Source organism: Neltuma alba, unplaced genomic scaffold (genome assembly GCF_004799145.2).
Source record: "Neltuma alba isolate B1F8T4 unplaced genomic scaffold, ASM479914v2 tig00010894_pilon, whole genome shotgun sequence".
Lineage (NCBI taxonomy): Eukaryota > Viridiplantae > Streptophyta > Magnoliopsida > Fabales > Fabaceae > Neltuma > Neltuma alba.
Genome location: NW_021635679.1, coordinates 11,594 through 83,682, shown reverse-complemented (window position 1 = coordinate 83,682; position 72,089 = coordinate 11,594). Strand labels below are relative to the sequence as shown.

The following is a 72,089-nucleotide window of genomic DNA, read 5'->3' as shown; positions in this document are numbered from 1 at the left end:
CTACACAATTTTTCCTAAAAAATCCAAATATGAGCTTAGATTAATGAAAAGAAAACTCCTTCCCCAAGAAAGAGTGTTGGCCGAATAGGGGGCTTTGAAATCTAAAAATCCCAACATTAATTCCAATGCTTCGAATACTTGTTCTTTAGCTTTACCCTACACCATTTTTCATTTTAAACCCACTGGAAGCCTTAGAATCATCAAAATCATATTCTAGGGTACATAACTAGGTTTGGCTGAACACTATACTCAACAACCATATCATACAATTCTTCTAATTTCAACATAGATCCACTTGAAAAAACCTCTAATCAATGTGTTCTAACTAAGTTTAACATCAAAATCATCTCCCTGAACTCTTATTAATTTTGGCCAGCATCTCTTTTAGGGGATTCCATATTTTTCAACCATTAAACTCAAGAATACAAAGAAAGAAACAACATAGAACAACCTACTACCTTAGATCTAAGCTTGGTTGATCAAAGGTAGGTGTCCTCCTCTTGATTATGCTTCAAGAAATAAAATTGCATGAGTTTCCCCTAGTATTCTCATGTTGGCCAAAAATATGAAGGGGAAGAAGCTCTATTTGTAGCCAAAACTTTGGCTTGAATAGACTAAAATGCCCTTGGTGGCTAATAGAAGAAATAAGGGCAATCTTGGAACTTCAAGTGCACTTTTGCATCATCATTAAATCATCTTCTTGCATCATCCTTACATCATTCTTCTAGAAGGTGCCAAGTCTCACAAATTTGGTGGAGGAAAAGGGAGATTAAGTCCTAACTATTGGATCAAAACTTAATCCTTAAGTTTCCTCCTAATTTACTCGGCCCATATTTCTCCAGCTTTCTTGACGGCTTTCCAAAGCTCAAAAAAATTTTCTATCTACTCCATAAATTTCCTTTTATTCTAGAGAATATCTATAAATTTTCTCGAGCCATAACACTTCCTTTAAGCCTTGCATAAAAGTCATTTACTAAAATGCCCTTTTAACAGCATAACTGGCTTTATATTTTATTAAAGCCATTTCACTGACCTTTTGGTTACGGGACTAATTTTATAAATTACTAAAACCTTTCAATCATTTAATCTCATTTTTGTATACATTTTTTAGAACTCTTACTATTTTAAATAATTACCTCAAATGGTATACTTTTTCCCAGCCATAACCTCATAAATTCCGTTTAAGTTGCCTCAGGGGTATTTTTGTCATTTCTCTTCATAAAAGAGTCTTAGAATATTATTTCCCATTTTCTGGAATTTTCTTAGAATTTTTTGTATTCTTTTCATTTTTACTCTTGTTGGGCGTAACTTTATGAATTTACAGTTTAGTCCTTGCTTAGACTTTACTACATACAACCATCTCTTTGAGATTTCTAACTTAACCCTTGGCCTATTTCTACTCTCTTTTCTCTTCTGGGCCCTTAAGATTTTACTGGAGCCTCTAACCTTGATTATACTTGAGCTCCTGAAATCTTTCACTTTGCAGTTTAGTCCCTGAAACTACTTTGACTTCCTTTCTCATCTCTGGGACTTCTGCTCAAAAGGAGCTTAGTAGCCTACCTTCTTTAAGCTATTTCTAAGCCTTCTAAGCCTAAAAATTGAGATGTGACACACTGTCATAGCATCATTATGAGCGAATGGGCCTAAAATACAAGAAGAATGCGAGCAGTGATGATAAAATACACAGAAGTAAAAGCTATGCTCATACAAATAGCAGAAAAATAAGAAAGAGGAAGTTATGTGAGTGTGAACGCCATGATTGAAACCTATCAACGAGGTATAATGAAAAGTTAAAGAGGCCAAATAGAGTATAAGCAAGGATATTCTTCCTAATTAACCTCTCATCAAAGATAAGAATAGAGGTTTGACCCAGAAATCTTGAGGAGGAAATTTATTTAAGGGGAGAGGAAATGTCACATCCCGTTGAATTTAGCATTGACAGGAGGGATGAAAATTTGGTTGAGGGCTAGTGGAGAAACTAGACAGGGAGATGAAACAACTTTTGATGTAAAACCCAGATAAGGTTTGGACTGGTATTTTCGTAATTATCGGTCTAAGAAGGGCAAAACGGAAAATTTTGAGAAAATTCTAGAGAATTCCCAAAAAATGAGAAAAATGTAAATAAGAGCTTTTGGAACCTTGAAGGAGGCCCTAAAGGTGAAAATTATGGGAAAAGGAATTTTTCTGCAATTTCCCGAATATAGAGGTTTTTTAGCAAAACAATGGAAAATTGAGAGAAAATAATTATTTTAAATTGTTAGAGGCCTCAATAATTCTGAAAAAATTATGAAAAAATCATATAAATATTTTTTGAATTCATAAAATTGGTTTTAAGTCTTGCAAGCCCCAGAATTAATTTTAGAAAATTTATTTTCTCGTAATTCCACCGATGGAGGCCTAATTAGGAAAAATTTAAAATAAATACCTAAAGGTGGAAAATAATTCTAAAAAATTTCAGATCATGTTCTTATATTAAAATGTGAATTATCATTAAGACAAAAGAATTTTTGGAGCTCTAGAAAAATTGTGGAATGATACTTGTGAATAGTAACCGATAAAGTTTCGAAATGGTTTGGGATTTTGATTGACTTTGTGGGACATCTTTTTGAGCCATCCTAAACCATGTGCGGGACCCACGTTGGGCCTGGAATGAAGCCTAATTTCATGTTAATTCTGGACACTTCAAATTAATTAAAATAAAATCCAATTTTCAGGGATAAATGTTGGAGAACTCTAGGAAAAGGACACTTGTTCAAATTTGAACCCTTTTTGCATTGGATGGCTACCAAATAACCCTCCCTAGGTGGCCTTTGGACATGCAAATGGGGGAATAAGGGTCAGATTTGTTTTGCCTATGAATAACCCCTCAAAATCCCAACAATAGGTAGAAAATTGTTAAAATAAGGGGAGGTGCTGGCATTTCATTTTTGGAACTAGAGACTGAGTTTGACAAGTGCTTTTGGACAAGAAATTATCAATCTCTAATCAAGGATTCACCAAGGTATGTTTGAGCTTTGGTTTGGTTAAGATTAAAGTTTGTTTTGGCTAGGAAATTGAATTATGTTGGCGGTGTTTTGCTACCATAATTTCGGTTAACATGCTTATACTTTAGGGAAGGATAGAAACCTTAAATATAATGTGGAATAAGCATGTTTAAGTGGTGTATAGATTGATTTTTGGAAGAAAATCAACATAGGCTTTAGGGCACATCAATTCGGCTACTATGCTCTCTTGGGTTAGGAGTTTGTTTTGATATGTTTTGATGATTCTAATGAGTTTAAAATGTGTTTTTGTGTAGGAATATACTAAAGGGAAGTGTTTGAAATCATTGGAATCAAAAATAAAATTTTTAGAAAATATGGAGCCCTATTCAACCAAGCTTAAATGAAAGGAAAGGAGTGTGATTTTTATAAATCTGATTAGATATTTGGATTCTACATGAAAAATTGTGTAGGAGTAGGCCAAGAGATTGATGGAAACAAAAAGGGAATAATTATGTCAAAAATCAATGAAAAAGGGGTTTAGTTAAGTTTAATGTCAGGTATTGGTATTTATGCTTGAATTATCGATGAATTGGAATGTGTTTACACTTGAATTGATAGGTTTTGTGGGAAAAATTCAAGGAGAGCATAATTCCCTTAAGGAGGCCGAATTGCATCAAGGATTAAAAGGTAGTAGTAAATTATAATTTGATTGTTTATCTTGCTTGTTTAATATGATTATGTTGATTGCTTGGATTGAAGAATTTATGTGGTGATAATGGTTGACTTTATGACATTTGTTTGTACTTTGGCCAAACGCATAGAAATATGTCAATGTGAAATTATTGATGTTTCTCTTTTGGTATGATGCAAAATATGATTTTATGTGACTTGAGAATGTTTGAAGTTTTATAATATGTTACATTATACTTGCTTGATTTACATGATGATTGTAATTTATGGCCACTAAGATTTTAATAAAATCTCACTCCCCTCAATGTATAAACAGTAATAGTAATCCCAGGTGGTTTCTGTCACATCCAGTAATATGATAATTAGGAATAAGGATATTCCTAAACATGTAAGGGCCAAAAAAGATAAGGAGAACTAGAAGAATTTTGGTGAAAAATAATTATTATGATTTTCTAAGTCAATTATGAAAGTTTGATTAATTAAGAAAAAATTGGTCAAAAATAATTATGAAAAAAATATTTTCAAGCCATAAAAAATTAAGAAAAAATAAGGATAATATTCCTTAAAAATTATATGAGGTTATATAATTGGTTTTATGACCAAATTGTCCTTGAAAAAATTACAAAGGAATTTAAGGAAGATTTAGGTTAATTTAAGACCTTTTATTTGAAAAATTCCAAATAAATATTTGGAAGGAGAATAAAATCCCAAGAAAATTCCTATGATATCCCAATGAATTATAAGAGATTATGGGATTAAAAGGAAACCCCTCAAATACCCAAGATTTTTCCTAATTCTTTTGACAGGTGGAAAAATCAATAAAGAAGAGGAAAATAGTTTTCCTTTTTATTTAAATAATGGGAAATTGAGATTGAGTTAAAGAGGGTATTTTAGGAAGATAAAAATAAGGAGAATAAATTATGGATCTGACAGAAAATAATTACAAAGGCCAAAGTGTTGTAATTGTAGAAAAGAAATTAAATCCGGAGTAAAAGTGTACTGATAAAGTTAAGATTAGAGTCTTGCACTTTACTTGGACCACAATTTGCCACTTGTCAAGTCATCAATGGAGAGTGATTAAAGTTGCCAAATGTCAAGCCTTAAGTGAAGAGGGTTTTGACTTTTGGTGATTAATTACAATTGGATTTAAGTAATTAAGAGAGAGGTTTCAAGGAGGCTTAGGTAATTGACACTTGGACTTTCATTAAATATGGTAGATAACATATTTTGGGCATTGAAGAAAGCTTATCCTCCCCTAATTTCAGATGTTCATTTCGGCCAAGGAGAGCAAGGGAGAGAAAGAGTGATTTTTGAAGAAGAACAAAGAGGAAAGCAAGCCACTTTGGTCTACCAATCAAGATTCAAGGTTAGTAAGTTGTTTTAAAATGCTTCTTGTCTTGTTTTTTTGAGTTGTGTGGTTGGAAAAATCTATTATTGTCCCTCTATGGTGCTGGCTGAAATGAATATAGAGAAGGGAGGGAAGTTTTGGTTGCCAAACATGGTTAGAACACCTTGTTTCATGATGGTTTCAAGTGGTTATATGTTACTTTTGAAAAGATTTCTTAGTTGATCCACTAGAGGTTCAGTTCGGCTAAGTCAAGAACCCTAACCTAGGATGAGATTTTCAAAGTTTTGATGCTTTCATTATGTTCAAAATGGAAAATAGTGTAGGATAAACTTAAAAAACAAGTATTGGATGCATTAAAATCAAAGTTGTGATTTTTGGAAAATAAGCCCTATGTTTCGGCCAACTTGGTTCTTCAGGAAAGAGTGATAAGTCCCATTATTTGTATACATCTCTAGTCCTAAACCTATGCTTTTATAGTTCATAATTGCATATTTTGGGTATAATTGGTCTTCATTATGCATAGGAGTTGATGATTGGAATTATGAGGTTTTATACATGTTTTTGTTTGTTTTGTGTGATTTTGTATGTGTGTGCTTTTGATCCCTTGGTTAACATGCATTGCAGGTAGCTTTATCTGTAACATCCAGACTTTTGGGCCTAGAAGCATCAAAAGTAGCTTGAATTGGATAGGCTACTAGACCCTTTTTAAGCAGAAGTCCCAAAGATGAGAAAGGAAGTCAAAGCAGTTTCACTGTTTCAGGGACTAAACTGTAAAGTAAAAGTTTTTCAGGGACTTCAGTATAATCAAGGTCAAAGACTCCAGTAAAGTCTCGAAGGCCTAGAGAGAGAAAAGAGACTAGATATAGGCCAAAGGTTAAGTTAGAAGCCTCAAAGAGAGGATTATATGAAGTTAAGTCCAAGCAGGGACTAAAATGTAAATTCAAAAAGTTATGACCAGCAAGGGCAAAAATGAAAGAGTGTGCAGAAAATTCCAAGAAAATCCCAGAAAATGGGAAATAATATTCTAAGACTCTTCTATGAAGAGAAAAGACGAAAATACCCCTGAGATAGCTTAAATGGAATTTATGAGGTTATGGCTAGTAAAAAGTACACTGTTTGAGGCAATTATTTAAAATAGCAAGAGACCTCAAAAATATACATAAAAATGAGGATTAATTGGTTGAAAGGTTATACTAATTTATAAAATTAGTTCCATAACCAAAAGGCCAGTGGAATGGCTTTAATAAATTAAAGAGCAGATTATACCGATAAAAGGGTATTTTAGTAAATGATTTTTATACAAGGCTTAGAGGAAGTGTTATGGCCTGAGAAAATTCATAGATACTCTCTAGAATGAAGGGGAATTTATGAAGTAGACAGAAGAATTTTCTGAACTAAAGAAAGTCGGAGAAATGTGGGCCAAGTAAAATATGAGGAAACTTAAGGGCTAAGTTTAGATCCGACGGTTATGATCTAATCTTCCTTCTCCTTCACCATTTTTGCAACACGTGGCCTCTTCTAGAAGCATGATGCAAGGATGATGTAATAAGGTGATGCAATAATGATGCAAAAGTCCACTTGAACTTCCAAAATTGTCTTTACTCCTTCTTCTAGCTACCAAGGGCATTTTGGTCCATTCAAGCCAACTTTTTGGCTATAAATAGGCACTCTTCTTCCCCCCAATTCAGCCAAGCTGATGAACACTAGGGGAAACTCTGCTGCCCTTGGATTTAGAGAGAGAAAGTCCACCTAAGTTCAAGTTTCAAGATCAAGGTATGTGGTGGCTGTAACATCTGATTTGATACCTATTTCAAATTATTTACTGTTTGTATCTGATTTTGAAATTTTGCATGCTTAAAGTAAACTCTGTAAGCTTTATATCCATTGGTAGAACACTTCATTTGGATATGTGTATGATTTATGGTGATTTTTCAAAGTTAGGGTTTGAAATCTGGAAACAGTGTTGAACTTTTAGAAGAGTTTCGAGTTTCGTACAATTCTGATCTTTCAGTGAGACTTGGAAGCACTCAATTTGGATTTTTCTAGATTTAATTATGAATTTTCAAAGTTGAGTAAAAATTCTGGAGTTTTTGCGTGAACAGTACCCGCGAACCAAAATTTCCAGATTTGGTATTCTTCAATCTAAGGCCATCTAAAGTGGTCCTAATTGACAAGAAATGGATCTTAAGGATGAGAAATGATAAGATTTATATTAGAAAAGTTAGAAAGAAAACCCTAAGACTAAGAGAAAGGGTTGAGTTCAAGAAAGCTAGTCTTGAACTTTATATAATCTAATGGTCCTAATGGACTGTGTGATCATTATGGTTATGTTTAGGACCTTTGGAACATCCAAGAGGATGTTTGGTGATGTTGACCGAATGCCCACATGGTTGGAAAGTCAAGGGAGTCAAAGGAAAAGTAAGAGGAAAGCTTGAGGTGCAAGGTAGTGAACTTACCCTTTATGTGCTTGACATGGTATGCTCATGTGTTGGTTTGTATTTGCTGTTTGAATGATGTTGTGACATGATGATTGTTGCTGGAAATGCTGTTTTTAATATGTGTCCCATGGCCATGTATTTTTATACCAAGCATAAAGCATGATGGCATGTCACTAGTTAACTTAAGTTTATGAAAAACTACATACCATACACTATCATCCATCTTGTGCATGTATGTGGTAATGTTTGCTACTGAGATTCCCCCGAATCTCAACCCTTCATAACCAACCATTTAGGTCAATCAATGATGGGCACTAATGGCATGAGAAGCAAGGAGAAGAAGTGGAGAATTATTGATGCTAATGATTGATACTAATATTCAATGTATAATTCTCCTATGTTATAATTATGTTGTGAATGCCATGTATTTAATTATAAAGCTTATGACATGTATAGGAATGTATGAGCATGAATGGGAAAAAGTAAGCCCATGTTAGGTATGCCAAAGAAATAAAAAGAATTAAAGTAAAGAGATGTTAAGGGATAAAACGTAGGTCATGGAGCAGTGAGTTTTGAGCTTCATTTTGACCTATCATATGAATGAGTTAAGCTACGAAATTTGGTATCCATATAGTACACATCCCAAGCTTTAAAATGAGTGGTGAATCACCTCATTTGGATGTGTATACAAAGAGATATGAATTTTCAAAGTTAAGATGGAGAATCTGGAAAGTCCAGATTTTACCAAACGAATAGTAATCTTAATCCAATAAACTATAGGATTTCAGTGAGGGTGAGTTCAGTTGAATATTTTTATCTTAAAGAGCATTGAAAGAGCTTTCAGTAGAATTTTGGAACACCTCCATATGATTTTTTTAGAATTAGTTATGATTTTTCAAAGTTGGACCTGTAATCTGAAAACTGGACAGTGAACAGTAATTTTCCGAAAATTAACGTCCAAATTGAAAATTTTAAGTGTAAGACCATCCAACATGGTCTGGAATGGTTCTAAATGAATGCTAAGGTACTATATAAGTAAGGTGTGACATTATCAACATCCAAGGATCATTCTGCCTCATTTAGTCGCGCCTAAATATGGAATTCGCCACGACAAACTATCGTTATGAAGGAAATAGAGTCACTTATTCATACGGTGTCGTTGATGTTGGAAATTGTGCCCTAGGGGCCAATCATTGTGTTATGAACATTGTTGATTTATGAATTTATTAATTATGTTATCATATTATTTGCATGTTTACTGTGATGACTATCCTTGGATACCTCATGGTTTATCCTAAATGTCCTTGGTCGGTCATCTATGTGAGAGCAGAGATGAAATAAGACTAGTATGACTTTGAAGATATATAGAGATATAAATCAAAATCATAGGCACACGTAAGAGTACAAGGTGTTGGACCAACCCGCCATGAGAGAGCTGCATGGGTTAAGTCATAAGCTTCTCTCATATACAAACCATGTCACTATGCCCTTTGACCTGAGATCATCATGGATTCCTACATGAGAAACGCTCAGCTTTGACCTAGTCAAAAGTCACTTTTGACTGAGTAATCATAAAGACTATGTTCAAGCTTAGTGGTTTTTCATGCGGAGGAATGTGAATGGTCAAGAAGAAATTTGTCCCTCACATTCGTAGAGAGATATTACTAGGCCCCTCGATGAGTGAGTCTGAGAAATGTATGGCCATACTATAATAAAAAGGTAGTTCCGTTTCTATACTCAGACTACTCAGGGATCGAGAAAGTAACGGTCATGAATAGGAGGATGACGTTCTCCATGCCTCATCCATGACCAAAATGTCGTGTGACAAAAGGGAGGTGATATGGCTGTATAAAAGGTTACATCGTTCAACGATCCTCATATGATTTGGGTAGTCATGATGTCTTGCTAGAGACCCCTTACGACTTGTGAGTCATTATAGTTAATGGCCCACTGCCAACTTCATATAGGCCTACAGGGTCGCACACAAAATAGGCCAACACGAGTTATGATGTCCAGATTCAATGAATAATATAGGGTAGACGTGTATATATATATAAATTCGTATATATATACATATTATATAAATATAAGAGATATTAATTGTTAGATTTAATTTATAAGGATAAATTAGATCTATGTAAATTAATTCCGTCATATCTTTATTTTGAATTAAATAAATACGTGAATTAAATCTGTGAGACGGATTTAATATAAATCGTATTTATTTAATTGTTCTCTTATCTGATTAGGCAATATTTGATATTGCATTAATTTCAAAATTAATTTAGGATTAATTTTGAAATTAAATATCATTCATAATACCTATAGCATCCTATATATTTGATATTAGGAGCTAGGGTTTTGTGTGTGAGAGGGCAAAATCTTGCAGATAAGAGACGGCCAAAAATAGAGAGAGGAGGATTCTTTAAAAAACCCTAGACGGACAAAGAGGTACTAGCATGTCGTTCATGACTAGAGAGCTGTTCGTGTGGATACCGGTAGAGGAAGCCGACCGAAGTTGTCGACTTCGAGCGACAAAGGAGGCGAGCAGAGGCATCTTGAACGGCGGAATCACCGAGCCACCAAGAAATCGAACATCGAAGGTAATGCTTCTTACTACTTGACTTAAACATGATCGGTAGATCCGGGCAAGGTATTGAAATTTTTAAATTTATTTTTCGTTGCGCGTTTTTCAATTCCCTTCAATTTATCCTTCATCGTGACTAACAAATTCATTCGTCACGATGTAAACACGAAATTTCCAGATTTAAACTGCATCGTGCGTATTTAGCAAAGGGGGTCTTTTAGATCCAGATTTTCATATTTCTCTTGCCCAGATCCCGCTCTCTCCGTCTTCTCCACCTCCATTCCATCTCATCCACTATTCCACACCATTCCTAACCCCATTCTATCCATTTCCACCGATTAATCTTTCTCTTTTCCATCAACCGATCCATTTCTGTCTCTCTTTCTGCAATCAATGGCCATTGGAGGACCAGGAGCTCGGTGTAGCTGCTCTCCAGTCATAAGAAGCTGAATTCGTTCACTCCTTGATGATTGATGAAGTTATTTTGAGTTTCTAGAGCCTAAGGGAAGCTTAATTGTGTTTAATTTCAGTTTCTACTCTATATGTATGTTAATTGTGGTTCAATTCATGTATATATTGAGAATTGGTGCTGTTATGCCTGATTTGGATTCTGATTACTTGTGTTGGATTTACCTTTAATGAATATTCAATTGCCTTATAGTCCTTCTATCTATTATGATTGATTATTTATGTTTTTAAAGCTTCCAATTGAATACGCTAGGTGTCTAGGTTTGGTTGAGTGTTTAAGAGCCACTGTGAATCCAATATAAGGTAAGTCCTAAAGCACTTTATCTAATTAACCAGTTAGGTTTAACAACATTAATTAGGTACTAAGAGTGTCGGCTTAGTGAGATCCAATTAAACTTAATGCAAGTTGAACAAGGAAGTATAGCTAAGTAAATTATCAAGAAGATTCACTCCATCCATCATCCATTCCACAATAAAACCAGAAATCATAAATAATAGTTATCTTTCTTTAGTTTAGAATGGTTAGTTCAATTCTTTCATTCTCCTTGGTTAAGTTGTAAATTAACACCTAGTTAGTTAGTAGTTGGCAATTGGCTCCTCAAAAAGATCGACATCTAGGTTAGTTGCCCTATAATGCAGTTAGCTTAGTTATTGTTTTGAGAGCCTAACGACAAGGTTGCATCAAAAATGGGGTCGTTGCCGAGGAGCCAAGCCAAAAGCTCTAAGGTAATTAGGTGTTCATTGTATCTTGACTAGGGTTGCTTTGTTTTTGTTTCTTTTTATCAAAATTTTTAGAAAAACCAAACAAAAATTTTGTTGTTTCATTATATTACTGTTATTCATAGTGCATTTTGGCATTGAAGTGTTAGAAGTGAAGTTTGGTCAGCTATGAACTTCACTTGCCAATTCTGAACCTGATCTTGAACTTCAAAATTGTTTTAGAAGATCTTGAGAGTTTTGAACCATCATTCATTGCATGTATTGAGATTTTGAATTGGTTTCCCATCTACATAAGTCATTTTTAGTGTAAAAAGAGTGTTGCATGGTGTTTTGAAAGTTCAAACATCCATTTGTGCATTTTGGCATCTCAACTCCTTGGAATTGCATTGTCCTATGTTTTGTTGTCATCAAATCTGTCAAACTTCGTTACAGCAAAGTACTCTATTCGCTGTGGCGAATCTGTTTCTAGTAACAAAAAGTGCGATTTGCTTATAGTTTGCCGCGATGAACATCATTCTGGTACGAAAATTTTGATTCTGTGAAGTTTTTCGCTGCGGCGACCTATGATTTTCTCCACAACGTAATCACATTTCTGGTGAAATTTTTTTTCTTTCCACTTAACTTTATTTGATTCTGTTATGAATTCTTTGTTTGCACATCTTTATTGAGATATATCCATTCCTTATCTTATCATGGATTGTGAAGATCATTCTTGTGATTTGGATTATATCTCACCTTTTTTAATTTCCAAGGATGAACAAATTCAAATGCTAAGAGAGGCTATTAAAAGATTGAAGCCACATTACCTAAAACTTCTTGAAGAAATTAAAGTATGTGAACATTCAAAGGAATTAGAAGAGGAGTTAGAAGGTTACAAAGAGGCTATAGGTAGACTTGTACATGACATAACAAGACTTTAAGCTCAAAGATCTAATGCTTTGCATAACACACATGATCACAAGGTAACTTCATCTTTATTTTCTTCTCTCCCTCCTACATGTGAAAGTGATGTGTTGCACTCTAATTTTAGATTGGATTCCGTATCTTCCACTTCATACAAGAGTAAAGATGAAGATAGTGCTTTGGAACTGGTCACTAGTCTTGAGATTAATTCATGCTTTCCTGAGTTTGATGTACCTCTTATTGATGATCCCATGAACATGCCTTCTATTGACAATGTATTTCATATTGCTAGCCATATACACTTGGATTCTTTTGAATTGCTTGAACATGATTTTGTATCTTTTGATGAACATGTGCATTTGGTAAGTGATATCAAGGATATTCATGATTCTCACTCTCAACTCCTATCATGTGACCTACTTTAGATATAGTTAGACCTAATATAGATGGTGATTATGTCGATTTAGTTGATGTTTTGAATGATAAAGTAATATTTGATCTTGAAGACATCATTGATAATAACCAAGTCCATTATGATATACTTATTATTGCATGTTATGAGCCTCTAAATGATTTAATTGATTTTATTAGTTGTGAGAAGCACTTGTTATCGAAAGCGCCCGACTCTAGTCTTCTCACATTGCATACTTTATTTGGTCACTGCACTTGTACTAATTCTTTCCATGGATTTGAATACTTTGATTCATGTGGCATACTCAGAGTAGGTACTGCTGTTGGTTTGGTTAACTTTTTGTAGGACAACTATTTGAGTCCTTATGTTTAGCACGTTTCATACTTATTGGATTCTCTTCCAATTGAGCCTGAACCACCGCCATGGAGGAAAAAGCTAGATTTTCTCGTAATTTTCATCTCTAGCTATAAACCACCATGATAGTAAGGTTGTCTATTTCCTTACCTTGTTCTTGTCCTTATTTGATTAGATGTTGTAGAACAAGTGTGGGGGAGGGGCATAACCAGTAGTAAAAGGTAGTTTGTGTGTTTTAATTTCTTATTTTGTATGTTGTACCAGTTTTGTCCATCCTTTCCTTTCCCTTTTTCCTTGCTTATCTTTTGTTTGGATTTGCATTGAAGACAATGCAAGGATTAAGTGTGGGGGGTGAATGTTGTGTTTTGTTTGTTTTGTGTGTTTTCTGTGTCTTTTGCAAACACCTCAATTTTCAAAAACTTTATGAAGGTTTAAAGTGTGTTTCAAGAGTTTAATGTTGCATTTGTGATTAATTTTGATTAGGAAATTGATATCATGGAGTGAAATGTTTTAGTGCATTAAGATTAAGCATGGTGTGCTTTTTAGCCTAAGTGAGTGAATATGGAAGACAAAGCCTAGTTGGAAGGATTCTTTGAGCCTTTATTTTCATTTCTTGTGTGTATTCACTTATCTCTTTTGCTCTTTAGAACTCGTCTTAGTTCTTAATCAAAATTACATGTAACATTTGCATCTCTTGGACATGATTGAGGCATTCATTCAAATTAGCTACTCAGACCAAATGGCCAACCCTTACATGATTTACCCTTTGCTACCCATTTGAGTTTTTTTTAGTTAATCTTCTATTCATTTCATTTCCATTTATATAACCTCTTTCCTATAAGAATGCATATATCATTTCATTCATTCCTTTAAAATTCACTAGCATTATGATGGATTCAATTGATGGATTGGTATGAGAAAGTACATACTTAAGCATGGGTGCAAAGAGAAAAGATAAAGAAAAAAAATAAGAAAAGAAAAAGGAAATATGAAAAGAAAGAAAGAGAATATATATATATATATATATATAGAAAAAGAGAAAAGAAATGAAGAAAGCAAGTAAAGAAAAGAAAGAAAGAATAAAAGTGCTCTTGCAACTTTAAAGTTCAAGATCAATAAATTAAACCCTTAATTGAGCATTGTTAATGCTTTTAAATTCTATCCATTGATCTATACTTTATCCTCCACTCCATATGCATTCTCGTGCATTACCTTCCTCCCTTTACATTACAAGCCACAAAAGTCCTCTTGATTCTTGAGTGCTTATGTATTTGAGTGGTCGAGAGGTAGAACTTTTACAAGCATATGGTAGGGCATTTGAACAAGTGAATTGAGTGAAAGAACCCTAAACACTTGTGAGTTAAGTGATACACTAACCCCCTTGTATGGTCTTCTATATCTATTCACTTGGATTAAATTGGATATCAGTGATTGATTTCTTTATATTAGAATGTTCCATGGACTGGTTCTAATTGAAGAGTCACTATCAATTGCAATACTACTTGAATTCTTGAGCTTGCTTATTCCTTCTCTTTCATCTTTCTCTTTTGCAATATGTTTAGATTCGATTTTGCCCGAGAGTGCAAAAGCTAAGTGTGGGGGAGTTGATAAGTCCCATTACTTGCATACATCTCTAGTCCTAAACATATGCTTTTGTAGTTCATAATTGCATATTTTGGGTATAATTGGTCTTCATTATGCATAGGAGTTGATGATTGGAATTATGAGGTTTTATACATGTTTTTGTATGTTTTGTATGATTTTGTATGCGTGTGCTTTTGATCCCTTGGTTAACATGTATTGCAGGTAGCTCTATCAACATCTAAGGACCATTCTGCCTTATTTAGTCGTGCATAAATATGGAATTCGCCGCAACGAACTATCATTATGAAGGAAATAGAGTCACTTATTCATAGGTTTTGTTTTATCATTCGTCGCAACTAACAAAGTCATTCATCACAAAGCAAACACGAAATTTTCAGATTTAAACCAGATTGTGCACATTCAGCAAAGAGGGGTTTTTCAACTCCAGATTTTCAGATTCTCTTGCCCAGATCTCTCTCTCTCTGTCTTCTCCACCTCCATTGCATCTCATCCACCATTTCACACCATTCCTAACCTCATTCTATCCATTTTCACCCATTAATCTTTCTCTTTTCCATCAACCAATCCATTTCTATCTCTGTTTCTGGAATCAATGGCCATTGGAAAACAAGGAGCTCGATGTAGCTGTTCTCCAGTCATGAAAAGCTGAATTTGTTCACTCCTTGATGATTGATAAAGTTATTCTAAGTTCTTAGAGCCTAGGAGAAGCTTAATTGTGTTTAATTTCAGTTTTTACTCTATATGTATGTTAATTGTGGTTCAATTGATGTATATATTGAGATTTGGTGCTGGTATGCCTGATTTGGATTCTGATTACTTGTGTTGGATTTACCTTCAATGAATATTCAATTTCCTTATAGTCCTTCTGTCTATTATGATTGATTGTTTATGTTCTTAAAGCTTCCAATTGAATACGCTAGGTGTCTAGGTTTGGTTGAGAGTTTAAGAGCCACTGTGAATCCAATATAAGCGAAGTCCTAAAGCACTTTATCTAATTAACCAATTAGGTTTAACAATGTTAATTAGGTACTAAGAGTGTTGGCTTAGTGAGATCCAATTAAACTTAATGCAAGTTGAACAAGGAAGTATAACTAAGTCAATTATCAAGGAGATTCACTGCATCCATCATCCATTCCACAATAAAACCAGAAATCATAAATAATAGTTATCTTTCTTTAGTTAGAATGGTTAATTCAATTTTGTCATTCTCCTTGGTTAAGTTGTAATTAACAGCTAGTTAGCAGTTGGCAATTGGCTCCTCAAAGAGATCGATATCTAGGTTAGTTGCCATATATTATAGTTAACTTAGTTATTGTTTTGAGACCCTAACGACAGGGTTGCATCAAGGAGATTTTTTTTAAAAATCCAAGTCCATATTTGTATTTTACATGAAAAATCATGTATGGTTGAACCAAGAAAAAATTTTTAGGATTTAAGGAAACAAAGCTCAAGAGTTAAAGAGCAAAGATTAAAGCTTTAAAGGCTAAAGGGTTACTTGAGTTTTGTTATTGATTTTTATATGGTTTGGTTGGTAATCTTGCTACCCCTTCTATGGATTGTCATGTTAGGGTTTGATATTTGTGGAGAGGAGGAAGAAGATCAAAGAAGCAAAGAGCTTTTGGATCAAGGTAGTGGGATTTAATTAGCCACTAATGTTAACTTTGCATTGTTTATTATAGCAAGATTGCTTGCTATCATGTAGTTGAACTATGATGATCGTGATGTATTATAGCAAGATTGCTTGCTATCATGTAGTTGAACTATGATGATCGTGATGTGGTTGCTCCTTGCATTTATTACCATGGTATTACCTGTTGAGGTTGCCTATTTATAAGAGAATTAGTTCTCCTATGGTAGCTAAGGTTTGTAATGCTTTAATGATGATGCGTGTTGATATTGTGGTAGATTATTCTTGCTACTAAGATTTTATTGAAATCTCACCCTCCCAAACTAATCTAACATTTTAGGGCCTGGATCATCCAAAGGGAAGCTGCAAATTCAAGGATAAATGTGGTGGTGAATCATGGAAACAATTATATTTTGGTTATGTATAAGTATGATTGTTATGATACTGTAACCCTAAGGAGGCTGTCGAGTTGGAGCAGTATTTTGATTAAACTCCTGAAGGAATTTAACTATAAAATTTGGCATGCTTAAAGACTACGTCTTGAGCTTCAATTTGATAGGTAGCATGTTAAAAATGGACAATTGTATGATTTTTGGTGAATTTTCAAAATTAAGATTCAAAATTTGAAAAAGGCATTTTTACCAAAATGATAGTAGTGACTTTCACAAAAACCTGATATTTTCTCAAATGGAATTGGTCACAAGATTATTTTTTCTTGAAAAAGCATTCAAAGAGCTTTCCATAAAATTTTAAACCACTCTATTTTGGTTTTTCTAGATTAAGTTATGATTTTTGAAGTTGGTACAAAAAACTGAATTTTATCATATGAACAGTAAAAATCCGAAAATCAGTGTTTTTATAGAATTTTTGAGTCCAAGACCATCCAATATGGTCTAAAATAGTTCTAATTGAACTCTAAGTTGATCCAATAGTAAGGTGTAATATTTTGGGTATCAGAACAGAGGTTTTGACACAGGATAGAATGATTTGCTTAGTCAAACCTATAGGTAATATATCTGTTGAAGGAAAAACATTATTGTTCATTCATTCGATAGTTTGGTCATTATGATGTAGGAAAGAAGTAGAATGGCTTGTTGTGGCTATAATAGTGACTTAAAGGGTTCAGTTAACTAGAGGAGACCGGGAGAACCTTTCCCTCAATGGTTCGATGAGGATGAGCACTGCAGCCTTGTAACGGACTTCTACTATGATACCTTATGGGAGAGTAACCCTTCGCCTGACATACCTACAGTTGCTTCTAATGACCCTCAGAGGATGGAGGTCAATAAAATATCTGATGATGATGAAGCTGGACCCAGTAAGGTCAAACTACTTCCAATCATGAAAGAATTCCACACCATAGAGGACTTAGCCAAGGACTTTAGGGAGAGAGGCTAGTATATTAAGCTCAACAAGAACCAGTATGCCCACGTGTACCTGAGATGTCTAGAGAATATCCAAAAGCTCTACTATTATGTGACTCGAGAAGATGACCCTAGAGGTTACGGACTAGGCATCAACATTGCTTAAAGTAATCCCTAAGACTCAGCTTTGGAAAAATAGTGTGAGAGATATTTGTAGTCACATAGATAGTGCTAGCTTCAATGATCTCATAGATGCCCTCGAGATCTTTGTGAGGAATACATTTCCTTAAGTTAGATGTAGAGGACTGGATCCTAATGATGATGGACAAGCTCCTGTTCACATCCTTATGGCAAAATGAGTTTTATTGCCTGGATTAGTTGTTGGGATCCAATATTGAGGAGGGGATCTAGAGCCTTGAGGGCTTCACTATTTCCCACTTCATGTAGTTAGTTTGAACTTTCATAGCACTAACGTAAAATTTGTTTTGTTACAACTAACCATAGTAGGTTAGTCTAGTGTGCTTTGTCATACCTCACTTTTATACACTTTAGCACATTATACAGAAGCATTCAGAACCACATTCGTTGGCCTTAAGGTTAGAAAATCAAGTTTTAAAGTTTGACTTGTACGGTCACAGTTCACTGCACATTCCAGAATTTAGGGGCTAACTTTGAAAAAATCATAAATAATTCTAGAAAAATTGAAACGGAGTGATTCTAATTTTCACATAAAGCTCTTTCAATTCTCTACAAGGAAAAAATAACAATCTGGACTTAAACCTTGCCAATTCGTATAGTTTATTCATCAAAGATTACTGTTCATTTGGTTAAAACAGTGTTTTCCAGAAGTCCTGCCTCAACTTTGAAGAGCCATAACTCTTAGCATACACCTCCATTTCATGTGACCTACTACTTGGTTTAAACCTCATCATAGGCTCTAAATACTCACCAAATTTTATGACAAAATTTGTTCATTTGCTCTTTCTCATCATTGGCACCATTTCATAGCTCACCTAGGGACATTCTATCCCCCTAACTCAATTCAACATTTTCCAATAAATTCTTTCCTCATGATTTGCCATGCCATTTTTGCACATAACATCATCATTCATCTTCTCACTTCATATTACATGCCATAAGCATTTATAAACATCATACAAGGTACATAGCATAATGGAACATCAATTAACATAATGGATTACATAATATAACATGTTATGATCACATAATGATTCTTGATTCTTTCTATCAATCTTCCACCTCTACTTCTTGAATTCTTCTCCATGCTTATTGCACCTAATAGGGGTTGTTAAAGGAGGGTGAGATTCGAGAGAATCTCAGTAACAAACACTACCTATAAGCATGTAAGACATAATGCAAATGCATGCCATGTTATCATAACATTAACATATGGATGCCATAGAAAGTAAGCCAAACATCACATGCTTTCATAACATATTACCCAGGCATAACATAACATAACTTTTCACTTAACTTTGTAAACATTTCATTACGGCTTAGTCACATTATGGCATCACAAGCATACCATGCAAGCATACATATCAAGCACGCAATATAGGTAAGTTCACTACCTTGTAACATAGATTTCCTCTTGCTTTTCCTTTGATTCCCTTGTCTTTCCAACCCTATGGATTTTTCATCAACACTATTAAACATTAACTTGGATGTTCCAAGGTCCTAATCACATCAATACACAATGCCAAACATTCATTAGAACCAAGACACCAATCTATTTCTTACTTAGTTCTTTCTTGAACATAATTGAATTCTAACTTTTGAGTTTTAATTCCAATCATACTAAAATTATTTTCATATACTATTCTACCATTTTTTCATGTAGAATCCATTTCCAAGCTCAAAACAATCAAAATCCAACTCCTTCCCCCATATTCTGGTTTGGCCGAAATATAGGTGCTTTATGTCCAAATTTTCCATTTTCAATTCTAATACTTCCAAACATGTTTTCTACATATATCCTTACACAAAATTATCATTTAAACTTATTGAAAGTATCAAAATCATCAAATTGTAAACCCATCATAAATTTCTAGTCATGGCAGAAACATACATAAATGAAAGGGGAGGTTAGATTTCTCCAAGAATCAATATCAAACCACTTGATTCTTGTTGTTTTCAAGCTTTTAAACATGTTTCTAACATCAATTTCATCTTTTTCATATTCTTTCAGTTTTGTGCAGCACCTCCCTCATAGGGTTTCAACCATGAAAATCTAACTAAATCACTTACCAAGCTCACAAATAGCAAGGGGGATGAAAACTACATTCAAATCCATAAACATACCTTGAATTAGAGCTTGGATTTCCTTGGGACCTGTTGTTCTTCATCTTCTTCTTCTTCCTAATTGCTATTTGGTCTCCTCTCCCCTTTCTCTCCCTTGGCCAAAAATGTTGCAAGTGTAAGGGGAAGAGATATTTATTAAAAACTTGAATGAATCTTGGCCCTTGATTTCTTTTCTTTCTTGCCAAGAAATTTGCCACATGTGCTGCCCTTCCTCTCTCCTCTTAGTCAGAATTTTTCTGCCCAAAATATCTTCATAATTTCAGACCAAGTGGAAGGAAAACAATTAGCCACATATGCAAGCTTATTTCACAAGCTTACTTGAGATATTTTGCAAAGTCATGATTAAACCTTATCCAACCAACTTGACCATGTGCATGGGTTTAGGGAGCACAAAATTCTTTGATTCTTTGGTCTAACTAAGTGCCCCAAATCTGGTTAGGAAGCAATGGGATTAATCTAGTTCAATCCCAACCACAATCCTTTACCTGATTTTCTCCTTTTAGGCCTTTATTAGAGAAAATAGCTCGAGGCCTCCAAAAATTTGTTTCTTTCCATGAAAAATCCAAATTTAATATAAAATTATGATCTGAAAAGTTTGGGGATTTTTCATAACCTCTAACTATTTATTTCACATTTTCTCCGAAATCGGGCTTTACCGACAGGATTTCAGAAGTAAATTCCCCATAAATTATTTCCTTCACTTCCAGTGCTTGAGAACAATTTTATAAATTCACATACATTCCCAAAGAACTTAACCATATTTTTTCTTGAATTATTGAGGCCCTTATATAATTAAAATAATTATATTTCCTCAATTTTTATTGTTTTCTTCAAAAATCACTATTTTTGGGAAATGTTGCAATGATTTATTTTGGGCTATTTTCACTCCCAAAACATCATATATGACTCAAAAACCCCTAATTTACCCTTTTTCTATTTTTAGAGAATTTTTGAGAATTGTTTTATAAATTTCCCATTTTGACCCTTTAGGCACCCAACATTGTCAGTCCGGCTCTCTTTTGGGTTTCTGAGCATTATCAATGTACCTTGCATTGAATCTTAACTTAATATTCTCATGATATACTTATAGAGAAAGGAATATCTCATCCCTCTCTCCCCAGTGACGTAATTAATTAAATAATATTTAATCAGAGTCGATTTTGTCGAATTCTTTTCTACTGGCTCATAACTCCGTCGATTTGTCTCTGGGTTTCATTCTTTCCCTTTCATCACAGGAAATTTCTCTCATTTTTCTTAAGTCAAAATTCAAAGCTTAGACTTCTGTTTTGACTTTCCCTGTATAGGGTATAAATAAACTTTAAATTTAATTAAAGCTAACCTTGTCAGTTTCTGGGGATGGAATTAATTTTACAATCTGTGTAAATTCCTCAAAAACTATTTCCTAGTTTTTCTTGATTATTTGAGGCCATCTCAAATTTAAATAATTCAATTTAAGTTATTATCTCAAATTGTTCAAAACCCTGGAATGACTTCAGGCCATTTTCGTCATTTCTAGCCTTATATCGGCTCCGGGATCCTGTTCCCATTTTTCTGGAATTTTTCTGAAACATTTGGGCCATTTTTGAACACTTTGAATATTGGTCGACCAGAACTTTTATTATTTACAATTAGGTCCCTACTTGGCCTAGGAATCTTTTCTTTGCAATTTAGTCCCTGGGTATCCCTCTGTCCCTCCAGGGAATCTCTGGGACCTCTGCTAAAATAGAGTTTGGTAGGCTGCCCATTTCAGGCGAATTTCGGTACTTCTAGCCCCAAAATTCCAGATGTGACATGCTTGGTTGTTATGTATATTTCTAAAACGACATCTATGTTTTAAAATTGTTGTTAGTTGATAAGTAAAGGATGTCTGATGTATGCATATCTTTAAGTGAAATCCAAGTATGTTGTTTATTTCTTATTCCTTTATCATGCTATCCATTTAGTTAGCATGATGGTTAGAACCCGACAAAACCCTTCACCAGAGAGACCCTCAGGACAAGACGTAAGGGTCCCTCCTGATCTGTGATAGTTAATTTTGGATCACTTAGAACATTAGCAGAAGACCATCGAGGAATTGAGTTCGACACAAGCTCGCTAGGAACAAGAAAGAGACACTGCAATAGCTACAGCGGCAGCAGCGGCAGTGGCTAACCTCAATAAGAAGTTATTTCAGTAGCTCAAGCATCAGGACAGCTACCTAGACCGACAATGCTAGCAGTAGACCCTGACAGCATCTAGCAGTGGATGACTCGCTTTTGCAAGCACAATCCACATCCTTCGATGGAATGTTTGACATCCAAGTGGCAGAGGACTGGATTAACTGCTTGGAAAACATTTTTAAAGTTGTAGACTGTCTGACTGAGTGAAAAGCCCAAATGGCGATCTATAAGCTAGAGAAGGATGCTGACCGTTAGTGGAAGAACACCAAACTCATTCTCGGTGCTCAGAACACGAGAGTGACAAGGGAAGTGCTCCTAGAATACTTTTATGAGAAGTGCTTCTCGAGGTTAGTCAAGGATGAAAGGGAGGTGGAATTCTTTACCCTGAAGCAGAAGGATAACGAGCCCTTCAATGAGTACCTAGCTAAGCTTATCCATCTCTCTCACTACTTCAACTATCTTCGTTACCAAGACGATGAGAGGTGGATGATGAAAAAGATGGTTCGGTGATCGAACCCATTTCTTCTATGTTAATTCATAACATTTTAAGGGTTTTCATTATAGATTTTAGCTCTTTTTTATGATAATTGTGTTTAATTGTGATTAAGAGTCCTTGCTTTGAGTTATGTCTTTTTTAGCATAAATTGTCATAATTAGTTATTAATTGTATTCAATTGATTTCTAGAACAATTATTGCTCCCAATTATTACTCCTCATTACAGGACAATCAAGAATCAGAGCTAACATCGAGGACCAAAGGATTAGACAACACAAGATCAAGAGTAGCACAACTTTCTACTTCATCATGACAAAGAGAATGATTCACCGCGATGCAATATGAAAGTTTCACTAGTGACATCTCAGGCAAAGTTCGCCGCTAATCATAAGATCCAACCCATTCCACCACTTTACCTAGAGGAAAACCCTATTTTCAACGAGACACTCCATCATACAACATCCATTGAAATGCCCTACCTTTAACTCCTCAGAGTACGCATTCGTAAGTGTTATGGTTCAAGCAGATCATGACACAAGCCCGTGGATTTAAAATTTCAACATTATTACTCGGGTTACTATTTATTGTGTAAGTTCCAGATTACAGGCCCAATTTCAAAAATTCATAACTAATTCCATAAAAATCATATTGAGGTTTTCTAAAATTCTACGTAAAGCTATTTTGATGCTCTTTAAGGGAAAAATATCCAAATAGACTTATCTTTACCCAATTCGTACAGTTTAATCAATAAATATTACTATTCATTTGGTAAAATCTGAAACTTCAAGATTCTGTGCCTCAACTTTGAAAATTCGTATCTCCTTATGTACACATCTAATTGAGGTGATCCACCTTTAATTTTAAAGCTTGGGATGTGTACTATGAGTCTGCCAAATCTCGTGACTTAACTCATTCGTTTGGTAGGTCAAACTGGGAGCTACAAACTCACTGCTCCAAGACCTACGTTTTATCCCTTTCTCTTTACTTTAATTATTTTTATTTCTTTGGCATACATAACATGCCCATTCATGCTCATACACTTTCATTCATGCCATAAATATTATAATTAATTACATGGCATCATAGGCATCCATAACATAAATTACATAATAGGAGGATTACACATTGAATAATAATATCATTTATTAACATGAACGATTCTCCGCTTTCTTCTCCTTGCTTCTCATGCCATTATTGCCCATTGATGATTGACCGAAATGGTTGGTTAGGGAGAGGGTGAGATTTGGGAGAATCTCAGTGGCAAACAATACCATATTAATCATGCTAGATGGATGCTAATGCACTACATGTAACTTGTTTATTCTCTTGTTAATTAGTGACATATTAGCATGCTCAAAGCTAACCTCTTGATGCATAGCCATGGAAACATAATCTACTCATTGTGAATAGAAATTATAGCAACTAAAACATGTCACATTAACATTCAAATAACATGTACATAGCAACACACAAGCATACAACATCAAGCAGTGACAATAGGTAAGTTCACTACCTTGCACCTCAAGCTTTCCTCTTACTTTCCTTTGACTCCCTTGACTTTCCAACCATATGGGCATTCGGTTAACATCATCAAATGTCCTCTTGGATGTTCCAAGATCCTAAACATAGTCATAATTACATAATGTTCAAAACTAGCTCTCTTGAACCTCAACCCTTTCTCTTGGTTTTTGGGTTTTCTTTCTAGCTTTCCTAACATAAATCTCATCATTTCTCATCCTTAAGATCCATTTCTTGTCAATTAGGACCACTTTAGATGGCCTCATATTCAAAAAGATCAAACTTGAAAATTTTGCTTCATGAGTACTGTTCACGCAGAAATTCCAGAATTTTTGCTCAAATTTGAAAATTCATAATTAATTCTAGAAAAATCAAAACTAAGTGGTTCCAAGTCTCACTGAAAGCTCCTTAAGTTGTATTTAAATAAAACATAGTTTCAGAAACTAATTCTATTCTGAACAGTACTAGAATTGTACAGAATTCAACACTCTTCCAAAGGTTAAAAACTGTTTCCAGATTTTAGACCATAATTTTTGAAAATCACCATAAATTGTACACATATCCAAATGAAGTGTTCTACCTATAGATTTAAAGTTTACAGAGTGTACTTTAATCATATCAAATTTTAAAATCAAATACTATCACACCTTACTTATATAGTACCTTAACATTCATTTAGAACTATTCCAAACCACTTTGGATGGTCTTAAGCTTAAAAATTTTAATTTGGACTTTGATTTTCAGAAAATTACTGTTCACTGTCTAGTTTTCAGATTACAGGTCCTACTTTGAAAAATCATAACTAATTCTAGAAAAATCGTATGGAGGTGTTCCAAAATTTTATGGAAAGCTCTTTAATGCTCTTTAAGGGAAAAATATTCAACTGAACTCATCCTCACTGAAAACGTACAGTTTATTGGATTAAAATTGCTATTCATTTGGTAAAATCTGGACTTTCTAGATTCAGTGCCTTAACTTCAAAAATTCATATCTCGTTGTATACACATCCAAATGATGTGATTTACCACTCATTTTAAAGCTTGGGATATGCATTATAAGTGTACCAAATTTCGTAGCTTAACTCATTCATATGATAGGTCAAACTGAAGCTTGAAGTTAACTTCTTCAGGACCTACGTTTTATCCCTTAATATCTCTTTACTTTAATTCTTTTTATTTCTTTGGCATACCTAACATAGGCTTACTTTTTCCCATTCATACTCATATACTTTCATTCATGCCATAAACATCCTAAGCACATACATTGAATTGATGGCATTCATAACATAACTTACAACATAGGAGAATTATACATTGAATAATAATATCAATCATTAGCATTAATAATTCTCCACTTCTTCTCCTTGCTTCTCATGCCCTTAGTGCCCATCATTGATTTGACCTAAATGGTTGGTTAGGGAGGGGGTGAGATTCGGGGGAATCTCAGTAGCAAACATTACCACATACATGCACAAGATGGATGCTAGTGTATGGTATGTAGTTTTTCATAAACTTAAGTTAACTAGTGACATGCCATCATGCTTTATGCTTGGTATAAAAATGCATGGCCATGGGAACATATTAAAAACAACATTTCTAGCAACAATCATCATGTCACAACATCATTCAAACAACAAATACAAAACAACACATAAGCATACCATGTCAAGCACATAAAGGGTAAGTTCACTACCTTGCACCTCAAGCTTTCCTCTTACTTTTCCTTTGACTCCCTTGACTTTCCAACCATGTGGGCATTCGGTCAACATCACTAAACATCCTCTTGGATGTTTCAAAGGTCCTAAGCATAAGCATAATGATGACACAATTCATTAGGACCATTAGATTACATAAAGTTCAAGACTAGCTTTCTTGAACCTCAACCCCTTTCTCTTAGTCTTAGGGTTTTCTTTCTAACTTTTCTAATATAAATCTTATCATTTTACATCCTTATGATCTATTTCCTATCAATTAGGACCACTTTAGATGGCTTTAGATTCAAGAATATCAAATCTAGAAATTTTGGTTCGCGGGTACTGTTCACGCAGAATCTCCAGAATTTTTGCTCAACTTTGAAAATTCATAATTAAATCTATAAAAATAAAAATTGAGGGCTTCCAAGTCTTACTGAAAGTTTATTAAGTTAAATTTAAAGAAAAAATAGTTTCAGGAACCAATTCTATGCTGAACAGTACCAGAATTGTACGGAACTCGACACCCTTCCAAAAACTTAACACTGTTTCCAGATTTCAAACCCTAACTTTGAAAAATCACCATAAATCGTACCCATATCCAAATGAAGTGTTCTACCCATGGATTTAAAGCTCACAGAGTCTACTTTAAGCATGCCAAATTTTAGAATCAGATATGAACACTAACTAATTCGAAAAAGCCATCAAATCAGCATGTAATTCTTCCAATTTTCACATAGATCCACTTGGATCTACCATACTTTGAGGTGTTCTAGCAAGATCTAACAACCAAACTCCCTTCCCCACTCATCAACCATTTTGACTAGCCATCAAAGGGGAGAGAAGACAGATTTTTCAACCTTAAAAGAGAAGGAAAACAAGACAAGAACACATCTAGAACCAAGATCTCACCTTGAATCCTTGATTGATGACCAAAGTTGATAGCTTTTCCTTGGTTCTCCTTCAAAACCCTCTCTTTTCCCTCTTCCTCTCACTTGGACGAAATTTCATCAGCAATTAGGGGGAGAAGAAGCTCATTAATGTGTACAAATATCCCACCAACCATCACTAATGTTATGCCAAGTGTCATTAGCCTACTTAATCTTAATCCTCTCTCTTAATTAACTTAAATCATAATGTAATTAAATTCCAAAGTCAAGATCCTCTCCATTAGTAGCTTGACACTTGGAAAGCTTTAATTACCATCCATTAAAGGCTTGACAAGTGGCGACTTGTGGCCCAAGTAAAGTGCAAGACTCTGATTAATACTTTATCGGTGCACTTTTACTCCGGGTTTAACTTCTTTTCTATAATTACAGTGCTCTGGCCTCTGTAATTATTTTCTGTCAAATCCATAAATTCTCTTTAATTCTAGAGAGTATCTATGAATTTTCTTAGCCCATAACACTTCCTTTAAGCCTTGCATAAAATTCATTTACTAAAATACCTTTTTATCGGCAAAATCGGCTCTTTAATTTCTTAAAGCCACTCTACTGGCCTTTTGGTTGCGGGACTAATTTTATAAATTAGTACAACCTTTCAACCATTTAATCTCATTTTTGTATACATTTTTGAGGTCTCTTGCTATTTCAAATAATTACCTCAAACGGTATACTTTTTACTGGTCACAACCTCATAAATTCCATTTAAGCTGCCTCAGGGGTATTTTCATCTTTTTTCTTCATAGAAGAGTCTTAGAATATTATTTCCTATTTTCTAGGATTTTTCTTAGAATTTTCTGTACCCTCTTCCATTTTTACTCCTGTTGGTCATAACTTTCGAAATTTACAGTTTAGTCCCTGCTTGGACTTAACTTCATTAATCCTCTCTTTAAGGTTTCTAACTTAACCTTTGGCCTGTATCTAGTCTCTTTTCTCTCTCTCTGGGCCTTCAAGACTTTACTGGAGCCTTTAACTTTATTACACTTTAGCCCCTTAAAACTTTTACTTTGCAGTTTAGTCCTTGAAACTACTTTGACTTCCTTTCTCATCTTTGGGACTTCTGCTAAAAAAGGGTCTGATAGCTTATCTAATTCAGGCTATTACTAGTACTTCTAGGCCCAAAAATTTGGATGTTACAAATACAAAGAGTAAATTATTCAAAATAGGCATCAAGTCAAATGCTATAACCATCACATACCTTGATCTTGAAGCTTGAATCTTGTTCCTTCTTCTTAGCCTTCACCCCTACGTTTTTCTCTCTAAATTTTGATAGAGTTTTTTCTATACAAATGGCTGCTAAAATGCTCTTCCAAGGTGGGGTATTTATAGCCTAAACTTTAGCTTGAATGGACCAAAATGCCCTTGGTGGCTAATAGAAAGGGTAAAGGCAATCTTGGAGCTTTAAGTTGACTTTTACATCATCATTGCATCATCTTCTTGTATCATCCTTACCTCATTCTTCTAGAAGGTGCTAGGTGTGACAAATATGGTGGAGGAGAAGGGAGATTAAATCCTAGCCATTGGATCGAAGCTTAATCCTTAAGTTTCCTCCGAATTTACTTAGCCCACGTTTCTCCGACTTTCTTAACGGCCTTCTGAAGCTCAAAACATTTTTCTATCTACTTCATAAATTCTCTTTAATTCTAAAAAGTATCTATGAATTTTCCTAGGCCATAACACTTCCTTTAAGCCTTGCATAAAAATTCATTTACTAAAATGCCCTTTTATCGGTATAACCAGTTTTCTATTTATTAAAGCCACTCCACTGGCCTTTTAGTTGCGAGACTAATTTTATAAATTAGTACAACCTTTCAACCATTTAATCTCATTTTTGTATACATTTTTGAGGTCTCCTACTATTTCAAATAATTACTTCAAACGGTATACTTTTTACTGGCCATAACCTCATAAATTCTATTTAAGCTACCTCAAGGGTATTTTAGTCTTTTCTCTTCATAGAAGAGCCTTAGAATATTATTTCCCATTTTTTTGAGATTTTCTTGGAATTCTCTTGTACTCTTTAATTTTTACCCCTGTTGGTCATAACTTTCTGAAGTTACAGTTTAGTCCCTGCTTGGACTTAACTTCATACAATCCTCTCTTTGAGGTTTCTAACTTAACCCTTGGCTTGTTTCTACTCTCTTTTCTTTTTCTAGGCCCTTAAAACTTTACTGGAGCCTCTAGCCTTGGTTATACTTGACCTCTCGAAAACTTTTACTTTGCAGTTTAGTCCCTGAAACTGCTTTGACTTCTTTTCTCATCTTTGGGATTTCTGCTCAAAAAAGGTTTAGTAGCCTATCCACTTCAGGCTATTTTTGGTACTTCTAAGCCTAAAAATTAGGATGTTACAATTCTCCCCCTCTCAAAAGGATTTCGTCCTCAAAATTTCGAGTCAACCCTCTATTCTTATCTTTAATGAGAGGTTAACTGAGGAGAATATCCCCACTTATACTTAACTCTGGCCTCTTCAACTCTTCATTATACCTCATTTTCAGGTTTCAACCCTGGACTCCATACTTACATGACTTGTTTTATACTTTTCTGTTATTTACATGAGTATGGCCTTTGCTTTTGAGCATTTTGTCACCATTATTCACCTTCTTTCTATACTTTAGGCTCATTCTTTCTTAATAATACCATGACAGTGTACCTGTCTTCTTGGTATTTTACTATACCATGGCATTTTAGGTTCTCTTAATACAACCTTTATCTATTTTTTACTGTATACCCTGTCATTCCTCATTACTTTAAGGGCATATCTCCTTTCTTTCCTTCATTGACTAGAACAGAATTGAGCTCAGTCTAATCAACAATAGAGGTGTCTGGAACAAGTCAAGGGTACTCTCTCTATATTAGTCCACTGCTGAAGGAGATCTCAGTATCTTAAACTCATCTCTGGTCATAGTCTTCCCAAAGAGGTACTATACTCTTACCCCTATGGCTCAGCCACTTTCTCTTAGGCTTGGTCTTTCACAACCTCGGGAGCTACTGCACTCTATCGTAAGCCTCTTCAGGATCCATCATGACCCTAGAATACATCATCAATCTGAGCCATCTTAGGATCTCTAGGAGACTCTAGACTATAGAGTTGAGTAATAAAATAAGTCACCTCCCCTCAGCTAGTAACTTGTCTGATTATTCCCCAAGACTGATCACAGATATCAGTATTGTCTTCTTAGGCCTTACTCAATCCTTTCCATCAACTCTTAGAATTCTTAGCCTTTTCATACTTCTTTAGCCCTTAGTTTTAGCTTCCTTATGCCACTTTCCTTTTCTTGTGCCTTTCGAATCCCTAGGCACTGGCTCATCTCTAGAGCTTATTAACTTGCCATTGTATCAATGCCAACCTGCCTTGTCTTAGGACTCTGCAGTCCTTGCTGTCTCTTAACAATTTGGATAGCATCGGGAGAGGACTTATATCATTATATTCTCATTATCCTTCAGTATTCCATAGTACCCTATTAAGCTCAAGGAGCATCTGTTTGCATATCATGCTTCTGTTATCTTAACAAGTTTCACTCTCTCTCTCTGGGGTAAGGTCCGTCTTGTGCCTTGCCTCGGCTGCTTCTACTTTTCCTGTGGGAGGACAGATTGCTCTAATTGGAGCATCGTCAACTCAACCACTTACTTTTCCCTTTATTCCTTCAGAGGATAGCTTACTCTTACTAGAGCAGCGTCGCTTTGATCCGGAGAACCACTTCCCAATCTTAGAGAGGTACTTCATGGTCAAGACTTTTCTCATATGCAATCTCTGCCAGGGTACATTCCTCAAATATTATATCCCTATTAAAGGGAGCCTCTCTACTAGCTTATTCAATCTTATAGGCAGGGGCATCTATCTATAGGAATCTCATTTCTTAGATTCCTTAATGGCCTGAGTTACATGGTTACACGCTCTTGGATACCTTAGGGACATAAAAAAGTATTGTTTAGTCCCTAACATTATCATGTATCTAAGCATCATTGAGCTCTAGTTATCACCAGGAACTTGCTTAGCTTTCTCTATGCATTAGTTCTCAATGCAACCATCCACTATCATGTTCTGATTCATTTCCTTTCATTTCTATCCTTAAGAGGGATCTTGCCTCACTTTACTCTCTCTAACTTTCTTTGCCTCTTGACCAATTACTCTTATGGTCAGGTATTGATCACCATACCCTCATCACATCACACAGCAAACATTTAATCACCTTGCTGTGTGGTATCTAGGTCAGGCACCTAGTCATCATTGATCCTTCATTCATTATCATCTAATCTCTGTCTCTCTTGGTTCACTATCCCATGAGGATTTCTATCTCTATTCAGGGATTTGAACGAACCTCAAGTATATTATCCTGTTACCTTGCCTCTATCGAGGTCACATCGATTACTTAAGGTCTAGGTTGACATTCGGTTCCCTTGCTAGGGTATTAACTTATACCTCTGACTAGCTTACTGTACCTTTAACCATTCATTTCTATGGTCATATACTAATCATAAAGTGACCATATTACACAGCAGGCATTAATCATTAAAACATCTTCACTATGTGACATTCCAGTCAGGCACCTTTAACCAATCACTAGAGGCTTAGGTTGTCACCCTGCTTCCCTATTAGGGTCTGGACTCCTATTCCTTACTGGATTGCCATACTCTTAGCTATTACCCTCTAGAGATGTCCTTCAACTTCGACTCATTCCCTGGTCAAGTTCTCTTAGCTCAACCATTCCTCTCCTGAGGGGGAGTCTCTTAACAGCGACTACTTATCTCTCAGGTTACTCTTTGTCATTCCTTACTTCTCTTCTATGTCTATTTCCCTTAGAGAAAACACCTCAATATCTTAATCTCAGTTGGACCAATCCTAGCAACCCATTACTTCTCTAATTAGGTTTTCTCTTATACCAAGCTTTGCTTGAACCAATACTCTACTTATACCTTGGTTAGAATCTTTACCAGAACTTCTATTCTGTTTATACACTCACAAGAATCTTTGTTCTGTTTACATACTTGCCAGAACCTCTGGTTTGATACCTAAATAAAATGCCTTACCTTTAACCCCTCAAAGTACGCATTCGTAAGCATTATGGTTCAAGCAAATCATGACACAAGCCCGTGGATTTAAAATTTCAACATAATTACTTAGGTTACTATTTACTATTTAAGTTCTAGATTACAGACCCAACTTTAAAAATTCATAACTAATTCTATAAAAATCATATTGAGGTGTTCTAAAATTCTACGAAATCTATTTGATGCTCTTTAAGGGAAAAATATCCAATTCGACTTATCTTTGACCAATTTGTACAGTTTAATCAATAAATATTACTATTCATTTGGTAAAATCTGGAACTTCCAGATTCTAGTCCCAACTTTGGAAATTCGTATCTCCTTATGTACACATCCAATTAAGGTGATCTATCTCTAATTTTAAAGCTTGAGATGTGTACTATGAGTCTGCCAAATCTCGTGACATAACTCATTCGTTTGATAGGTCAAATTGGAGCTACAAACTCACTGCTCCAGGACTTACGTTTTATCCCTTAACATCTCTTTACTTTAATTATTTTTATTTCTTTGGCATACATAACATGGGCTTACTCTTTCCCATTCATGCTCATACACTCTCATTCATGCCATAAATATTATAATTAATTACATGGCATTATAGGTATCCATAACATAAATTACATAATAGGAGAATTACACATTGAATAATAATATCATTTATTAACATGAACAATTCTCTACTTTCTTCTCCTTGCTTCTCATGCCATTATTGCCCATTGATGATTGACCTAAATGGTTGGTTAGGGAGGGGGTGAGATTCGGGAAATCTCAGTAGCAAACAATACCATATTAATCATGTTAAATGGATGCTAATGCACTACACGTAACTTGTTTATTCTCTTGTTAATTAGTGACATATTAGTATGCTCAAAGCTAACCTCTTGATGCATGGCCATGGAGACATAATTTACTCATCATGAATAACAATTACAGCAGCTAAAACATGTCACATTAACATTCAAATAACATGTACACAGCAACACACAAGCATACAACATCAAGCAATGATAATAGGTAAGTTCACTACCTTGCATCTCAAGCTTTCCTCTTACTTTTCCTTTGACTCCCTTGACTCTCCAACCATGTGGGCATGCAGTTAGCATCATCAAATGTCCTCTTGGATGTTCCAAGGTCCTAAACATAGTCACATTTATCATACAATCTATTAAGACCAAGAGATTACATAATGTTCAAAACTAGTTCTCTTGAACCTCAACCCTTTCTCTTGATTTTAGGGTTTTCTTTCTAGCTTTTCTAACATAAATCTCATCATTTCTCATCTTTAAGATCTATTTCTTGTCGATTAGGACCACTTTAGATGGCCTTAGATTCAAAAATTGGGTTCAATCACTTAGACGTAATCTTCCATGTCTTTCCACAAGTTGTTCACAATGTATGTAGCCTAATCAAATCAATGAAATCCATTTATAGTACCACACATCACCCTTACTAGCTTGTCACTCACTGTCGTTTGTGAGGTAGGAGCTAGAAAACTCCCAAGTGTGTGCAACATGAACAAGAACTCAAAGTTCTCTTTATTCTCCCTAGATTTAATGTCTTTGAGTATCTTAGTAAAAGAGACTTTACTATATTCATTCTTTAACCTCTTATATGTTTCATCATCATCATCCAGATTCGTTCTTACCTTTTCCCCTATGTGGGGTACACCCAAAAACTCTGTAACATCTTTTGCATCAATTTTCTTGATTTTTCCCCTTATTGTAAATTGATGAGTTGGCAGATCATATGCTTAAAGCATGCATACTATGAGGTCATAAGGGAGTCTCTCACATCCCATGTCAAGCAAACTTGAGAATCCTAAATTTTGTACCTTGGCTTTCAATCTTTCATTGCTATTTATAAATTTCACCAATGACTTGTATTGCTGAACTAAGCAACGGGTGCTAAAAGCAGCTATTTTCATTCACTTCTTCTTTGTCCCTTGCTTCTTTGGTTTGTTAACTTTATCATTATATTTATGCATCTCTTCTAGTGGCAGCTCCCTCTATGCCTTTGCTGCCTCCCTAACTTCTTGTCCCCTATTCCTAAACTCTTTCCCCAACTTAAATTCATGAAAAAACAACATGTACCCATTTTTCACTTATCACTTGCCTCTCCTTCTCCTTATACTTCTAATACCATTTTCCCTACTGCAATGATACCACTTGTTATTCATTCATTATTATATATTTCTTTCACAACAATGTCGTCAATTCCATTAATAAATGTAGTCAATTACACTAACAAATGTAGTAAATTTCATTAACTTATCACCTAAATACCATTGTCTAATCAATTAAAAAATGTATTCATTAACATTTCGGTGACTAGAGGAGCTCAGATTTAGTTTCGCTGAGTTGGGGGGTTGCTTTTGCTTAGTGGAGGCAGTTTCTACCTTTCTCTATCTCCTCACTTTTCAAACATAATAAGGACAATTCAGTCTTTAGGCCAAAAATCAAAATTCCATATTGGTGCCTGATGCTTTATTTGTCATTTTGCTTATTTAGATGTCTTCTTTGTCTTTTTGAAATTCATATGGTATTTTGTGGTCATTTTCCCTTAAATAATTTCATGCACAGGTATCATGTGTCAAGATCCCTTCAAATTGAGCATATCTTCCTTGTTTCTTCAATCCAGCAAAGTTAAGAAATCCACTTAACATGACTAAATCAACCATTGAATGATTAACTTCAGGTTTTTAGATCAATGTTTATGCTTTATTTGAACTAGTTTGGGAGAGAAAAAAATGCATCTATTGTGTATGATGCATACTTGATAAATATTATCGAACTTATCGTGTAGTGTTAACGCTTCGATCATGAACATCTTTAGCGATGGCAGCAAATTTGACGATCTTCAAAGTTTATAGCAATGGTGATTGTCTTTTAGGTATGGTGAAGGTCTTCTTATAATGGGATTTATCACCATAATGAGAGGAGAGAGAGATAGTGAATAAGGGGGAATAAGTCGTCTTCCAATTGTGCTTTAGCAGGGACAATATAATCTTTTCATGTTTCCTCTTATTGAAATCAAGTTTTTTTGGGACTCCAGAGCAATTAGCAAGTTTGAAGAGGCCTTTTTATAGTATTTTGCCTTTCATAGGAACTCAGTGTCGTTTTTCCTAAATGTGTGATCGGTTTTGTTCAAAAAGTAATTAAAAAAAAGAGAGAAGATGGCACGAAGCCCATAAGTAAGGATAGGCATGTGATGCAAATCCATCTGAGACATAGTTGATTAGCATCTTTCGCTTTTCTTTTTACCTTTTATAAGATTCAAATTTTCAAATTTTTATAAGATCAAATTTAGATTGTCTAACCATTAAATATATTTTTACAAATTTTATCCCTAAATAATTGCATTATTTTCCATCTTTTTTGTCATTATTTCCATCTCTCTCACCCTCTTATGAATAAGAGCACATCTTAAAAAACACATTTACTATGTATTTATCACTTTTAATTAAAATTAATAGACACAGCCCAATTAATTGAATATTATTAAAAAAAAAAGAAATGCATATGTGGATGAGAAAATTTCAGATCATGATATTCCAATTCAAACACCCAACACTTCAAAATGACAAAAAATGAAGTAAAACAATTGAAATTTTGAAATTAAAAAAAAAACTACAAAAATATTCCTTTGTTTGAAAAAAAAAAAAAAAAAAGATCGGAGCCCTCACTGGATCTCACCATTGCCGGTAGTTGGCTAATCGCCTACCAGTGCTAGATTGGCAAGGTGCCTACCGGTGAAGCCTTTTTTTTTTTTTTTTGCAAGAGGATTTTTTTTTTAAGAGAGAGAAAAATGGGATTGATGGAATTTGATCATTGTTGCTAAAATTTAGGGTTACCACTAAGCCAACAAATTTTTGTTAATAGTTAATGTTAGAACTTTTTAATTGAATTTATATCTGTGTGTTAACTCCTTTCTTTTGGCTCTAGCTCATAACAACAATTTATTTGAAAATAAAAAATTTTGATTGTAAAATAACAAATCTAAAGTTGGGATTAACAACATGTTTTTTCCTAATGCATAACATGAAAATCAATTAAAAATGACGACAACTCACCTGAAAATAACAACTCCTAATTATAAAATAATAAGTCTCAAATTAGGATTAACAAGATATTTTTTCTTGATACATAACATATAAATCAATTAAAAGTGACAACATTTCATCTAGATTTTGAAATAATAAGTCTCGAATTGGGATTAATAACATGTCTTCTGATTATATTATTTATAATTTATAAAAATGGGGAAATACTTTTTAATTATACTAGTTATATTATTTATAATTTATAAAAAGTATTTTAATTTATAGCGAGTGATATAAATATATCTTCCTCAAAAGTATATATAAATTATACTTTTTGGTTAATTATGCTTTTGTTTAGTTATTTATAATTTATAATTTATAATACTTTTTAATTATAAAATATTTTAGGGTACTAAATGCACCTTAATCCTAGATAATATAATAAAATAGTATTACAAATTATAAATTATATATGACAAATATCTAATTACAAGTTACAAATAAAAGTACAATTAACCAAAAAATTATAATTTATAAACAATTTTTAATCTATATAACTCATTATACATTAGGGTTAAGGGTCAAAAATACCCATTAAAAAAAGCCCAAAAATACCAATGCTGTTAAAATGTAATAAAGTCCATTAAAATTGGTTGTGGGACCCATTTTTTTTAATAAAATTACCAAAATACCTCTAAATAAAACAAAAAAATACCCATGAATTTATACCAAAAGTTCATCAAATAACATAATTTTCAATGAAAGTACCAAAATACTCTAATCTTGAAGGGCTATTGCATTAGAGTATAATAAATTTTTATAATTAAAATGACTCGTATAAAAATGTTTCGAGTTGAATTGCTCTTCAATGATGAGTTATTTATGTCCCCAATCTTTGTACTTTTTTAAATAAATTGCTTTTTAATAAATTTTTCCTTGATCAACCAATTTTTTTAATAAAAACTAATCAATTGTTGTAATTATTATATTAACTTTTTTTTATACAATTATTATATTAACTATTATGGTTGAACATATTTTATTAGCATAACTATTACACATAAAACTTGTAACTTCTCATATTTTATATTTTAACACCATTATTACTTATCTTGAAGCGTTTTAATTACGGAAAATTGTTAAATAAAGGCAGAAAAATAAATATTTCATTTCGTTTGATATTTTCATATTTTTAATTTAATTTAAAAATTTTATAATTAAATCTTGAAAAAAAATTATGAGATATTCTAAAGTTTGATTGAAATAAAGAATTTAAATCCATTTGATAAGAAAGTGGCTTTTTTTTCATCTCCCTCTTCTTCTTCTTTTTAACTGTGGCTATTCTGGTACTTTTATTCAAGATATTGTGGGTTCCATTGTCAAAAGTGGTTTTAAATTCCCTGAAGGAATTGAACATAAACATTAAAAAAATTTCATGTTCACTGTGAAGGATAAAATAAACATAAAAGCATTTTGTTACTTTTATTTTCAAAAGATATCAATAATGTTTACTAAAAAAACTGGGAATATAAACAACCTATAATTGAAAAGTAATTCAATTCAAACTCAAATTTTTGTTACACGAGTTATTTTAATTATAAAAATCTATTATAATTAATAATATCTAACGCATTCTAATATAATAGTCCTTCAAGATTGAGATATTTTAGTATTTTTTTTATTAAAAAGTATATGGTGTTTGACGGAATAAGTTTATGAGTATTTTTTATTCTTAACTTTTTATGTTTTAAATGAGCGTATTTTGATAGTTTCATTAAAAATTATGAGTCTCAGCACGTTTTAATGAACATTATTGCATTTTAACGACGCTTGTCTTTTTGGGTTTTTTTAAAACTTTGATTGATAGATTTGAATCGAAAGAAGTTTATAGTGTTTGGTAAACTTTTGATATAATTGACCCTTAACCCTATAAATTAAAATACTTTTTATAAATTATAAATAATATAACTAGTATAATTTTTTTTTATATTTTCATAAATTATAAATACCATAACTATCATATTGAAGAAACATGATGTTAATCTCAACTTAAGACTTGTTATTCCCAAATGAAGTATGGTCATTTTAGCTGATTCACATTATTTCATGTTACGTATAAAAAAAAAAAAAACCGTGTTGTTAGTTCAACTCTAAATTTATTATTTCACAATCAGGACTTGTCATTTTCAAATGAATTGTCATTTTTAATTTATTCTCATGTTATGTATAAAGAAAAAACATATTAATCATAACTCCAAATTTATTACTACCTATGGTCCTAATTATAAGACCCAGTTGACTAATTTGAAGAGATTAAGGAAAGAAGTTAAGTTAGTTATTTGTAATAAATAGGTGTTATCTTTCCTAAAATATCTTTACTAATCAACTATATTGGCTAGAATTACAATTATTAGAAAGACTATCTTGGAAAAATATATATAAATATGAGAGACAAAGTGGATTAAGCTCTTATATTTAGAAAAATAAAAGTCAAACAGGATCTTAAATTAAAGACCGGAGGTAGTATTTTACAACATTAATGTCACGAGCTAGAACAAATATAAAGAAATTAACTTTTACATATACTGCCCTATAATGTTTATATACACACCTATATATAGCACTATAATGTTAATAAAATTTATTGGCTTAATAGTCACCCTATCATAATATCATAATTTAAGGCTTCTTTATGTGAAATTCATCCTACCTGGATTCTTGCTTTTCTGTGCACGCCTAATTTCAGAAATCACAAATTCTGTTGCAAGTTGGTAACACAGCTTAGAGATTTCTACCAACCATCGTAGTGATTTTCACACAACTCCAGGCTAAATAAAGCATATAAATGATATCTTTTTGGCCATGTGATATCTCTACAAAAGACACATGTGAGATGATTACCTTAATGCGTCTATTAATGTTGGCAAAAAGAAAAATGTATATATTACTGAAACCAACCGAAGGAGTAGGCCTTCATAACATCAACTAAATCCAAGCTCGTTCTTCTCCAAAAATAGCATTAAGGATGAATTTAAAAATCACATGAACACAATAGTGAGACCATATTTACAATGACAAGCATACATTCTTAAGAAAAGCAACAGTAGTACAGCGGAAGGTTCAAAACATATTTAGGGTATGAGCACAATAGAACCTGATGTCTTCCTGCTCTCCAGGTCTGCATGTGCTCTGGCTGCCTCCGACAATGAGTATGTGTGGTTGACTCTCACCTTCAAGACGCCTGAAGCCACGCTAGCAAATACTTCTCCAGCTGCCTCTAATAGTTCATCCCGAGTCACAACATATTGAAATAGGGTGGGCCGGGTCAAGAAGAGCGACTTTGTAGCCAGTGCAGATAAGGGGACTGGGTCAGGTGTGCCTGAGGACTGACCAAAGCTTACCATATACCCTCTCAGCTTTAAGCATGCCAATGATCCCTTCACAAAAATCATAACATCCCATTTAATCACAAAAGCCAATGAAGATGATGGATGTAAACGGCCTGAAGTTGAAGCGCCTATTTTCGTTGTTTTATGTTTATAATACATTTTCTTTTAAATAAAAGCATAGATTCTTAAAATCCAAATTCTGCATCCATATAGAATAGAGAGAAAAAAGAAAACCCAATTTTGCACCACAAATGAAGCATAGATACTGAGACATATACAACACATGGCACAACAATAACTCTGCAACAGACCCTATATCATGTTTCGATGTGATTTAAATTATTATTTTATAAGAATACAATAGAACTCCAGATTTTAATTATCAATGTATCATAGGTATTACCTAAAAGGTATGTATCTTCCATCGTGATAACATCGGACCTTGAAAACAAGGCCAAGAGAGGAGGAATAAGGGCAAAAAGAGGAATGCAGTGAGGGAAACTAATGCATTCATTTTTTATTTTTTTATTTATTTTTTTTGGGGGGGTGGGTGGTTTTGTTAACACCTTCCTACCCAAGTAGTAAGATGAGTATCGACAAGCAACTTTTGCCTTGGTTTGTGATGGGTACCTAAGTGGGATAAGGAACCCTTCCCCAATATCTAGCTGTTGAGGTGGGAGAACCAACCCACTTAAATATCCCATTAAGCATCCCATTCTTTTCAATGTGATTGGCCCCCCATGTAAAGCCAACGGTGGCACTTCACTCGACATCTTACTGGTCAGAACCCTCCATGAGTAACCCTCTCCGAAACCACAAACAACCTAGCTCTAATACCAATTGATGGGTACCTAAATGGGATGGGAAACCTTATCCCAAAAGCTAGCTGTTGAGGTGGAAGAACCAACCCACTTAAACACTCCATTGAGCATCTCATTCTACTCAATGTGAGACCTAGTATTTCATACTACCAAGTCCCCATCAATCTACTAAAGCATTGGGAAAAGCAGGTGAGTATATCATTAATGGTGCAAAAGTGAATGTGAAAGGAGGGCTGGAGCAGGCACTGGGGTTAGTGAATGAGTATTGGAGATCACACGAGATGAGGAAGGAAGAAGAGTAAGGAGAAGGATGTCAGAAGGAACTTGGTGCGCAATTTACCATAAGTTGGAGATTCCAAGGTGAAAATAGATGAAGCCTACTACTATAGAAGTTTGGAAGAAGTATAGGCTTGATAGCCAGAGATGATAAGGGTTTGTTTTTGAGTGGCTTTAGGTGGAATGTGGTATCTATCTTTTCCTTCATTACTGAATGGCCGACTGTCTGAAATGGCCAGATGGCAGAAGGATTGTGATTGTGAAGGAGTACCAAGTATAAGTCATATGCAGTGAGTTTGTGGAATTGAATTAATCTGATTTTATGTTATTAATATTTATTTTAGTGGTTAGTTAAGTGCAACACATGTTTAGGAGCAAGCGGAGTCTTTTATGATTATCTACTGAGTCAAGTGTTTTATTTTAAAAATGTTTATTAAATATGCTCAGGTCTGTTATTTTCTGAAGTCGTGCTATTGGGTCTAAATTCGAGGAGTCAAATAAGGATGCACTAGGTTGTTACTGTGGGAAAGTGGGCTGGCTATTAGCGGCCCATGAACCAGTATTTTACCCTAAATCTCCTAGATCATTTAATCATAAATGCTGTATTCCAGGATCATTTAATCATAAATGCTGTAACGGTCAGATTGAGATAAAATCTGATCATATCTGATTATTATCCTATCCCATGATTCTAGGAGCTATTTAGGGAAACCAAATCAGATCTATAATAATTAGGAATATTCTCCCCCATCCTATAAATCATGTAAAATGCTATTCAGTAAAATATATTGTGAATCATTCAGAAACACTAATATGGTATCAGAGCACTGATCTGAAAATATTCTCAATGGCGTTCAAAGCTGCTCTTCTACAGCCACGCGCCTTCACTGCTGAGGGCAGCAACTCCAATCCCTCACAGCAAGGGACGACAACCCTAGTCCCTCAGTCTGATGCGTTCTCCCAATTCCCGGTTACCCATCGCCTAAATGGGCATAATTACCTACAATGGTCCAGATACGTGTTGATGTTTGTTCGGGGACGGAATAAGGAGACCTATCTTACTAAAGCTCCACCAGCGTCCACGGACTCCCAGTTTGCAACATGGTGTGCGGAAAACAACCTAGTAATGGCATGGCTTATTAACTCCATGACCGCTGATATAGGAGAAAACTACCTTCTTGCCACCACAGCCAAAGAAATCTGGGATTCTGCTAAAGCTACCTATTCTGTCACTGAAAACACAGCAGCTTTGTTTCAGGTTAAGCGACAACTCCATGACCTAACCAAAGGTGATCAAACTATTACCCAATATTATACTGCTCTAATGAAACTTTGGCAGCAAATAGACCTCTATGAGATCCATGAATGGCCCAGCACTGCAGCAGCCATGTATTACAAAAAACTAGTGGATCAAGAACGCTGCTATAAGTTTCTTCTTGGTCTTGATGATTCCTATGAGGATGTGCAAGCAAGAATCATGAGTCTCAAGCCACTTCCATCACTACTTGAAGCATTCAACACTGTTAAATTTGAGGAAAGCCGAAAGGTATTAATCACTGCCTCTAATATTTCTTCTACTTCAACTAACTCCTCTATTCTCGCTGTCAGTGGCCCACAAAGTGATCCCACAGCAAAAAGGGGTAATAAGTGGTGTGACCACTGTCACAAGAGTGGTCACACTCGAGAAGTGTGCTGGAAGCTGCATGGCAAGCCTCCAAACAACAAACCTAGGGGCAAACCTGGCAGCAAGGGAATGCTAGTAGGCGTTAACTCTAATGAAACCATTAGTCATGATGAGTTGCTGTTACTACGCAAATTTTTGGATAAGCACCTGCCCTCTACTCCTGACAGTGAGAACACTACCCCTTCTGTCACTCTAGCCCATGCAGGTACTGCTCTCACTCATGTTTTTCATAGCCTGACTACATCTAAAAATCTATGGATTATAGATTCTGGCGCAACCCATCACATTACTGGATTTAAGGAATTATTTTCTGACTTTAGTAATTTTTCCATACACAAAACTGTGGAAGTTGCAAATGGGCAATTTGCTCAAGTCAGGGGCTCGGGAACTATGATCATTACTCCTAATATAACTCTGCATAATGTCTTATATGTTCCTGAGATTGAATGCAGCTTGCTCTCAGTACAACAGGTGGCTGAAAAACTTCACTGTCTTGTTACTTTTGATAACACTAGCTGTGTTTTTCAGGACTTGGCATTAGGGAAGAAGATTGGCGCTGCTAAAGTATGGAATGGCCTTTACTATATACAAGGGTCCTCCCTACAAAAATCTATTTGTCACTCTGTCTTATCCCCTATGCCCATTGATGAAATAATGTCGTGGCATTCTAGATTAGGCCACCTTAGTCTACGCTATATGCAAGTTTTATTTCCAAATATTAATAATACTGCTATTGCTGAATTTCATTGTGACACTTGCTATTTTGCCAAACAAGTTCGAAATACTTATTCTTCTCACCCATATAATCCTTCTCATCCCTTTTACCTTATACATAGTGATGTTTGGGGGCCATCTAAATCTGAAACTAATTCCAAAGCTCGTTGGTTTGTAACCTTTATTGATGACCACACAAGATTAACTTGGGTTTTTCTAATGAAAGATAAATCTGAGGTTTTTTCGCTCTTTCAAAATTTCTATACCTTTATTAAAAATCAATTCCAAACCTCTATCCAGATTTTGCGAACTGATAATGGCAAAGAGTATTTAAATTCCTCTTTTACAAATTTTTTAGCCACTAATGGTATCCATCATCAAACCTCTTGCACCTACAATCCACAGCAAAATGGCATCTCTGAAACAAAAAATAGGCACCTACTTGAAGTAGCTAGAGCCCTCATGTTTGAAACAAATGTTCCTTCAAGATTTTGGGGAGATGCTATACTTACTGCTACACATTTAATAAATCGCATGCCCTCCAAAGTCCTAAAATTCAAAACTCCTCTCCAGACACTTCTTGAGCATTTTCCCAACTCTGCCCTCTTTACCTCCTTACCTAAAAAGGTATTTGGTTGCACTGCTTTTGTTTACAATGAACATGGGGGGAAACTGGATCCTAGAGCTATAAAATGCATTTTTCTTGGCTACTCTTCAAACCAAAAGGGATATAAATGCTACTCTCCCACCACTAACCGAATCTATATTACTATGAATGTGAGATTTGTTGAAACACAGCCATATTATCACAAATCACCTATTCAGGGGGAGAATCAGGGAAGTAATTGGATAATTTGTGATCACTCTAACAAGCAAACAGAACCTTTAACCTACACAAACCCTTCCATGCCTCTAGATATACATATTACCCCACCATCTATACCTGCCACATCTCCAGAACCTCAACACAGCCTCCAAAATAGCCCAGAAAGGACTGACCAAACCCCAACCAGACCTGAAAACTACCCAAACAGGCCTGTACCTCAAAACAGAAACTTCTTTGAACCCCTAAACTCTATTTCTGATCAAGATATGACTGAAAACTCGATAGAATCACCTACTCACAGCGAAGAACAGCAAAACACTGAACAAAGGCCCACAACTAATCCAACACAGAATCATGATTCTGCACCTCAACCTAGTCCTGAAGATCTCCATTGGCCCATTGCTTTAAGAAAAGGTAAAAGGAGCTGTACTCAGCATCCTATCAGTAAGTATGTGTCTTATGCTAAGCTCTCTCCTCATCTAAAGACTTTTGTAGCTAACGTAGAAAATGTGAAAATTCCTAAGAATTTCAATGAGGCTATTTCAGATCCAAATTGGAAGCGAGCCATCGAAGAGGAATTAAGAGCTCTACATAAGAATAGAACCTGGAAAATTACAAATCTGCCTAAAGGTAAGACAATGGTAAGTAGTAAATGGGTATTCACAGTAAAATATAATCCAGATGGGAGTATAAATAAATATAAGGCTCGGTTAGTTGCTAGAGGGTTTACTCAAACCTATGGCATAGATTATCAAGAAACCTTTGCTCCTGTAGCAAAACTCAACACTGTGAATGTACTATTGTCTATTGCTGCAAACTTAGACTGGTCTTTACATCAACTTGATATTAAAAATGCCTTCCTAAATGGAGATCTAGAAGAAGAAGTTTATATGGAAATCCCTTTGGGGATGAGAAATTCAAAAAACTGTGGGAAAGTTTGCAGGTTATACAAATCTTTGTATGGACTAAAACAGTCCCCCAGAGCTTGGTTTGAGAAATTCTCCCAAGCAATTAAGGGACAAGGCTACAAACAATGTCAAGCTGATGATACACTATTTATTAAGCACTATGATGACAAACTAACAGCTCTCATTGTATATGTTGATGATATAGTATTGACAGGTAATGATGAAAAAGAAATTGCAAGGCTGAAGGAAAATTTAGCAACAAAGTTCGAAATAAAAGACCTGGGCCCACTACGATATTTCCTTGGGATGAAAGTGGCACGAACAAAAAGGGGGATAAGTGTATCCCAACGAAAATACACACTGGACCTCCTAAAGGAAACAGGGATGCTAGGATCTCGGCCAGCCAACACCCCAATGGAACTAAACCAAAAGCTGACAATAAAACCCGATGGAGAAGCAGTAAACAAAGAAAGGTATCAAAGGCTAGTGGGGAAGCTCATCTACCTATCCCACACTAGGCCTGATATTTGTTATCCTGTTAGTGTAGTAAGCCAATTCTCAAGCAGTCCCCAAAAGGAACATATGGTAGCAGTTTACAGAATCTTAAGATATCTGAAAAAGACTCCAGGACAAGGACTATTCTTTGCAAAAGGTGACTCTAGAGAAGTGGAACTCTTCACAGATGCTGACTGGGCAGGCTCTAAAAGGGATAGACGGTCCACCACTGGTTATTGCTCCTACGTATGGGGAAACTTAGTAACTTGGAGAAGCAAGAAGCAACCGGTAGTTTCAAGAAGCTCAGCAGAATCAGAATATAGGGCTTTAGCTCTAGGTATTTGTGAGGGGATATGGCTTGTAAGGCTTCTTAAGGAGTTAAAGATGGAAGGCAAGGTACCAACAAAGGTGTGGTGTGATAATCTCTCAGCAATAAAAATTGCCAACAATCCTGTACATCATGATCGCACAAAGCACGTGGAAATAGATCGTCACTTCATCAAAGAAAAGATTGACAATAAAGTGATTGACCTAGCCTACATACCCTCAAGATATCAGATTGCAGACGTGATGACAAAGTCCTTAACTCAAGAAAAATTTGAAGGTTTCAAAAACAAGCTAGGAATGATCAACATCTATTCACCAGCTTGAGGGGAGTGTGGGAAAGTGGGCTGGCTATTAGCGGCCCATGAACCAGTATTTTACCCTAAATCTCCTAGATCATTTAATCATAAATGCTGTATTCCAGGATCATTTAATCATAAATGCTGTAACGGTCAGATTGAGATAAAATCTGATCATATCTGATTATTATCCTATCCCATGATTCTAGGAGCTATTTAGGGAAACCAAATCAGATCTATAATAATTAGGAATATTCTCCCCCATCCTATAAATCATGTAAAATGCTATTCAGTAAAATATATTGTGAATCATTCAGAAACACTAATAGTTACAATGATCCCAACATCCAGTCTAATATTGTTCGAGTCAGCGTCCACAATCTTAGGGGTTATCTAGATTTTATAAGCTTATTCCAAATGTATTCTAGCCCTTTAAATAGGCGGGTCATCTGTTGAGAAATAAACAAATTACTTAATAATTGTACCCAAAAAAATCATTTAATAATTGGAGACTTTCCTATTATTGGCTATTGAGATTAGTAGAGTGAGATTCTTGCTTTGCTTACTCTTAGTAGAAAAATTTATCTTTGGCTATACGTGAGTTGTGAGTGAGATATTTACCTCAACTTCATAGTAGATTATTTTCTGCCTTTAATTTTTCCATCACTCCGGTTCTTATAAGATTGAGATCGATTGTGAAAGAATTATTCACCAGATTGTGCAGCAAATATGCTGAAGGGTGTGAATGGCAGTAAATGACATTTTGCAGGAATGAGACCAGGCAGAGATTTCTCTCCATCCTAGGTGTCCCCCGAGGGTAATAAAGCTGCAGACTGGATTGCCGCTCAAGCAAGGGGGGCACAGACAGAACCACTAACGCTTTTGCTTTCTTTGTCGCTACAGGACCTCGCTGAAGCAAGTGCTGCTAATAGATGAAGTTGCTGACAAGGCAGGAGTTGGAGCTGAAGACTATGATTTGTTTTAGTTTGATTTCTTCTTTATAAGTTGCATGATAGGCTTGTTTTGCCTTTCGTGTTTCTCTTACAGTTTGTACTAATAGACTCCCCCCCGGGGGGGTTTATGAAACCTATTAGTGAGTAATTGGCTTGTTTCGGTTCAACAAAATTAGAAAAAACAAAAAAATTTCATTGACAAGAAGAGGAAAAAAAAAATAGTAGGCAAATATCAAATAATAAAATTTCATTCGAATTGAAAGTAGAATAACAGTTGGGGTATTACCTCAAATGTGTCCTTCCCTACAGAATCATAGACCACATCAACTCCATTGCCAGAAGTAACTTCATTGACACAAGCGACAAAGTCCCCTTCTGTATAAATAATAACATGATGACATCCATCCTCCTTGGCTTGAGCTGCCTTCTCCTTGTTTGATACAAGCCCTATAACAGTTGCACCAAGAGCATTTGCCCATTGACACAATAGAGACCCAACTCCACCAGCTGCAGCATGGACAAGAACTGTGTGACCAGGTTCAACCTGTTAAAATTTTTTCAATCAATGTGTGTCATATCATCATTAAAGCTGGGGCAAAATTATGAATAAATACAAGGCCTTTGCAAAAGCTTGCATTTCCAATAACAAGATATTAGGGGCAAAATGGAAGTATCAAAAATATGTAGTTGTAGCAACAATCTTATCAGGTGATTTAGTTCATTTCATAACGATACATGAAGGAATCATTGACAGGAGCTTATGCATCCTGTTGGGGTTTATTAATGATACGGTCTTTGAAGATCTACTTCTCCTCAATCATCTTTAAAAAATAAAGCCTCCCACTCTAGTCATAAATGGTAGTGCTGTAACACACGCATAGTTCCACTGATGGAAAGGAAAAAAAGGATTATGGTTAAGTTGATATGCTAATTACACAATTGACTAGTTTTTTGGTTTGCTATTTTTGTGGATGTCAATTCAAGGATAAACCAAACAAGGAGAACTTAAGCTCTGAATAGAATTTGAAAATTACATTATGATGACCTGGGGTAAAAGGTTGTTCTTTAAGAAAGGGACCATATGATAGGAACAAGTTTACTCAATGTACACTGAGAGCATGTATGTAATTGAACTATTGAAAGGTATTCTACCCGTGTTAGGGAACCTAGCTACATCGAGGGGCAAGAAGCAACTTGCTGAAGCTGAATCCGATACTTGGCAGATGTGATTGATGAAGCTTCTCAGCTAGCTCAAAATCAAAGTTGTTTTGCCTATGATGGATTTGCTTTCTGGGCCAAGTTTTACCTAATGGATTATTGCAATAACTTGCAGTGCCAAAAATCTATCCATTATGGAAGGACTAAACATAGATTGAAAAACATTTTATTAAAGAGGAGATGGAATTAAGTATATCAGAACTGAGTCACATTCCAACCAATCCTCAAGTGGCAGATGTGCAAAGAAAGAATAACACTTCAGTCGAAATAGAGTTGAGCTCCAGCAAACACAATTAACATATACTCTCTACTCCTTAACTTGAAGGGAAGTGCATGCTATGTTTTTCTAGTAACACCAATGGTCCTCTGTTAATCTGTTTAGATTATTCAGACCAATCTTTTTGTTGAATGACGTTATGGGCCTGGCCCATGACGTATGTCCATTGCTCATGTATTAGGATCCCAACATCGTTGTCATTTGATTGTTTGATTTTAGCATTAATCCATAGGATACAAAGGGATATAATCAGATCAGAATCTGATTTTATTTGATTCCTGTAACCCTATTTTTCCTATACATGAAACCTGCTTATGAAGCTAATAAAGTATGAAAAAGCATAGCAATATTTTTCCTTTGCAAAATTACTTTTTTCCCTGCTCAGTTAACTTTCAAATATTAGTATATCTCAAGATTTGTAATCCATATATGAGAGGAGTTAGATTGGCTAACGGTTCTTCCCAACATCTCTTTATCTGAGATGGCTCTTTGTTTCTGTGAACAGCACATTGAAAAAGGGGAGAAATTGTCCCTTTTTTCTTTTTCCCCATACTTATCTAAACTACCTGATGCCCCAAAAAAAATAATAATAAATAAAAAAATAACAAAGCTAGTGTAGGACCAAAAGGGTTTTAAATCTAGGTGATTATATCTCGTATGTAACTTATTGTTGACTAGCACAAAAGAAAAGGATGCAAAATGAGAGGTCCTTGCTTAAGCTAAAATGTCATTAGATAATATATAAGCCTACCTTGAAACAACGTCGAACTAGAAAATGAGCAGTCATGCCCTTTAGTAAGATAGCTGCCCCAATAACTGGATCAATAGAAGCAGGCACAGGGACTACTTTATATGCAGGAAGAAGCTGCTCTTCAGCATATGAGCCCATTGGTTGACCGGCATAAGCTACAACATCTCCAACCTTCCTACCAGTTAGCCCAGGACCCACAGCTGTCACAACCCCCACGGCCTCCATACCTGTCACATTAAAAAGTGGAAGAAATGCAATGCATTATATCTCAGTTTAGTCCTAAACAGGAAGTTAAGGACCCCATCATCAACAGCTATTAAGAATGTCTACTTCTCAGCTTAGAGGATATTCATTCATGTTGTTCTTTAAAAATAAAAAGAAACACAATAATAAGGAGGGAGGAGGGGTTGGGACACCAAATAGATAAGGCAGACGCACCAATAGATTATTATATTTTTAAGCCATGCTAGTAAAATATCTCGAAACGGCAATAACAAAGAAATTGAGAACAAATGTTAATATATTGTTTTTCATCAGCAAGAAGCAAAACGCATATATGGATTTCTTTTTATCTTCAAAAGGCAATGATTGGATGTATTAGCAGTCAGCAATCAGTATGAACTTCATAAGATTTTCAAAGTGGAAATGATGGTGAGGGATGGTTTAATGCGCATAAGCATCAGTTGCTCCAGATGCATTTCAACTAGATATTAGCTTCATAATCCCTCACTTCCTTTTCTGGTTCCCCCTCAACAGGGAATTTCTTTCACTTTACAGGATAGATCCTTACTTAAAGATTGAGATAGAAAAGAAGGGCAGTTATAAACAAGAGAGTAAGGAGAAGCTGGATGGAACGAAGGTTTGACGGAATTAAGGCAATTGCATTCTTTGTTGGCCGTGTGATTATTTATTAGCCCCTTACTTTCTATCTTATTCTCTCACTCTCTCTCTCTCAAGGTTTTGAAGTCAAGTCAAGGATCGTAGAACCACTTGCTGTTGGAAGAATGATAGATATTGTGGAGAATTTAACCCCAAGCTTGAAATTAAAAAAAATAAGAGAGTTAAATTCCAATATCAGATCAGAAATGGGTTTTTCTCAAATCTCTAGCCTTGCAAAGCAAAGTCATATCTAAGATAGGCTATGGCTCGCTCAGTCACTCTCTTCCTTGCAAGTTGCCAAAGAATCTGGTAAAGTGGGCAAGAGCATTTCTTCTTATATATAGTACAGGCGGCTTGAATTTGCCAATAAAGATTTTTGCTAAAAGAGAGAATATGATCGCTGCTTCCATCCCGCTCTTTTGTCCAATATATATTTCTTTTGAATTTTTTTAATGATTAAATGCTTCTTCAACCCAGTTTCCACCACTGTTGAATCACAAATTAGCTCCCTAAAAGTCAAAGATTAAGACCAGTCATCTTGCATACTTTCTCAAACATAAATATATATACTAACAGACATCAGCAAGCATAAGCATAAAAAAGATCCTGAAAACAACACTACGTAGGCCTTTTAACAAATATAATATAGAACTCCACAAGTTAACAATCCCCTATAATCTTGTTTACTTCAATAACAGTAAGTGAATGTTCATCCTTAAACACCTCAAAAAAGTAATCAATGAAAGTAGACAGTGTCAGTGTCACCGTCCTGCTATGATCAACATGGAATTTTATGACATTTTATTGTCTTTAATGGGGTGAACTCCATTAATCTTAGATAATTATAAGCATGTGTTATTACACCTTTAACTGCGATTTTTGCAGATCAAAAGTTGGGAAATAGGCTAAATTCTGGAAATGATCAAAAAGGACGGGATTCTGAGTGGGCACAAAGGGACCAGCTGGAATTAATGATGCAAAAGACCCCAGAGCATGAAACACAGCAGTGAAAGGAACATTGAAAACTCGGAGCAGAACCTCAAGGCATGATCTGAAAATTGGTTGAGTAATTCGTTGAATAGCATCGGAGAAACTACCATTTTGGGATACTTTATCATTCTCTAACCACATTGAGACCATCACTGATTCATTCACTCACTAGGAATTGCACACTCACAGCCACTGGACCTGCATTCTCTCCAACACACTTCCTTACTTCACCGATTCATCCCTTTTTTCTCTGTCTGCAATGGAGGTCCGCAATGGAGGTCCTGAAGATTCATCTTGGTAGAGCTTCCTTAGTCTCCATGAGCAGCTAAATCTCCATGTTCCTAAGAGGTATGACCAAGCCGGAACCATGATAGGATACCTAACAGATTTAGGTTGACCTATTCAAGAAAGAGTAAACGTGGCAGGACTGAATCAGATATGGAATAGCTGTTTTCATGTTTTTTAATATTTTTATTATTATTTTCTGTTATGCAAAGTTTCTGTTGGAAGCGGGCCTAAGTCTCAAGCCCACTTAACCCTAATTTACTCTCCTACCTTAGTGCAGTAGCCACAAGACTTCACTCTAATATTCTTTTAATTAGTTTTTTATTGTTGCATTATCTTAGGGATATCAGATTATTATTTTCAGTTTTATCTCTTATTATTTTATTTAGATAGATACCATATGATATGGGAAACTCTCTCCCTCTCCTATATGCATCGGTTTCTTGAATGAAATAAAGCGAACAGCGCTGCGTTTTCACATGGTATCAGAGCGGCGCCCTCCATGTTGTTCAAGTCAGCGCTAATCAGCCAAACCAGAACCTTCACTACTGTCGGGGACGAAAACCAGTCACCACCGGAGATAGAAGAGGGTTCAAGAAGGATGGCCGACTCTAGGAAGGGTGTGAACCAGACCATTACAGCTGGTTCTGTGTCTGACTCCTCTTCTCAAATCATGATTTCCCATAAATTGAATGGGAACAATTTACTTCAATGGTCAAGAAATGTCCTTATGTTCGTACGCGATAAGGACAAGGAGAGATATCTCACCTGGAATCCTAAACCTCCCGCCGCCGATAGCTTGCAGTATTTAGCTTGGTGTGCAAAAGACAGTAATGACCTGGCTGGTTCACTCAATGACTACAGAAATCAGTGAGAACTACCTACTTGCTACTTCTGCTAGAGAAATTTGGGAATCAGCAAAACGTGCATACTCTGTCCGAGAAAATACAGCAGCCATCTGTCAGGTCAAGCGACAATTACGACACCTGACTCAAGGAGAGAAATCTGTGACACAGTACTTCAATGCTCTTATGCGCTCATGGCAGCAAATAGGTTTGTACGAGGTTCACCAATGGACGTGTCAAAAGGATGAGGTATATTGTAAACAATATATTGAATGTGAACGCTGTCATGTTTTTCTACTTAGGTTGTCAGATGTGTATGAAGATGTTCGTGGGAGAATTATGGGGATTAAACTTTTCCCATCTCTAGATGACGCCTTCAACATGATTAAATATGAGGAAAGGCGCAAGGCACTAATTCAGGGTCCTTCAAATGTTGCTCCTCTACCAACGATTGAAACCTCAGCTATGGTAACTCGTAGCAATTCTAGGGTTGAGCATGTAACCCGAAACCCGGCCACCCACTTGCAACCCGGCGAAATTGGGCCTGTTTGGTCCCGCCCAAAAAAGAAAACAAACGGGCGGGCTTACAAATTAAATGGGCGGGCTATGGGCACAAGCACGGGCTACCTGTACCCGCCCATTTAATTTTTTTTTTTTAAATTGAAGAAAATGACACATTGATAACCCCAAGCCCAGTCCTGCAGTCCAATAATTGAAAGCCCAGTCCGAGTGAGTGTCCGTGTACCGTGTCTGTCTCTGCGGCTCCGCCTCTGGTCTAAAAGACTGAAACTCTGAAATCTGAATGTTTGTGGTCTGAACCGCTTCACGCCTTCACTCTCTCGAATCTCGATCTCTCGGTCTCCGATCTCTCACTCTCTCCTCTCTAATCTCGTCTTCGTCGGTCTCCCAGCTCTCGCACTCCCAGACTCCCGCTAAGCTGAGCCTAAGTAAATCACTGAATCCTTAATCCTAATCGGCTGATCCCCTCGAGTCGACCTCGAATCCTCGCCCTGAACCTGATCTCTAATATAAATCTCGACTTTCCTCGAGTCGGTCACCATTGGCACTCACCGTCACTCGGTCTCTGTCTCCTCTGATCCGGTGATCCCCTCGAGTCCTCACCAGTCGACTCCTCCTCGCCTCGGTCAGACGGTCACTCACTCGCTCAGTGTCTGTCTCCAACTCCAGACTCCTGTCGACCTCGAGTCCTCGCCTACTCGGTGACTCTCACTTGGTGTCTCTGTCTCCAATTCCATGTCCTGAAGTCATAGACCCAACTCCCAAGTCCCAACTGAATCTACTCGGTCTCCATTCTCCACTGCACAGCCTCGCCTCTCCCTCACCCACTTGCTCTGCTGCTAATCTTTCAATCTCTCTCGCCGATTCCAGGCTCCCAACTGGCCAACTCGACAGCTCGATCTCTCTGAGTAGTCTCTATCTCTCACGAAGGATCACCGTCACCAGTCTCTGCCTCCCAAGTCCCAACTCGATCGCAGTCACACAGCCTCTCACTCGGTAATTGAAGAAATAATACTTAGTAGTTACTAGTTAGATTTGTTGTCTCTCCCAGCCTCCCAACTCGACTAGGCTAGTGGATTTTTTGGCTGTCTGCTGTTATTATATGCTATATGTATGAGTGCATTTGTTGCCAATAGATTTAAGTATTTAACTACAATGATTAGCTAATAATCTTGTCATGCAGCTCGGTGGAGGCACTTTGGTGCCAAGTAGGTGGATCATATTTTTTTCTCAGTAAAGATATTGTTTCATTTGGGGTCTTTTAGCTCAGTTTAACCACGTATCATTCTATAGGTATACTGACATGCATGCGGACTACTCTGGCAAAGGATTTGATCAGCTTTTAGATGTTATTAACAAGATAAAGCATAATCCTGATGTTATATATAACTATTAGTCTGTTATTGAAACAATTTGTGTGCACACCGCATTTGCAATATATAATTGATATTGCAATTTTCTTTTTGGTCTCTGTGTGTGCATTTTGACAAACATCGGTCTTCTTGCAATTTTGTTTGTTGATGATTTTGTGTTCTATATTCATTTCATAATGAGTGAGTTTGATTACGTTTAAGTGAAAAACTGAAAATTGGTTTGGTTTTGGAAAAATTGGGAAAGTATTATTATTTTTATTTCTCCTATTATTATTGTTGTTAAATTTGATTTGGATTGAGAAGAAAATTGAAGAATGGCACAAAGTCAGCAAGACAATATCAAAGCTAAGACTGTTGTAGAGGAAAGTGTGGAAGGTCCAACTGAAAACCCAAGTACTGTTGTTCAACATGCTAAAAATAATAATGAGAGACAAGATGCTGAAGAAGTAGCACCACCAACGAAAAGGAAAAGGCAGCTAACATCTGATATTTGGAATCATTTTACAAGATTGCCATTAACCCAAACCAAAGGGAAACATAGGGCGAAGTGTAATTATTGTGGCATAGATTATGCAAGTCATCCAACTAAAACTGAGACAAAACAATTGTGGCGGCATTTTGAAAAGTGTCCCAAGAACCCAAACAAAGCAAGCAAGTCACAAACCATGTTGACTGCTATGTCTTCTCAATCATCTCAATCGTATCGCTTGTTCAACCAAGAAAGATGTAGAAAGGCTCTTGTAAGGTTCATCATAAAGGATGAATTGCCTTTTCGAGTTTTGGAAGGGGAGGGTCTAAAAGAACTTTTGCAAGAGTTTGAACCTAGGTTTCAGATGCCTTCACGATGGCTAGGGATTGCTACCAGTTGTATTTGGAGGAATAAAACGTTTGAAAAGATATTTCAAGCGATCTAAATGCCGTGTGTCCCTTACCACTGATTGTTGGACTTCAATACAAAACTCCAACTATATGTGTTTGACTGCACATTGGATTGATGAGAATTGGATTTTACAAAAAAGGATTTTAAATTTCTGTCATTGAAAATCACAAAGGGGATACAATTGGCAAACAAATTGAGGATTGTTTATTCAACTGGGGCCTTGAAAAAGTCTTCACAATTACAGTTGACAATGCTTCTTCTAATGACACTGCAATTGCCTATCTGAAGAAACGGTTGAAGAGTTGGAATGGTCTAATATGTGATGGAGAGTTTTTGCAAATGCGGTGTGCAGCTCATATTTTGAATTTGATTGTTGGTGAAGGTCTAAAGGAAATGAATAAGTCTATTGTACTTATTCGGCATGCATTTAAATTTGTTAGATCTTCTCCAGCTAGGCTACAGAGGTTCAAGGAGCTTGTTGAAAAGGAAAAAATTGATTCGAAGAGTTTGCTGACTTTGGATTGCCCCACGAGGTATTATTTGCACTATAATTGTATTATTTTCATATTATGTCAATTTTCACTTGATAATTCTTAATTGTTTATTTCTTATTTGTCATGTGATTAGGTGGAATTCAACTTATCTGATGTTGGAAAATGCTGTCAAGTTCATCAAAGTCTTTGATAGGATGGAAGAAGAAGATCAAGATTACAAGGATTACTTTAAGAAAAAGGTTAAACTGTTTTCAAACCAACAGGGTGTTGTCTTAAGTTATGATGATGACGACGATGATGCTGATGTCATTGACACAACATTAGTAAGGGCCACAGCTAAACCACCTACTGCATATGATTGGAGTGTGGCTAAAGAGTTTCTTATGTTTTTGAGGTTGTTCTACACTAAGACCCTCAAATTTTCTGGATCAAATTTTGTAACAACAAGCACATGCTTTCAACATATAGTTGCAATTCAGACTCACCATCGAAGTGCAGCTAATGAGTACTCTCTCATAAGTGACATGGCAAGGAGAATGCAGACAAAGTATGATAAGTACTGGGGAAAAGCAGAAAAAATGAATCCGTTGTTGATCATAGCAATGATCCTTGATCCTAGATTCAAGATGACATATATCAAGATTGCTTTTACAGGCATTTTTCCTGAACCTACAAAACGAGAAGCCATGTTGAAAAAGACTATGGATGTCTTGTATCGATTGTATGATCACTATTTTACTGGTGTTACTGAGCTTGATCATGGTGAAGCATCTAAATCTCAATCAACAGCGGATCAACAGCAAGTACATGATAGTGTTGGAACTGGGGATGATGACATTGACATGTTATTTCATGATGATACTGATTCTACATTTCAAAAGTTCCTGGCCACTGCAGACACCATCATTAATGCAGAGAAAATTTCTGAAGTAGATGAATACCTTCAAGCAGATTTAGGTGGTTTTCGTGATCCAAAATTTGATGTCTTGACATGGTGGAAAGTGAATGCTTCCAAGTATAAAGTTTTGAGTGTAATGGCACGTGACTTGTTGGCTGCACCAATCTCTACAGTATCTTCTGAATCAGTTTTTAGTACTGAGAGTCAAGTACTGGATAATTTCAGGAGCTCTTCATCTGCAAAGATGGTTGAGGCACTCATATGTGCTCAAAATTGGCTATGTAGTAGTACTCCAAGACTCAATGACCTTGAACTAGATAATTTTATTGAGAGTGCAAATGTCATTACTGGTATTTTAACCTTCAATAATATTTTCAATTTATATTGTTTTATCTTGTTATTAAATATTAATGAATTGATTTTTTTTTAATTTGTTTTGTAGAGCAAGAGTCATTGGTTCCAAGTACAGCCACTTCCTCAAGTAACTCTGAAGGAGAAGCTCATGATTATGGCGGTGATGATGATGATGAGTGATTGATGATGATTTGATGATGATTGATGAGTGATTAATCCTTTACAATTTTATATTTGTGGTTGTCCTCTTTTGAAGATTGAACCCTTAAGCATTAGAAATTTGTGATGGTTTCTGATTGTATGGACTATGGAGTTTAGATTTTGATTAATGGTATTATGATTTTCATCTATTTTGAATTCGAACAGCCCCTGATTGTTAAACGGGTTCCCCATAACCCATTTAAGCCCGCCCACTTAACCCAGCCCATTTAGGGACGGGCTTAAACAGGTTATGTACGGGTACAGCCCACCCCGTACCCGTTAATGCATAAACGGGCGGGCTGCGGGTTTGGGGCAGGGCTGCCCAAACCGCCCGTTGCTCTGGCCTAAGCAATTCAGAGGGCTACCAAGAAGGGAAAAAAAGGTGTGATCATTGTAACAAAAATGGTCATACACGTGATTTCTACTGGAAACTTCATGGTAAGCCTACAAACATGAAGCAACGACCAAAGGGAGATAGAGACAGCAAGGGTATGATGACTAGCAGTGCTACAGACAGTGACATGCTAAACCCTGATGAACTCACTATTCTGCGCAAAATTCTTGATAAGTATTCTTAAGAGAAACCTAGTGGAACAACAACTCCATCGGTTACTTTAGCCCACGTAGGTACTGCATTTTTCACAGCATTCAAAATTCACTCAAAGAACACATGGGTAGTCGATTCGGGGGCTACAGACCATGTTACAGGTTTTAAAGAATTATTCACCAAATTTACAACTTATTCAGAGCACCCACGGGTTCAGGTTGCAAATAATACTTATGCAAAGGTTATGGGTTCAGGCACTGTTGTTGTTTCAGCAAACATAACCTTATCTAATGTGCTCTATGTGCCAGACATTAAATGTAATTTACTGTCTGTAAAATGTATAGCCTATCAAGTAAAGTGCCTTGCTATCTTTAACCAATTTCACTGTGATTTTCAAGACTTGGCTTTGGGGAAGGTGATTGGCAAGGCTAAGGAGTGTAATGGGCTCTATTATCTACAAGGCAACTCAACCACTAAAGGGTCCGTGGCAAATTCCATCTCAGCTTTTACTTCTGTCTCCTCTATGTCTCACGAAGACACTATGTTATGGCATTCTAGACTAGGTCATCCAAACTTTGATTATATGAAAATTTTGTTTCCCAATTCCATGAAGAAAGATTTCACATTTCATTGTGACACTTGTCAATTTGCCAAGCAAACCCGAAATTCTTATCTACCTAATCCTTATACACCTACCCAACCTTTTGCCCTCGTCCATAGTGATGTTTCGGGCCCATCTAAAGTTGAAACTAATTCCAAGGCTAAATGGTTTGTTACTTTTATTGATGATCACACTCGGTTCACATGGCTTTTCTTAATGAAAGAAAAATCGGAAGTGTTCACTATTTTTAAAAAATTTTATGCCTTTATCCAAACTCAATTTCAAAATTCCATTAAAGTTCTTTCGAAGTGACAATGGGAAAGAATATATCAATTCAAATTTTCAATCTTTTCTCATTGAAAAAGGCATACATCATCAAAGATCGTGTGTACATACCCCTCAACAAAACGGAGTGGCAGAGAGGAAAAACAAACATCTGTTGGAAGTGGCAAGAGCTCTTTTACTTGACAAAAATGTTCCAAATAATTTTTGGGGAGATGCTATTCTGACTGCTTCCTATCTCATTAATAGGTTGCCTTCAAAAATTTTACAATTTCATATGCCTCTACAAAAATTTTTGGACCATTTTCCTCATTCTCACCTTATTAACCCACTACCAACACGTGTCTTTGGTTGTGTAGCATTTGTATTTGATGACAGTGGTGGAAAATTAGATCCTGGGTCTATCAAATGTATTTTTCTGGGTTATTCCCCTACTAAAAAGGGATATAAATGCTACTCTCCAGCCACTAAACGTATATATGTCACTATGAATGTTAAATTTGTTGAGTCTCTACCATTCTACCCCAAATTACCCATTCAGGGGGAGAGTGATAGTGAACGGGTTAATTTGTGCTCTGAGGGTGATCATTTAAGTAAAAGGCAGCAAACACAGCAAACAAATATCCCTATGGTTGGGTCCCCATCATCACCCACTATCTCATATCTTGATACTGGTCCTATTTCTACACCTCCAGCATCTATTCCTACACCTCCAGTAGTAGAACACTCAGATCCAGATCCTGAAATACAGATTCCTGAACCAAACATACCTGAGAACCAAACAGAATTGATATCTACTCTTCCTCATAGTCCAGGTCTAGAATCGCAAGTAAATGAACAAAGGGAGAATCAGATGGAACAGACGAGAGACAGTGAAGATTCCATTACACTTCCAAGGCCAAGTCATGAAACTCAACCCGAGGCTAATCCTGGAGATCTTCAGTAGCCAATTGCTCTAAGAAAAGGGAAAAGGAGTTGTACTAGACATCCTATAAGCAGGTATGTATCTTATGACAAACTCACTCCTACATTTAAAGCTTTTGTGACAGCTGTGGATAATGAGGAGATACCTAGAACATTTGATGAGGCTATGACTAATCCACATTGGAAATTAGCTATTGAGGAAGGATTAAATGCTCTAGCTATGAACCAAACTTGGGAAATTGTTGATCTACCTTGAGGAAAGTCTGTTGTGGGAAGCAAATGGGTGTTTCCTAAAAAATATAATCCTGATGGGAGTACTAATAAGTACAAGGCTAGACTAGTTGCAAGAGGTTTTACTCAAACCTATGGCATTGACTAGCAGGAAACCTTTGCCCCAATTGCCAAATTTCATACTATAAATGTGTTGTTATTTCTTGCTGCAAATCTAGATTGGCTATTACGCGAAGATGTCAAAAATGCATTCCTAAATGGGAACTTGGAAGAAGAAGTGTACATGGAAATACCCTTAGGGCTACAGAGCTTAGAACATCCAACCAAGGCATGTAGGCTTCGCAAGTCTCTATATGGGTTGAAACAGTCACCTAGAGCCTGGTTTGGAAGGTTTACCCGTGCAGTCAAAGGGTTTGGATACCAGCAGATCATACCTTGTTTGTTAAACACTCTAACCAGAAAATGACCGTGTTAATTGTGCATGTGGATGATATAGTATTAACAAGTAATGATGTTGAGGAAATTGCAGAACTGAAGAAAAAATTGGCTACAGAATTTGAGATTAAGGATATTGGAAATTTGAGGTACTTAGTGGGTCTCAAAGAAAATATACCCTAGATCTACTAAAGGAAACTGGGATGCTAGGGGCAAGACCTGCTAAAACTCCTATGGAACTTAATTATAACTTGAAGTGAAGCCAGATGGAAAGGCCATTAATAAGGAAAGATATCAAAAGCTGGTGGGAAAATTGATTTACTTATTTCACACTAGACCAGATATATCCTTTGCTGTAGGGGTTGTAAGTCAATTTGCCAGCAATCCTCAAAAGGAACATATGGAGGCTGTATACCGAATTCTAAGGTACACAAAAACCACTCCTAGCAGTGGTTTATTCTTCTCTAAAAATAACCGAAAGAATGTGGAAATATACACTGATGCAAACAAAATTCCGGGCACTAAGAAGGATATTGAAGTATACACAGACGCTGATTGGGCAGGTGCAATTAATGATAGGCGCTCTACCACAGGATATTGTACTTTTGTTTGGGGCAATCTGGTGACTTGGAGAAGTAAAAAACAACCTGTGGTGTCAAGGAGCTCTGCTGAATCTGAATATAGGGCTCTAGCTCTTGGGATTTGTGAAGGAGTTTGGGTAGTATGACTACTAAAAGAGCTTGGTATAGAAGTATCACCGGTTAAAATGTGGTGTGATAGTATGGCTGCTCTCAAGATAGCTAATAACCCAATTCAACATGTCCGTACAAAACATGTTGAGATTGACAGACATTTCACTAAGGAGAAGATTGATGCTAAGGTGATAGATCTCTCCTACATTGCTTCTAGGAAGCAAATAGCAGATATGATGACTAAACCACTGGGAATGATCAACATCTATTTGCCAGCTTGAGGGGGAGTGTTGGAAGCGGGCCTAAGTCTCAAGCCCACTTAACCCTAATTTACTCTCCTACCTTAGTGCAACAACCACAAGACTTCACTCTAATATTCTTTTAATTAGTTTTTTATTGTTGCATTATCTTAAGGATATCAGATTATTATTTCCGGTTTTATCTCTTATAATTTTATTTAGATAGATACGATATGATATGGGAAACTCTCTCCCTCTCCTATATGTATCGGTTTCTTGAATGAAATAAAGCAAACAGCGCTGCGTTTTCACAGTTTCAGTTGAGAAATAAGTGGGATACCCACTTTAACGTTTTAGTTAGTTCCAGATTTCTGAGCTGGTTGTTATCTTTGAATTATCAACATATTTCCTCTCTGTAATTCATTATAAAAAGGTTTATTGGCCTCCAGAATAAGATACGTCATTTTTCAGAGAGTATATTCATACTGGAGATTCTCCTTGGTCTTTTAGAGAGTGTTTGTGAGATACCTACAATTCTTTCTATCAGAATTTCCCTTCAATACCTTTTGTTCCTACCTATATTTATTATCGAATTCTGGTTCCTATCAAACCACCATCCTGAAAGGGGAGTCCATCTATGTCTTAGATTCATATTCGTTTTGTCTAGTTGTACTTTCAAGTATGGAGTTAGACTAGATTCAGATTGTGCTCTTGGAGGATATTGTGTATTTGGATTTGATTGTGAGGCATCCCTTGGTGAATTCCTTGATTTAGAGTAGGTTTGGTTGAATTCTCATGGCTGGTTTAACACTTGTTTGCAACTGAACGAATTGTTATATGGTAAATTGGCTGAAGATATCGTGGGAATTCTCGGCCCATCTGTTCTTAAGAATGCATACATTCTTCTAAATGCAATTGGCTCCATTACTTTACTAGGTTATGAAGGTTATGTCACCACTCTTGGGAAGATCCATCCATTGTTGCCAACACTTGCATCTCTGTCATTTACACTCTCACTAATTTTAAAAAAAAAAAAAAAAAAGAGACGTACAGACATTAGGTAGAATGGTTACGATAATTCAGATAGGAACACTCAATGTTACATCCACAAGATAATTTTGCAGCACTCGCATTGACTAAGGATCTAAGACACTTAGGATCCTTGAGAGATCAACACTTTTGTGGACTAACTGCATTAACTAGGGTTACTAAATTTGACCCCCAATGGCAAGGAGATTGACAATTCCAAATTCAATTTTGAGAAAAGAATACATACATTTGCAAGGCAATTAGAGTACTAGTCTTGGGTTTGTATAACTTCGACATAACATCAAGTATTTAAAAATTAGAAGTGAGTAAATGGCTTTAAAAATTTAACTATCAGATTTTAATGATCTTCACAGCATTCCCCATGGGGAGAGTAATGGAACTAGGTTATGAAAAGTACTCCACTATCCAGATAAAACAACCAAACTGTCCACTAGAAATTCAAGTGATAAACTAGTTGCCATGACAACTATACATGTACGTATTCTTTCTTTGAATAAATTCATTTCAGAGTATTATTATAAACTCCAAATTTCTACAAATCCCAAGGAGGAACTTGACCAAGCATAATACTTAAGCCACTGCCAGCATAATGAGACAAATTTCCTCTATCCATCTTTTTTCCCTTTCCTTCCAATAAGAACTAGAAATATTAAAGAGCTGAACAACCCCACAAAACAAAATTAGACTAGCAAACCTGGAGTGAAGGGCAACGATGGTGCTTTGTAAACTCCTTTCCGAAAGTAGACATCAATAAAATTAACCCCAACAGCTTTGTTCCTCACACGAATCTCACCTTCTTTTGGTTCTCCAATGTCCACATCATCCCACTTTAGGACCTACTATCATTATGCATCATCAAAATATCAAAATAATGAAGTAAGACCGAAGAAATCGGACCACAACATTGCCAAACAAAAACAGTTTAGGAATGTGTATACGTAAAGAAACAGCAAATGATTTTGGGGGGGGGGGGATATTCAAACATCTGCAGAGTTAGACTATTTACACGAAAGAAATACAGAAATGATTCCTTCTACTTTTTCGTCTTAACGAAAGATGACATAATTCTAGTTATAACCGGAACACTATCGAATTTAAAAACAAAAAACTAGTAGAAAGATCGCAGGAGACAATACTGCAACAGACATAAAATGAAAGGAGAAAAACACATAATAACATTTGAAGATATAAGGAATTTAATAAGAGATGGTTATGTGAAAAAATTTTAAAAACCCTTCAATGATTATTACCTTCTTCAAAAGAGAAACTAAAAAATTAAAACCTTTACTCAACAATTAAGTCAGCAGATGCCTCTTTAGATAAATTGAGGAAGAAAAACACACAAATACTCAATGATCAGTGGCATGTGGAAAAGAATGTGAGTTTAAATATATCATTAGAAAAAAAAATGCAATAAAATTCAAGGATTTTTTTTGGGGGGGGGGGGGGCACATTATTTGACAGGAGTATCTAAAATATTTAGAAGACCCAATTTGGTTCTGAACTGTAAAGTTACATGAACTTCCATGTTAGTATTGAAAAATGAAAATCTCAATGAAACAAAACTTCTTTCTTTAACATAGAGATTTTATAAATTGTTCCCATTGTACAGGACCGACTGGACAACTCGTGATGACTTTGACCGTGCATTACGGTGACTGTATCGGGCTCATTTGCCCTCCCCTCCCCTCCCCTCCCCTCCAACCAAACCCTAAAAGAAGGAAAAGGAAAGACATAAATATGGACCATCTCAAGAAACCGGAATTCGTATTCATCACAAAATGGCTACCCTATAATCCAACTATTAACCATACACAATCAAGAAAAAAGCGATCAATAAGCAGACAAGTCAAATGGAGAAACCTCATGCCCTCCCAGCTCATGAACTCTGACAGCTTTGACCATTTTCGGCGGCGAAAGACAAGCTTCTGCAGTAAGCGTTCTGAGAGATGGTTTAACGGCGGCAGGAACTGATAAAATTAAAGACCGCGATAAATGGAGGTAGCAAAGGCTATTTGTATCTCTGAGATTCCGCGAAACAAATTTGGAATTTTGAGGAAAGTGGAACTTGGGAATCGGCTGTGCCGGTGAAGTTGGTAGAAGAGGCGGCATTCTATGGGTGTGGATAGAGCCGGGTATCACGGCCGGCTATTCAGGGCTGGCGGGCTTAAGGACCGGCCCTTCAGGGCTGGCGGGTTTAAAAGGGCCTGCCCTCCAGGGTTGAAATTTTAAAAATACCCTAATTTCTTAGGCCCGGCCCTTAAACTACAGGGTCAGGGCCGGCCCGCGAGCTTTTGGCCCGTTTAAGAAAAAATACTATTTTTTATATTTATCATATTTTTTTATAAAAATATAAAAATAAACCAATGAAATTAGTAATAAAAGACATAAATATGAATAAAATTAAGTCACAAATATAAAATATTATCATATATAAATATTCATCAACATCTAAGAACATCTAAAACATTCATTAACAAGATAACAACATCTAAAAGTTTTATCTATAATGCAATTGTGCAATAAATAAACACTATCATTAATCTTTTGAAACTTCATCATCACTATAATTAATTATTTTTCTTCATAAGTATGCTTTTTTTCGTAACAAAAATATCAAGTTTTTCTTCTTTATAAGAATTTTATTTTTAAATTTTGCAATCTAACTATTATTTTACTTTAATGTGAGAAACATTGTTGTTGAAACTCATGAATTTCTAATTCAAATTATAGAATCACAAGTTATATAAGTATAAAAATATTCTATTATCAAATATATATATATAGTTTAAAAATATCAACGCATATAATATAAATCAAATCATTATTAAAGTCCAAATTAACCCATTTTTTAAAAATTTAATTGGATAAATTATTGTCTAAAACTAAATTTAATTTTAAAATGATAATAATAACTAAATATTTGAACTATTATTAACAATGTAAAAAATTAATAACATTAATATTATATAAAAAAAATTAAAAAATAAAAAAAATTATAAAATGGTTTAAAAAGGCCGGCCGGCCCAGGGTCGGCCCTTTTAAGCCCTCGGCTCTCAAGGGCCAGCCCTCCAGGGCTTATTTCTTATTTTAAGAGAAAAATATCAAGCCCGGCCCTTATAATTTCAGAGCCTAAAAGGGCTGGCCGACGGGCTCGGCCCGTTTTCCCGGCTCTAGGTGTGGAGTTTTATAAATCTAGAAAATGATATTTCTCTAAACATCAAATTAAGGTCCACGCGGTCACTCACCAACCGCCAATCGTTCGGTTTGCTGTCTCGCGTGTTTGAAAACTTGAAGGGCCAATTTTGTTTTTTCCTTACGATTTGTGAAATGTCAAACCAAAGCTGGGACGACCAATCCCAATACGCCATGATGATGATTTGAAATTTTTACAAATTCTTTTGAGATTTTTAAAATTTAAGTGTTATTTTTGTGCAATTGTCCCTACCATTTAAGTGAAGAAGCTATTGAAGTAATTTATTATATTTATCAAAATAACCAGAATTTATTATCAATTTATCATCAAAGAACAATTGAGCGTCCTTTTGAGATTTTTAAAATTTAAGTGTTATTTTTGTGCAATTGTCCCTCCCATTTAAGTGAAGAAGCTATTGAAATAATTTATTATATTTTTCAAAAAAAACAAGAATTTATTATCAATTTATCATCAAAGAACAATTGAGTCTCAAATAGTATAACATGCAAGGATCAAAAGTTGCAATTAAATTTTTTAATCAATTGCCAAAACACCATTCCCTAATTTAGTTATCTATCAATTAAAACTTTTAATATTGATCATAATTTTTTGTATGATTGTTAATATTGATCATTGTTTTACATAGGTGATGAAGATATGGACATTACTGACCCTCCACCTTTACAAGATGATGTTGTTGCTCCTGCTTTTCCTCATCTAGCTGTTGATATCTCAATCCATGCCAATGATCTTAGTGATAATTTTGATTTTCCATAGTGAAGATGTGCATTTCATTAATATTTGCTTGGTACTATTAAACATTAAACCAACTTTTGTAGCTTCTCATCTTTTTTTTAGTGATTATTATTTATAAATTTTGTTTCATTTTAATATTATGAATAAAATTATATTATTTTAATATGACTGGTCTGACCCCGGTTCAACCTCGATTCGACTAGTAACCCTTGACCCACTGTCTTGACCGGTTTAATATTCGGTCCGGTTTTTTGTTCGTTGATTAAAAGTAATGGTTAAGGTGTAAATTTATCCTAAAAGTTTTCACTCCAGAGCTCTATATATCTAGAAGTTTTTTTTGGAGCAAATTTGTACTGAAAATTTCAAATTGTAGCAATATTACCTCATGTCGTTAAAAAACTAACGTTAATTGTTAAAATCGTGACAATGACTGCTAGCATTTTTAACAATAGAAGGCAACATTACAACGATTTTAAACTTTCAAGACAAGTTTGCTCCCAAAAAAATTCTAAATAATCAGTTCTCCTGAGTGAAAACTTCTAGAATAAATTTGCACCTTAACCCTAAAAGTATAATACAAAGTAAGACCAATAAGAGGCTACAGATGATATCACCTAGATAAATGAGTTTTATTTTTCTATTTTTGTGAAAGTCAGAATTCCACATACATCTCCCTTATTTATGTGTTTGTGATGAGCACAAGCTCAAAAGAATAACATAATTTTAAAAGACTAGCCTACTAAAAAGGAGAGCCTCAATGTGGTTTACATATGTAGCCCTCTCTAGTTGGCTAACTCTTAATAAAAGCATCAATATGTAATAAGCACAAATCTAAAGAGAATGCTCAATTCCAAAAGACTAGCTTATTAAAAGTGAGAACCTCTTGAGCTTATCAACCTACCATACTTATAAGTCTTCCCAATAGAGGATTTATGATAGCGTTGTTAACCCATATATCTTGTCTCACTTTCAAAAATATTTGTCTGGGTATAAAATATTTGGTAGTAGGAGGATGGAGATATCTGCTACTTTAGGGCTGGAAGGTAGTTAGGTTTATCAGAAGTTGCAATTTGTGCCTTATAGTCAGAATAAAATGCTACTTGCTCTTATTCACACTCAAAAAATGTTGTAGTTTATCTTTGCAAAAGGTATTATAGAATAATTGGGAAGGATCTTGCTAACCATCAAAAGCCCATATAGGAATATTTTGCAGCTAGTTTAGGGACCGCGTAGCGTGCCTGTACTTTGTCAGATAGTAGTGTTAGGTATAAGGTCTTTGCTTTCTAAGTTATGTTTCTTTTCTGTAACGTAATAGTTCATATCAATATATATAACAGATATAACTTCACTTGTCCACCCCATATTTATTTGAGTGCATGGTTTCTTTTCTTTTTTGTTTTTTTTCCCCTTAATGAAAAGGAAGGAACTACTGCATATTCAACAGAGATGCATCTCTCTCCAATAAACCAATAATATAAGTCAGTGCTTTAGCGAAATATGAGCGATCAACGCTAGCCGTAAGACCTTTCTAGCAAGAAGATCAGCCACCATATTTTCTTCGCCCTTGCAAAGCCTCAAACCAACATGCTACAGTCTTGACAAGAGACTTCTGACTTCCCCAAAAACAATGATTGGAGTGGTCATCAGAGACCCCATCATTGGCTCTATTTATATCTTCCAGACAACCATTCTCAAGGATTAGGAATTGATGACCTCGCTCCCAAGTAGGGGGGAAATAGGCCAGATGGCCTGTCAGGTGCCTATGGCCTGGCCTGTAAATGGCCTGGCCTATTTAGTTATCAAAACAGGCTCAGGCCTGTAAAGAGGCCTGTTTACTTTATCAAGCCAGGCTCAGGCCTGATAATAAGCCTATTGAGCCTATCAGGCGATATGGGCCTGTTATCTTTTTTTTTTTTTGTTAAAATTGTAAATGGACAGGAGGGAATCTGCTATTATAATTGATTAATTGAGAAAAATCCACCCCATAGATGTGTTATCGAGAGCTCATTACATGCTTCATTTCATTTCTATTCTCTATAATAAAAACAATTGATGCACGTATAATGACACATATTTGAACAAGAAAGAAAACATAAATGCATTAAAAAAAAAATAAAAGCATCATTCATTTATTTGATCCATGCTTTTCATGTTAATCTTATATAGAATATATATAATTGACTTATTATGTTTTAGACTGTATATATGTGTGCTCGATCTAATTCTTATTATAATAGTTGCTCAATTAATTTAAATAAATAAATAAATTATAATAAATGTAACATATTTTTTTAAAAACAACTATGTGTAATAACAGGATAAAATATCATGTTGTTTGTAAATTAATTTGAACGAATGATAAATTTAAAATATAAAGGGGATTAAGGATGTTTCATATTTTAAACTAGATCTAGTCATCAACTAATTTTTATGCTAAAGATGGGATGGATAATATTTTTATACTAGAGTGAAATTATGTTTTCTAATAATTTTTCATATTTGATTTTTTTTGGGCCTAAAGGGACACGTTTTACAAATTATGCTAATTTGATAATTTCATATTTTCTGTTTGTATTTTAAATAAATTGGGTTGAATTATTCTAATTTTGAAATGATTTATGTGTGTTTGAAATTTGTTAAAAAAAGGGGTCTTTTAACAGGTTGTAGCCCAAGCTAGGCCTTATTACAGACCAGGCTCAGGTTGAACAAAAGGCCTTTCACAGGCTGCAAGCCAACAGGCCTTATCACAGGCCGGGCCTGTTAAGGGTAAGGCCTAGCCTGACTTGGCCTGGCCTGTTTCCACCCCTACTCCCAAGCGAGCTTTAGTCCCATTAGAATCTCCCAAACCTCAACTGTCAAACTTGAACCCAGCCATATGCGATAAGTGAACCCCATTTTGAACCTGTCATTAGCATCACATAGAACTCTACTATAAGCACCCCTCCTCTGCTAGTAATCATAAGCTCCATCTATATTAAGCTTGTACATGTCACTTAAGGGAGGGCTCCACTCTTAGCTCAAAACTCTTTTACCAACCCCCATAGATGTAAGCCACACTTATGCAAGTGAAGCTCTGGTTTGAGCATAGACCTTTATAGGACTTCATGCCAAATTATTGAAGATGAGTGCATTCCTTGATAACCATAAAAGTTTATAACTCACCACAAACCAGGTCAACCAATAAACACACTCAACCATGAATTTGACTTTGAAGTTTCAACCCAGCCATTGCCGCTCATTTGTAAAGGAGAAAACCTAGAGGCTTGCCATTTATGCAAAACCAAGTGCCAAAAGCACTGTGGGAGAAAGCAATTCCTAAGAGCATGCAACACTGACTCTAGTGATTGATTACAAATACTACATAAACCTTAGGTGTACAAAGGTATGGCAGCAAGTATAGAACTAAGACAAAAAGCTCTTCAGTACCCTGACTCTACTTTAGTTCTAATCAAATGCCTGAGCTTCTCCATCACGAGCACAAACAAGTAGGAAGAGATGAGGTCACCTTGGCACACTCCTCTAGTCAGAGAGAATTCGTTAGCCTTCTCCCTATTCCATAATAGTTGCATCTTATTTGACAAGAGACATTTACTGACTAAGGAAATGATTCCATGGGGCATGTTGAGTTCCTTAAGACACCTAATAATGAAACTCTACCTTATACAGTCATAGGCTTTCTCCAAATCAATTTTAAGAATCACAAACCCCTTCCTCTTCTTTATTAAGTGTAACACTTTATCTTTATACCCAAAAGTGCATCAAATGGAAGCATTTGAAACCTCATACGTTGGTCACAAGGCTTAAAAACTTAGTTCCAAAAATTATTCTCAGGTTACTATTTATAACAACCTTCAAGTCACGTTTGGTATGATGGAGTTACTCCCTTGGAAATAGAAATGGAATAGAACTCCAGCCTTTTAGCATGTTTGGTATCTCAGATTTTAATTCCATATGGAATCCATTTCAACCAAAAATGTTTGAATTCATTTCCATCCTCCAACCCAAAGATTTCATTTCCATCTCCTTAGTTCTCATTTTTAACCTTTACTCACCACCACCCACCTTCGTAGCTTTACCCATTGGTGATGTCCACCCACCCAGCCCCACTGTCTGTCACTCACTAGAGACCACAGCAATGATAGTAAGAATGATATGACGGTGATGAGATGCTGCGGTGATGACGGCGAGGACGATGCTACACAATGATGATATGGCATCGATGATAGTGATGCTTTTTCATGGATGAGGCAAAATGAGGAATCATCGTCAACAATGCTTACTCTCTAGCTTGAATGCTCTCAAACCTGGCCTCCCACCCTCATTTTTGATTTTGCTAGAAGTTTCTAAATCGACTAATCCATGCCATATCCATGACCCAGAACTATAAACCTCGTGCCTGATCCCAAAACGTTCATGTTCTCAGCTTCTTCCACAATCCCCATTTCGCTTCCTCCTTTCTGGCTCTCCCCACCTTTTTCTCTTAATGTGAGTATGTGTAAAGTAGAGAAGTTTAACTTTGAGCAATGAGTGGGCATATTGGACTTGTTTGATAGTGATGACGTAGAGCAAGAACCACCACACCTAAATATGTGTTTGAGGGTAAAGACAACCATCCCCTACTTTGTTTGCTTTTTGGAAAAATCTTGTTCTTGATCTTCACGTCAAAGAGGATTTCAGATCTGCCATAGAGTTTGAATTCTTTGAAAGGAGATGAAGATCTAAAATGTTGCAGTGCTGCCAGTGGTGATTTGGGTTGAGATGAAGATGGGAATTTTTTTTAATTTTTTTTATTTATAAGGATATTTTGGTATTTATACATAAAAATTAGGTCTCATTTCCATAACATACCGAACACACTTTTAAACCCCATTTCCATGCTCATTTCCATTTCCATTTCTATTTCCATTTTCATTTCCATCAAAATCAATTCCACTGTACCAGACGAGCCCTCAGAATTTTGGCCAACTTTGAAAAATCATTACTAAATCCAGAAAAATCAAAATAAAGTGGTTCGTAATTCTATTTGAAGCTTATCTAATGGTATACAAGGAAAAAAAATTCTCATTGGTCTCATTACCTTCTCAATCATACCCAGATTTAATGTCAAGTTGCACTGTTCATTTGAACATTTTCAAAATTTTCAGAATTTATACCTAATTTTGGATAGGTGTAATTTTTTGTATAAATTAAAGTTCTAATTTTAATTTCTATCACTCATTTTAAAGCTTGAATGAGATCGATCAACCTACCAAATTTCATGAACAAACTCTACCATTTGATCAAATTTACATGATTGCCAAGTTTGGCCCTTATTTGGTCTTTTTTATCCCCTTTGTGAGTCTACTTGGAAGTACATGTCATGTCAATCTATTCTGGTAATTTTTATACACAACATCATCTCAACATATTCTAACAATAATTTGCAGCATAACAGGGTCATTATGTCATACATCCACATTCATTACATAATTACATAAAATATGCTTGAAAGGTTCAAGGTCATATAAAAGTATGACATAAGACATGCTTCAATCCAAGGCTACCTCCTTCACTTTTCCTTTAGTACTTCTAGCTCTTAAGTGGCAAAATTTGAACATAGTAAGGGTGAGATTTCAGGGGAAATCTCAGTAGCATAAAACCATAATAATATCAATGATGCAAAGTAAGTCGTGCTATGTTTCTAGTTATTAACATGCTTTCTTGCAATGTTCATGCTATGATAAATGAGCAAAGTAACATGCCATAAGTAACTCAACAATGACATAGTCAAGACATAAAATGCATGGAGTTGAATATATTTCAAAATGGAAAGCTACATCACATCATGGCATTAAAACAAGTAGCAAACAAACAACACAAAATTAATATCAAAATTAAAAGTTCTAGCTACCTCTCTTTGAGTTTTTCCTCTTGCCTCTCTGCTCTTCCTCTTGGCACTTTTCTTGCTCTTACCCAATGCCTATTAATCATGTACCAAGGCATTCCATATTACTACATAATTTAACATTAATACTTTCTAGTTTCCCTTAACCCTTTTTTTTCTTGATTCTCTAGGGTCACAGTTTCTCCCTTATTTTACTAACTCTTTTAGATTTTTCCTACATGATTTTACATGTAGAATTCATATATCAACCTAGTTTCATCAAAATTGCATCCCCTTCCCTATGATCCCATGTTGCCTGAATAGGATAGGGTTTCAGGTTCAAAATTTCAATTTCAATTTTTAATGTTTCTAAAGACATTTTCACAACTTAATCCTATACACTTTCACCTTTTAAACTCATTAGAAGTATCAAATCAACTTGAATCAAACCCTACCCTATTCTTCTTCCTCGATTGAGAGGTGTACATGGGTTTAGGGTCTTAGAATTCTTCCTTAATTCATGCATAATCATATATTTCCAATCAATATTTAACCTCTAATCCTTAATCGAATCCCTAATCATACTTCTCAAACCATATAGTGATTAAGGCAACATAGTCATCTGGGTTTAAGTAACTTAACCTCATCAACATTATATTCTAATCATTCATTAATCAATGTTATCAATTCCAACCAATCCTTAATTGATGTAATTAAGCTCTTGATGAAAGCTTAAACATACCTTGATTATGTGCCCAAGCTTAGATAATCACCTCTTTCTTTCTTTCTCTCTTCTAGAATCCAAGAGCAAATATTCCCTCTCCAAGGTTCCTCTTTGGGTGAAATTTGAAGGGTTTTGGGGGTATTTATAGCCTTTTGCTTAGTGCTTTGCCCTCGAAGTTGCTTAGA

At 35.4% G+C, this 72,089-nt stretch overlaps 1 protein-coding gene across 1 annotated transcript; it reads right to left on the bottom strand.

Moving 5' to 3' along the window:
• Window positions 1-38,625: 38,625 nt before the first annotated feature.
• Window positions 38,626-63,481, bottom strand: LOC114759760 (quinone oxidoreductase 1). Its single transcript, XM_028949001.1, has 5 exons — window positions 63,229-63,481; window positions 62,060-62,201; window positions 48,647-48,873; window positions 46,687-46,944; window positions 38,626-39,148 (listed from the first exon to the last, which is right to left on the bottom strand). The coding sequence occupies exons 1-5, from the start codon at window positions 63,475-63,477 to the stop codon at window positions 38,843-38,845; spliced, it is 1,182 nt and encodes a 393-aa protein (XP_028804834.1). The 5' UTR covers window positions 63,478-63,481; the 3' UTR covers window positions 38,626-38,842.
• Between the last annotated feature and the right edge of the window lie 8,608 nt (window positions 63,482-72,089).

Bases quoted from the DNA above. Each gene is read 5' to 3' on its own strand.
- LOC114759760 (XM_028949001.1), bottom strand. From the start codon at position 63,477: ATGCCGCCTCTTCTACCAACTTCACCGGCACAGCCGATTCCCAAGTTC. The intron at 48,874-62,059 runs GTTTGCTAGTCT...TTAATGTGACAG, and splicing joins ATCGTTGCCCTTCACTCCAG to GTATGGAGGCCGTGGGGGTT. The intron at 46,945-48,646 runs GTAGGCTTATAT...AAATTTTAACAG, and splicing joins TAGTTCGACGTTGTTTCAAG to GTTGAACCTGGTCACACAGT.